This window comes from Humulus lupulus, chromosome 1 (assembly GCF_963169125.1).
Source record: "Humulus lupulus chromosome 1, drHumLupu1.1, whole genome shotgun sequence".
Taxonomy (NCBI): Eukaryota; Viridiplantae; Streptophyta; class Magnoliopsida; order Rosales; family Cannabaceae; genus Humulus; species Humulus lupulus.
Window position 1 is genome coordinate 203681734 of NC_084793.1, and position 72089 is coordinate 203753822.

Consider the following 72089-nt stretch of genomic DNA (forward strand, 5'->3'; position numbering starts at 1 on the left):
ACTCTAGCAGTATCCACTACACTAGCCAGAAAGCCTATGCATCCCCCCTACAGCAAGTCTCTAGCTCTCAATGCTGAAATCATAGGTACGCGGGGTCCAAACACCGCACCCACAACGACAAAAGGGTCCTCGCCCTTAGGCTCAAAAGTAACCATCTTCTTCCTGCAATCAATCGTAGCCCCATATCTAGCCAACCAATCCATCCCTAGAATCATATCAAAATCCTCCAAATCTAACTCAATCAAATCCACCGAGAGTTCCCTACTATCAACCATCACTGGCAGTGCCCTAACCCATCTCCTAGAGACTACCAGTTCCCCTGTAGGCAACAAAGTCCCAAACCCTGCGGTTCAATACTCACTAGGTCTATACAGTCTATCAATTACTCTACTAGAAACAAAAGAATGTGTAGCACCAGAATCAATCAATATTGTAAAAGGAAAGCCAACACTAGAAAGCTGACCTGTCACTACTGAGGGACTAGCCTCAGCCTCCACCTGAGACAAGGTGAATACCCGAGCTGGAGTCAAGCTATCCACCTTTCCCGCTTCACCTTTCTTCACCGTTGGGCAATCTTTCCTGAGATGCCCCACTGCCCCACATACAAAACATGCCTAGGTCCGACACTCGCCCAGATGGCGTCTTCTACACTTCGGGCACTCTGGATAGCTTCGCCATGCCTCGCCGCCACTCTGACGACCACCCTGACCACCCCAACCCCTCCTATCAGGACCCACAGCGGTGGAAGTGTCAGGAGTCTTCCTCTTGAAGTCACTAGGGCCTCCGCCCTTACCTGCCCCTGGATAAAGAGGCACCGCCCTGCGGCTCTCACACCTCACTGTGCTCTCCCTCCATATCTTGTTCTCTGCTTCCTCAGCGGTAAGAGCCTTCTCAATGGCCTGGGCATAGGTTGTTCCTCCAGGTACCGTTGTGATCCTGACATCCCGGGCTATCATAGCATTAAGCCCCCTGATAAAACGATCTTGCCTAGCAGCATCAGTGGGCACAAGATCTGGTGCAAACTTCGCAAGCCTATCAAATTTCAGGGCATACTCAGTAACAATCATATTGGCCTGTACCAAACTCACAAACTCATTAACCTTTGCTGATCTGACATCAACATTGTAGTACTTCTAGCCAAACAAATCCTTGAAACCTTCCCAAGTCAAAGTGGTAACATCCCTGGTCTGCGATGCCATTTCCCACCAAATGCGGGCATCCTCCCTCAACATATAAGTGGCGCAGGCCACTCTATCTTGCCCCTCAATTCTCATGAAATCTAGAATTATTGTAATCATAGTCAGCCACTGCTCGACTTTCAACAGATCCGGTCCACCCTCGAAAATTGGGGGTTGCTGCTTCCTGAACCGCTCATATAACGGTTCCCACTTGTTAACAACCTCCCCAGATTGCACAGCTGGTACCACTGTAGGTGGTACAATATGGGCAGCACTCCCTGATGGAGCCTGCTGTCGCAGAATACGGATCTGCTCATCCTGACTTAGTAATCGAGCATGCATATCTGCCATTAACTGCTGCCAGTTCTTAGGGACTGGCGGGGGAATCTGGCCCTGATCATCACTACCGGTCCCGGACCTAGTGCCAGCTAGTCATGAAGATTTTCTTGGACGTATAGCTATCCAAGTCAATCTGCAAATAACGACTTGGCAGTCAGACCACGATGACAGGGTATAAACTTCTCCAAAACTCATCAATAGAGCATAATCAACCACAGATAACAAACATATAAGCATCCATGCACTATATACAATTAATCATCCATATTTTCATTCACATTCACGACGATGTGAATGCCAAGAATGGCATAGTTGAGTGCACGCTGCATGCCGTATGGAGGACCGACCCTGACGTTGACCTGTCTCCCTTTGGAGATTATGCAGTTGAGAAGATTTCTGAGTGGAATGGTCGGGATGGAAACTTGTAGATTCCTTTGCATTCGGCCTATGTATGTTGTTGCCATGTAATCCCTCATATTATTTCCCCTTTCTCTCTCTTTTTTTGTTTGTGCTCATAAAACTTAAGGGCCTTTAGTAAGTCCCTTTTATTATTATTATTATTATTTGTGGATTACATATCTCTTTCTTGATCTGATGATGATAATCTTTCTGGTGCACCTTGATTATACTTGTAAGGACATGTTAACCCATTGGGTTCTTGGGGTCCTTTTATATTCTTTGCGCGTGCTTGTTACTTTTTGCGAGAAGCGTCCTTCTCGTCATTATGTATAGTACTATTTCTTCAAGGGTCCCTTTTAGGACCCTTTTTGGCAACCGGCTTAGTGGCTATTCTAGACTTATTGGGAGATTCCTTCCTTACGGCCTCACCCCCTGCGGGGGTGTCAGCCTTTGGTTGGAGGTCATCCTTTTAAACTATTCCCTTGATATTCATAAGGGTAGCTAATTCTTTTGAATATAAGAAATATGAGTTTTTTTTTTCTTATACACGCGCCTCCTGTCCTACCCCCCAAGTGCTTGGTGAAATTTAATACAGTAGTCACTTTGGTGGATGCTCGCATAGAGAAGAAAAATTACATGCGAAGTTGTGAATAGTTTCATTTATAGTAGGCGGGTTACAAAGACATATATGAAATGTTTACATCTACTTGGGAGGTTATCTTGGTAACCTCTTTGATTCTTATCTACTAAGTTAACATAACATGCAACAAACTAAACATAGATATTCTTTGCATAGGATGTGGAAGTCTTACTGGTAGTATTTCTTGAAGTGTTCCGCATTCCATGCTCAAGGTATGATGGTGTTATCCATGCGCGCTAGCTTATAGGTGTTAGGTGGTATATATTGAGCGACTTGGTAGGGTCCTGCCCAGTTCACCCCAAGTACCCCCTCCCCCGGGTCTCGCGTGTTGGGGAGTACTTTTCTCAATACCAAGTACCCTCGCACCCTCGAGTTGTAGTACCATGCTGCCCGCTGTTGGTATACCACCACTCTCATTTGCGCCCTTTCCCTTCTTTCTTCTAGCATGTCTAAGCTTTCGGCCATTGCTGCATGGTTGACCTGGTCCTCATATGCCTGTATCCTAAAGGAGTTAACCTTCATCTCAATCAGGATGACAACCTCACATTCGTATGCTAAGAAGAAAGGGGTCTCTCTAGTGGTTGTGCGCGGGGTGCTCCTGTAAGCCCAAAGCACATTAGGTAGCTCCTCAACCCAGGCCCCTTTCAGATTCTCTAGCTTTGTTTTTAAGTTCTTCTTAAGGACTTTGTTAATGGCATGCACCTGCCCATTGGTCTGTGGCTGTACAATAGCTGAGAAGCTTCTCCTTATTCCTCTTTCCCTACAGTACTCCTCGAACGTTTGCCCCTCAAATTGGGTGCCGTTGCCAAAAATAATTTTGTAGGGCACTCCATATCGGCAGACAATGAATTTTTTGACAAAGATGGTGATATGCTTGGCCGTTATTTTTACTAGAGGTTCTGCTTCAACCCACTTGGTGAAGTAATCTACGGCTACGACTATGTACTTTGCTCCACCTCTACCTGCGGGAAGGGCGCCAATCAAGTCTATCCCCCATATGGCAAAGGGCCAAGGGCTAGTCATGCTTGTTAACTCATTTGGGGGTTTTCAGGAATAGTTTGCGTGCCTCTAGCATTTGTCACACTTCCTTGTGAAGTCATTTTCATCTATCTCCATGGAGGGCCAGTAGTACCCTTGCCTCATGGCATTCCGAGCCATGGATGGTCCAATCGCATGGTTGCCACACTCGCCCTCATGTATTTCATACAGTACTTTCATCGCCTCCTCCTCATCAACACATCGCAAGAGCAGCATAGAAGACCCTCTCTTGTATAAGACCCCATCCACCAAGGTGCACTGGGCAACTTTATACACCAGCTTCCGAGCCTCCCTTTTGTCTGTTGGCAAAGCTCCATCTTTCAGGTAGCTTATAATCGGGTCGGCCCACGACTCCTTTGGGATGCTGACCATGAGAACATCTAAACTAACGATGCTTGGCCTCGGTAAGTATTCCACAGGTACCGATTCAAGGATATCCCCATCTTTAGTGGAAACCAGTTTTGTGAGGGCATCAGAATGGGTATTCCTCTCTCTTGGGATTTGCTCTATGCTATACTCCACCAACCGCCCCAGATAGCCTCTTAACCTTTCCAAGTATGCAGCCATCTTAGGACCCCTCGCCTGATACTCACCCTTCACCTGGAACACCACCAACTGTGAGTCACTAAAAATGTGTAGATGCGTTACCTTTAGCCCCTGGGCCAACCGCAACCTTGCTAAAAGCGCTTCGTATTCTACCTAATTGTTCAAGGCTTCGAACCCAAACCGTATCACATAGTACACCTTGTGTCCTTTGGGTCTTGTCATCACGATACCTGCTTCAGATCCTCCTTCGTTGGATGCTCCATCCACATGCAGGCTCCAATCCTCAGAACTCCTTTGCTCTCTTTCTATGACTGATTGTCCCTCTCCTTCATCTCCTCCTACATTTGGTCGATAGGTGAACTCCACTATGAAGTCTGCAAGCACTTTTCCATTGATGGAGGTCCTTAGGGTATAAGGGATGTTGTTTTGACTCAACGCGATCGACCATTTCATCAGTCTCCTCGAGGTATCAGGTTTATGCAAGACCTATCTTAAAGGGCTATCAGTGAGTACCTCGATCGCATGGGCATGGAAGTAGTTCCTTAACTTCCTTGAGGCCACAACTAATGCGTATGCCAACTTCTCTATCTCCGGGTATCAGTTCTCTGCATCTACCAACTGTTTGCTAACATAGTACACGGGTTGTTGATGTTTCTTCTCTCCTCTAACCAGGGCAACGCTTATGGCATGCTCGGATACTACCAAGTATAAGTATAGCCTTTTGCCCTTTTCAGGTTTTTCCAACAAGGGTGGCTTCCCTAAGTGTTCCTTCAACTTGATAAAAGCATCCCCACATTATTCATCCCAAACGAACTTTTTACTCCCTTTTAGGACGTTGAAAAAGGGGATGCACTTGTCCGTAGACCTTGAAATGAATTTGTTAAGGGCTGCCACCCGTCCCGTTAGACATTGCATCTCCTTCTTGCTCTTGGGTGGGCTCATTTCTATTAGGGCCTTTATCTTATCAGGATTAGCTTTGATGCCTCTGGAGTTGACCATGAAACCTAAGAACTTTCCCGAGGATACACTGAAAGTGCACTTGAGTGGATTCAGCTTCATTCGGTATCTCCTGAGTGTGTCAAACATCTCACCTAGGTCTATGTTGAGTTCTGCAGGATTTTCGGTCTTCACCAACATATCGTCAACGTATACCTCCACATTCCTTCCTATCTGGTTAGCGAACATTTTGTTCACCAATCTTTGGTAGGTGGCACCTGCATTCTTCAATTCGAAAGGCATCACTTTATAGCAGTAGAGTCCTTTATCCGTTATAAATGACGTATACTCTTCATCAGTTGGGTTCATAGGTATCTTGTTGTATCCAGAGTAGGCATCTATAAAGCTAAGTAACTCGTGCCCGGCCGTCGCATCCACCAGCTGATCTATCCTTGGAAATGGAAAACTGTCCTTAGGACAAGCCTTATTGAGGTTTGAGAAGTCCACACAAGTCCTCCATTTTCCATTTGGTTTTGGGACTAGCACTAGGTTCGATACCCATACAGGATAGAATGATTTGCGGATGAACCCATTTGCCTTCAACTTGTCAACCTCCTCCTTTAAGCCTGCATACCTCTCTGGGTCAAGCGCTCGTCTTTTTTGCCTAACGGGCCTCGCCTCGGGGGCGATATTCAAATGGTGGCACATGATAGCAGGATCTATCCCCACCATGTCTTCGTGACTCCAAGAGAATACATCTAAATTGTCCTTCAAAAACCTCACCAACTTTTCCTTCACGTCGTTCTGAAGGTTTTTCCCACCTTCAACTTTCGCAATGGCTCTTCCATCACCACCATTTCCTCTACCTCCTCCACGGGTTCTACCCCTGGCTCCTCCATGATTCTGGGGTGGGTTTGCGCCCCCATGTACCACCATCGCCATCGGTTCTCACGGTTTCACAGATCTGCGAAGGGAGGTGTTATAACACTCCCTTCCCTCTCTCTGTTCTCCTTTCATACTCGCTACACCACCGGGAGTTGGGAACTTGATGGCTAGGTGATATATTGAAGTTATCACTTTCAATTCTCTTATGGATGGTCTCCCCAATACTGCATTGAAAGTTGAAGTACAATCTACCACAACGAAGTTTGCCATGACTGTGGTTTGTCTGGGTTGTTCTCCCATGGTGAGTGCCAATTCGATCACCCCTAAGGGTTGTACCGAGTCCCCCGTGAATCCGTATAAGGAGGATTGGCAGGGTTTCAAGTGTTTGATACCCAAACCCATCTTCTCCAAGGCGGGGTGATACAAGATATCCACGAAACTTCCATTGTCTACGACGACCCGATGCACCCGCATGTTGGCCAACTGAACTGTCAACACCAAAGGATCATTATGGGGAAAGTGCACCCCTCATGCATCCTACGCCATGAAAGTGATTGAGTCATTTTCTCCCTTAAAGATTTTCGGGGGTCGTTGTTCCAAAGTCACGACACACGGTGGTGGACTCCTTCTGGCTTCTCTAGCGTACCTATCTCGGCCCTTCCTGGACTCTCCCCCAAACCCCAGACCTTCGAAGATCATTCACACTTCTCCTTGTATCTCTGGGGTTCTTCCTTGTGCCTGAGGTATCACCGGCTCATCCTTCAATTTTTTCTTATCCTTTCTAACATATCGGCCTAGGTCCCCCCTGCGGATGATCTCTTTAATTTCTTCCTTCAAATGGGTACATTCTGCTGTGGTATGGTTGATGTCCTTGTGGTACTGACAGTATTTTCTAGGGTCCCTCTTGGATCGGTCTTTTCTCATCGGTGGGGGCCTCTTGAAGGGAACCCGATCTTCATTTGTGAGGTAGATATGTTCTCTGGTTTCCATCAAACTCGTATAGAAGGTGTAAGCCGTTTGCCTATGGTCGCTTCCGCGTTTGGGCCTTCTCTGTTGATCCTCTCTCGGCCCTTCATATGCCCTCTTCTTCTTTGCCCCATTCGATCCTTCATGGGCTGGGGGCTTGACATGGGATTCATTTTTTCCTGCCTTTAAGTTCAAATGGCCATCCTCAATACGAATGTACTTTTGTGCCCTTTCGTAGAAGTCATCTAGGTCGGTGACTTCCCTTTTGAGCATATTATCCCATAACTTGCTTCCCGGATGCACTCCGGCTGTGATGGCCATTTTTAACTCCCTACGGGTCAAGCTTCCTACTTTGGTTGTCTCCATGTTAAACCTATGGATCTATCTCTTTAGACTCTCATTTTCTCCCTGATTCACGTTAGCAACGCTGGTGGCCGACATTGTGTAATCACGCACGGCGTGATGCTGTTGGAGAAATTCATCAGAAAACTACTGCCAAGACCTGATGGACCCTCATCGAAGTCTTTTGAACCATTTGTACGCAGGTTCTATCAATGTGACAACAAAGCAATGGCACCTGGCCCCGCTACTAATCCCCCTTAACTTCATCAGGTCGTTAAACACATCCAGATGGCACTTAGGATCCGTGTTTCCTTCAAATGGGGACATATGAGGCTCCATGAAGTTGGTTGGGAGCTGGATGGATTTGATCTCTTTAATGAAGGGTGAAAATGAGGCTTTGATCGAACTCATCCTCAATGGCTTGTCCTCTAGATGCGGTGATGATCTTGCTCCGTAGGCTCCTCATTTCTGTGTCTAGGTCTTGTCTCCTCTTGTTCAAGGAGTCTCTAAACTTGGACAGCTTAGCATCTCTCTTTCCTTTGCCTTCCCGGGGAGCCATAGGAGGTGTAGTCCTTTTATCCGCCCTTTTCTTGTTGAGTTCCTCTCGTAGGTCTGAGGGTGTTTTCCTTGAGGTGACTTCGACTTCGTTATGAGGGCCAGCGTTGTTCTTTTGCTCTAACCTCTGGGGCCGCTTCAGTGGACGTTCGTGCTGCTTGGTCCGGGGGGTGTTACTAGTGGAGAGTCGAGTCCTCCCATCGTCCACTGGGACTGTGGTAAAGATATGTTTGACTTCCCTTGTAGCAAGCCATTCAACAACTCTTGCATGTTCTCTAAGGTGATTTCTAGCCTTTGGTTCTTACGGTGCAGATCACGTATCTCCTCTTCGAAAAATTGCGATCTAGAACTCAAGATGTAACGACCCAAAATCACTAATAAGGTTTAAGAGCCTTGATTAGTGTGTCGGGAAGGCATAATTGGAGGTTAAGAGAATTAATGGTAAGAAAGCGTGAAATGGGTATTGAATAAGTATGCGGGCCCTGTTTGGCTGGTAAGGGCATAATGGTAATCTTGGCCCGTTAGGGCATAAATGTGAATGTGTGTGATAAATTGTTGAGACCACATTACTATGTGGGTAGATTGATAAATATATATGCGTGTACAGGTGTGCATTTGTAACTATCGGCACGAGGCGATCCTAGGGAGCAAGTAGCGGGAAAGTCACAACGGGGTTTAATAGTTGACTTTGGATAAGTCAGGGATATTATAGGTATCGGGTAGTTAATTAGACTATCGGGGTGTGAAAATAAATATATGGAGATATATTCGAGGTCAGGGTGTCTAGGTGGGAATAATGGGAGATTTTACCATTTTGGCCTCGGGGACGGTTCCGGCACCCCGAGCCTTGGGTTTGACTTAAATGATAAGGTTAGACTTACTAAGAATAGAAAACAGTAGAGCCACAATAAACCGAACTTTTCTTTCTTAGCTCTCTTCTCTCTCTCAAGGGAAACACAAGGGAAATAAACAGAGAAAATCAAGAGGGATTTTGAGGGGATTGAGCTAAGGATTTCTGGGAATTGAAGAGGGGATTTTGAGGTTTAACTCAAGGGTTATCCAAGGAACTGAATCAGCACTAAGGTAGGCAGTGAATTCCTTTCTTTTGGTTAGAAAATTCTGAGTTCTAGCTGGGTGTTGAGATAATTGTAACTTTGATATTTAAGGTTGAAATTGAGCTGATAGCTTGGGAACTAGCTGGGGTTTGGCTTAGAGAAGGTGCTCAATGGAAGAGGTAAACTCTAATTCATGATTCAAAAGATTAAATTCAGGTTTTGACTGGTTGGTTTGAGTGTTTGTGTTCTTGGGTTTCAGAAATTGAAGATGGGATTTCTATGAGTTTTAGGCTTAGTTTTCTGTTGAATTAAGATGCTAAAGTTGTCTTTAAAGTGTTGGTAATGATTGATATGGAAATAGGGAGCTTTGGGGTGGTTTTGGGTAAGGTTTGGAGGTTAAAAATGGTGGAAATTCTGGGTTCGACGGGAAGGGTCGCGGCTCTGTTCTAGAGCGCTGCAGCCCTAGCTTGCAAAGGAGCTAAGAAGGCTCGACCAAAGGCAAGAGCCACGGTGCCCAAAGCAAGGGTCGCGACACGTGTCCCCTTCAGGTGTGGTGTTGGCTCTGTTTTGGAGAGGGGCTGCGGCTAAGCTTCAAGGGTCGCAGCCCTTGGCTGTTCACATGAGTTTTTAAGGGTTTTAGGCACGGGAAAGTGGTCTAGGGTGCTCGGGTTTGGTTTCGTCACCGTGCTTGGTGGAATTTGGTATCCCGGAAGCTAGTTTGTACATGAAAACCCATATATGAATATTAATGGAATTCCTTATCTTGGTTGTGACTAGGTGATAAGCTAGGGCTCGGGAATGGATCGTGCTCGGGGGTCGTCCTTTCTAATTAAAGCATTTGGCATTAAGGTAAGAAAACTACACCTGTGTATGTGGATAGGATGGGAGTAAGTGTTCCCTATATTTGAATGTGTTGTTATGTGATTGCGATACACTATGTGAATATGTTGGGACTAAGAGTTCCCTATAATGATATGAATGTCATAAGGTGGTATTATGCCATGAGGACATGTGGTAACGGCCTAAGGGTGCAAAAATCCACACTTGCGCGTAGGGCGCGGCTCGGACACTGGTATCCGAGGACAGCTTATTATGCACTGAGCTCGGTTTAAGCGGGCCAGAGTCAGTGGGTTAAACAGAGGGTGCGGCCTAAGTCATCGGCCCTGAATATTATGTGGTATAAGTGTATTATATGACTGATTATGTCTTGAATCTGAATGTGTGTTCTGAATATCTGTTGTAGATTGTTGTCTATGACTTAATAAGTATCTGGAGCTGGATTATTGGTTATTAACCAATATGTTGTCTTGAATGGATATTATGGTTTGAGAACTGAGTAACGCCTTGTGGTTATTGGATTATGCTCTGTGAACTGTCTAGCTGCTATAACTGTTATGTTATGATATTATGTTTTCTTGCTGGGCTTTGGCTCACGGGTGCTACATGGTGTAGGTAAGGCAAGTTGGCCATGGGTTGGAGAGCTCTGGGGGCAAGGTGTACATTGTCAGCTGCTCGGCCGCCACGGTCAAGGATTGTACAGGAACGAGAACCTAAAATGTATATTTTTCCATTAGAGTGGCTTGGTCAATTATTTGTAATTAAGAATTTTGTATTTACGTTATTTAAACCCTGATTTGGGATCCCATATAATAAACGTCTGTTTTCAATAAAGTTTAACCGTTTATAATCAAATTCTGCTTAACCTAATCCCTTGTGTCAATAGATACACAGTTCAAACTAAATGACTTGATTAGCAAGTTTTGCACTATTTCAAAGACACAGTGTAACGGTTTTGGTTATCCAGGGCGTTACACAAGATCACGGAATGGCCCCGGGGATGCTTGTAAGGTCTGCGCGTCGATGGGCCCAGATATTGCCGGCCAGAGTTTGGCGCCTGCGGCGGCCTTGGGGGTGGGAACTCACCGAAATCTCTTGCAGGGGAAGCTGTTGACCTTGGATGATTCTCCTCAGGTGGGACGGCCGGGGATGAGGCCTCCCTTCCATCTTCGTGAACCTCGGGCTCCTTTGGGGCCTCCACATATTTGGGTGGAGGAAGATTCTTCATGGAGGCTTTCAGCTGATCTCCATCAAGGTGGACCTCCACCTTTCTTGTCTCTCTCACTGGTTTAGAACATCTTGGCATTTCTTTCCTGCCGGAATCGATGAAGAACAGTGGCTTGACACTTATCCTTCCCACAGATGGTGCCAAACAGTTGACGGTAAGAACTTGTCAACGATATAAGGTCAGAAAACTCAAATTATATTGTGAAAGATGGCTAAGAACAAGATGGAAAGAACTTGAAAGAGAAGAAAATACAAGACTACAATGGAGCAACGATCATATTTCCTCAATTGTCTGTTCATACAATGAATTTTTTGACCCCTTAACCTGAGGGGTCAAAGCCTATTTATAAGTGGGCTCTATTGGCCCCTGATACAAGCAAGTCCCAGGGGACAAGGACGTACGCAGGTACATTTCCAGAGTAGTGGCGCACGACATAGTGGTGTCTACCCTGACAATGCCAGAGTAGTGGCACAAGACATCATACTGTCGACTCTGATGTGTGGTCGGGGGTGCTTAGGTAGTGCCTCCACTCTCTGTATGGGTTCGTACTGCCACTACTTGTCAAACACAGATGTCAAGGCCACACCTCTGTCCTCCTCATGGTTGTACATCCTATTTCAGTACACGTATCTTGTACTCGATGGTTGCTCTCACATTTCTGAAATACGCCTTTGCCCAAGTTTCTTTATATATTTCTAAGTGTAGAGGTGCTTGTGAGTTATGATGAGTGACATACCCAGTCATCTTCATCAATTCTAGTTTGGCACCAAATGACTGTTTGGTATTTCCAAGTGTTCCTCATACGCATATTGAGGAGGTTTCAAACTTTACATATCGTGAGAAGCCAAGGCATGGGGGTGCCTCGCTGGTGGCACCTACTTCTAGAAGGGAACTAGGGCCTCTTCAGCAAGGCACAGGGTGCTTGTGGCGAAACAAGGTGCATGCGGGATGCCTAGAGAAGGCCTCACACGATGAGATGCTAGGGATCCTTTGAGGGTCTCGCATAGCGAGACGACCCTTGGAGACCCTTGTTTGGATGCAATGGTTTATGTATGCGGCACATGACAGGCCTAGTGAGGGGTCTCGCATGGCAAGAGGGCTCAGGGTCCTTAGAGGGTTTCGCATAGCGAGAAAACCCTTGGAGGCGAGGCGAGGAACTTAGTGTGGTCACTTTGAGGCGAGGCTCGATGTCTCGCGCAAACATGGTACGCGCAGGAGGCCAGCCGTGGACCCTCGCATAGTGAGGGTGGCATGCGCGTGGGTGGCTTTCCGAGAGCCCTGCATAGCGAGGCTGCCTCGTTTGATCATATGGAGGCGAGGCACGATGTTTCATGCAGACATGGTGCGCGCGAGAGGTCAGCCATGAACCATCACATAGCGAGGGTGGCGTGTGCATGGGTGGCTTGCCGAGAGCCCCGCATAGCGAGGGTACCTCGCATAGTGAGGCTGCCTCGTGTGATCACATGGAGGCGAGGCGCGATGTCTCGCGCAAACATGGTGTGCGCGGGAGGCCTGCCGAGGACCCTCACATAGCGAGGGTTGCGTGCACGTGGGTGGCTTGCTGATGGCCCTCGCATAGTGAGGGTGGTTCTCTTAGCCCAACAACTCCGATGCCAAGTGATGCCCTCGCCCCTTCGTACATGTGGAAGGTAGCCAGGTGAGGCCTTCACCCCTTCGTCTCACTAGCATGTGTCTGATAATCTTTAAGGTGCCTCGCAATGTAGAGGTTCTTCACAAGGGAAGAATTCCCACATTCACATTTTGGTTGGGGTTGGACTTGAGATCGAACAGATAGTTGATCTAATGTGGTGTAGGCACATGCCACTTTTTATGGTTGTAAAGGAGATAGAGTGCTCATAGAACTCTATATTCGTTGGGTGTTATTTGAAAAGGGGCGACTTCGAAGTAATTGGCCACCCCTTGGAAGAAGTCGTGTAAGGGCAGGATTGCCCCTGCCTCTATGTGATACCTCAACCAAGCGCTGAAGGTGCCTCCAGGAACGTTTTCCCTTTGGTCGGGTGTAGGTTTGACTAAAGTAATCCCAAGAAGACCATACTTCTTAGGATATTTTTCCACCATCCTAGCCGATATGACACTAGGAGGCGTGACATACATGTCAACTTCTACTCGCGGGCCATCGCAAGGCTGGGCTTTGGGTTGAATATTTGGTGGTGCAAAATTTATAGGTTGAAGACCATTTGAAGGACCCTTGGTACGGGAAGCAAGTTGGTTAGAAGGCGAATCCGTTGTTTTCCTTTTTCTATGAGCAGTGTACTTCACACGAGCCATATTTGGTTGACTGGTCTGGAGGTTTTGTTGTGAAGATGGAAATTTGGGAAAAGGTAGTGGAGGTTGTTCCTGGTCTTTGAACAAAACAGCGAGGAGATCGTCGTCTATTGGTCTCTCACCTCCCCAAAGATCGTGCATGAATATCTGAGAAGATTAGAGGGGAAGTGAGAATCTACAACTAATAGATAGAAGAAGATAAATATGAGGATAACATTGCTCATGTATAAAATTTAAGATTTTATATGACCAGCAACATTCTAATATAAACACTACAAAGATGCGAGTAGTTTGAAAAAACAGATCAAAAAGTGCATGTAAAAAGTTTTTTCAAGAAAACTTTTTGACTCCAAAAACAGGTGGGAAAACCAAAGTTTTTCCGAAAACAGGAAAATTAAATTTTCGCTTCGATTTTGGGCCCTAAATTAGTACTCCTATTTCCCACATTAATTTCTAAACATCGTCTAGTGTTTTATACTACCTAAAATTCATATTCTAGCATGTTTCTGCATATAGTTGTACAAACCTAGTCACTCGAAAGTTTTTTCTCAAGAACAATGGAGGTCCAAAATCTGAAAACTCATGGAACTTATTCTAGAATGCATAAAAGGGAAGGTGGGTTCAAGACTTACTTGGATTGCAGTTTGCTGAGGAATCACAAAGATTGTTGCACGAAACTAGTCGAAGGCGTCTCAGATCACAAAGATTTTATGGATTTTTTCTTGAATTTTTTTTCTGAGTTCTTGAAGAGACAGAGCTTCGGTAAAAAGTTAAAATTGGAAAGGTGGTGTATTTATACTGGTCGTGGTGCAGTTGAAAATGTAATAATGGGAGTGGGATTTTGATGTATGGGAAACTGCAATAGCCATCAAAATATTTTTGGGAAACTGTAAAATTCATGATTGCTCAATTTTTCAAAAAGGCGCTGACAGATGTGACAGGTCAGACGAATAGCTGGTTGAGTAAGTTTATTAAATGCTGGTCACAGTAAAATAAACTTGGGGGGGGGGAGGAATGTTTACCCAAAAAAGATGCGTGTTTGAATTAGATATGTTGTGTGGGTAGTATGAATGGCATGTTATAATGCATGACAATGTTATTATACACTTTTAATACATTCAAACATTTAAAACAATAAATAAGTAAATAAATGCGAGCCAAATATTTTGGGTAATTCTATAAAAATTACAACACTTGCAATAATTTACAAAATAAATAAAAATAAAACCAAGGCATCATGTAGAATCTCCATCTCCATCTTTTGGTCCTTCTATTATTGTTATGCCATCTTGCCCATTTTGAATTATAAATGACCTCAATAATTTTAAACAATCTTTTAAAATATTGAACTTGCCTAATAAAAGCCCAATAGGTCATTTAGGTTCGATTTGAACTTGTGCCACTTAATTCAAAATTTAATTAGATTTTTAAAATTCCAATTAACAATTTGGGCCAAGCCCACAAATTCAAGGAAACCAATAATCACTCTAGGGCTCGGGTAAGGAGCCAAGTGAGTTATGGTTTGCAATTTGGGGCTTGGGCTGGTGGGGCAGATCAAGAGCCACCAGCCACCAACATGCCAAGGCTGGTGCGCGGTAGGCGTGCAGGGAGCTAGGCGCGCAGGGGTGCGGGGAGCCAGGCGTGTAGGGGCGCGATGAGCCAGGCGCACAGGGTCGCAGGGAGGAGGCTCGGGCGCAGGTGCGCATGGTGGAGAGGTGCCTTGGCACTGGGTAGCAGGTGCCGAGAGGGTCTCTGCAGTCTTGGGGCTTGGGGCTCAAGATTACATCTTTTTAAAATTAATTTTAAATGCATAAAATATAATTATAGAAAATCCTATGCCCTATATGGCTTACAATCTTGTAGATCTAAAAAAACAAGAACAATTCCTAAACCCAAAACACCATATAATTAACGATTCTTAAGAACAAACATTCACCAAAATAAACATCCATCCATTCATCACATATTACGATAATATAAGAATGCATATTATACCCACACATCAATTAATGCATGCAGAGATTAATGACCTCTCTAATACCAATTGTTGGTAACTGGTTTACCATGTGCGCAACAAAAAGCACGAGGTGTTGGGCCCAGAGATTTCAATTTTTTTTTAATTAAACAACCTTTAAATAATTGAATCAATTAACTTGCAATACATTAATAATAGAGAAATAAAAGATGAGGATTTACCAGTTGAAGAACTATCAAGAATCCTCGCTATCTTTTTGTATCTCCAACGAACATCCAATCCAAACCAGTTCTTCAAAATACTCAGACCAAGATCTTCCAAGATGTATCTCTACACCTCAAGACGTGTGTGGGCATGTAGAGTAATGGTAGGGAAATTTTTTTGATTCACAAGATATTCTCAACACACGAGATCTTGGAATATTAGGTCTAAGACAGTTTTCAAGGATAGAGAAAATAATACGATCTATTTTCTTTCTATCAAAAGTCTTATTTAAAAAAAAATCCATTTGATAAATTTATAAAAGAATTAATTAAAATTTTGAAATTCAAAATTAAAAAAAAAATCAAAATTCAAATATAAAAAAATTATAAAATAATTAATTAAATAAAAGAAATATCCAAGACCCATTTTTGGACTCTGTTACATGCTAACTAAAGTGCATGCACTGTAGTTGGCGTGTAACACATCCCTGTTTTCAAGGATGTGTTCCAATAATTTTCTTTTAATTATTATTTAATAATTATTTATTAAAAAAATATCTAAACCCAATAACTTATTTATTAGATTAATTAAAGAATAAATATTATTTTAAATTCAAATCCAATTTGAATTATCAAAAATATTTTTTTCACTTTATTTAAATAAATAAAGCTAATTAATTCACAATTAATTATCTTAATTATTTAAATGTTATTTTCAAAAATGCCATTTTAATTAAAAAAATATTTTTCAAAAATATAATTAATTAATTTTCCTCAATTACATATTTGACCCTAAAGAACAAATTTCTTCCAAATATGTTTTTTTCCTGATTTTTCAACTCTTACCTTGAATAATGTTGATAGACCATCTCGGGGATCTATGGACCTATAATTTCAAGCTCTAATAAATTTAGATTATTAATTAAAACTCTTTAATATAATAATATTAATTTATTATTCTTAATATTATTCCACTAAAGGTATGAGATTGCACTATTGTAATTATAGACATTTATTTATTGAGTTCTTTCAAATCATAAAAGTGTCCATCAATTTAATCATTACATACAATTCAATCCTCTATTAATAGTTCATAATTAAAGTAGGAATTAATTACCATTTAACATCTTTAATTATATCTTGTTTCCTTAAGTACCATTAACTTTACTAGTGAATGTTAATTCATAAACTGATTTATGAATTTGAGCTCAATAACCTTTCAGTTCCAAAAGCCAACCCTTAAGAGAACCATTATTCGATTCCTCTCGGAAATGTTTAGATTCCATATCTGTATATTATGTTTCCAACCATTTACATCAATGAGTTCCCAAAATAAAAGTTTTCAGCATGATCATTCTGACAAACCATAACAAGTGAATCAAAGAACCCATATGACATAAATAGAAGTTCATAATAACTTTAGGATTAAGATCAATTTGTATATGATTCTCTTATTGATATTTTTAATTAATACTTATAAAGTAAATGATATTATTAAGTATTAATAATATATTGAGTCCTTTTCATGTATAACCACTTTATACAAAGTACCTCCACTAAGATGTCCTACTACATTCGTAATCTGGATCTAGATTACATGTATTCATCATACTGGTGAACCGTACTTACAGTATTTAATCCAAAGATTCAACATTACTTTATTTTAATGCGAACTGTTTAAATTTGTTCCCTACAATCTTAATCCTTCTGTACCAATACAAGATTGTAGTCACAATAACGAATATGGGAATTTTATGATATTCATATAATATAATAATAATAATAATCATAAACAAACAATATCTGCAACAATTCATTTCAATTATTTATTTCATAAAACATTGTTGAAAACATATGCTTTAAACAACATTAATCCCAACACTTTTTAATGGTAGTATTTTTATCTTTAATTACCTATGCTAGATGTATGGTTATGCTAGTGAATATTACATGTTTTAAGTAGTTTTCGTTACATGTTACTTATGTTGACACTTGTATGTGTGATATGTTGCTTGACATGCTTATGTTCTTAAACACATGTCTATGTTCAGATTGGCATGCTTATGATATGTTGAAATGCATGCTGTTATCCCTGTTTTCCACCCGTAACATTTGACATGACCCAATGGGTCCGTGGACCCTCTTAAGGAGGTTCGAGTCCATCTTGAGCCCAATGAATAGGGAAGGAAGAAATCCTGATAGCCCAATCATCATTGAGCCCAACAACGTTCGATGAACGCGACCATAACGAGGGAATCAGGACTAAGATGCAGGCCCGACTCATCTTCTCAGTCCCAATCTACCTGTATCCTCCGGGATGCCAATGAGGTGGCAGACTAACTAGTCGATGGAGATAAACCTTATCAAGAGTCCAGAGGAAATATTTAGTGTCACAATGTCCATCGTGGCAAATGAACCCGAGTCTTGGTGAACGAACCTGATCTTCCATGATGCTGACATGTCCCTGAGAAATCTAGAAGTTGGTCTCCTCAATTAACCTGCAGAAGAGGGTATGCACGGAACATACATTGTTCCTAGGAAATAGTATTGCCACTACTCTGATAGATCTCGTCCTCAGGATCCCCTTAAAAGCCCACTTGGACCAGTCCGAGCTAACGTACTATAGACAGCTGTAAGGCTTGGCCACGCCCAAGCCAGCCCAATGGGACCAGATTACTACATTTTATTATATAACATTCTTTGTATTATGACTCCATTAGCGAGTAAACCATGATTACATCCTTATTTGGCCCATATTAGTCTGACCGCAGCCCATTGCACTTGACTGTCTATAAATAGAGCCAGTTGACTGTAGCGGGGATCCTAGATTTTCTCTTGTAAGCAATTACTCTACTAAAACTTGCAGAAAACTCCATTGTCATAAGCTCTCTAAAGTCTAATACAATAGACTTGTGGACTAAGGCTCGTTAATGCCCCAACCAAATAAAAACTCTAATTGTTCATCTCTAATACTTTATTTTCAACTCTTACTTCTTAATAAATTTTTAGTTTCTGGAAAACTCGGTAAACAAATGCTTATGCTCTTTTATGCTTGAATGCACTATGATTATTTTGTTTTGGTTATATCTAATTTATAATTTAATTACCTGATTCTATTTTGAATTGAATTATGTTCTTAGGTAAGTTTTAAGGGGGTTGTGTCCTACACAACTCTTCTTACTGGGCTTTGGCTCATGGGTACGATGTGCTGCAAGTAAAGGCAAAGATGTGGTTATAGCACAATGAGATGGAGAGCTTTGACAGAGGGCATACATGTCAAGGATTTAACGACCATAAAGGGTCGGGCCTATCAGGGAATCTCATTATGAATTCAAAAAAAGTTTTAAGTTTTATTGGTGGATTCAAATTTTTGTTTTATTTTATTTATTTATGATAACTACGAAACTCCTGAGTTTCTTTTCTTTTTAAACATTCGTTTTGTTAGTCACATTTGATTACTTTATAATAAAATGTGTTTTATTTTAAAATAATTTATTGTATGGGTCAGTTAACATCTCAAGAAATTGGGGTGTTACACTGCCAACAACATTCCAATATTCTGTATAATCGATCAAGATTATGCCAGAGCTAAGAGAGAGAGAGAGAGAGAAAGGGTACAATCGATGGCAATAGGTGTAGCAACAACCTTTGCTCCAGTCATGTTTTTTCGAGCAAGAAGTTCGGTGATATAACAATGTTAGGTGAGTAACATACCAGATGAGGTAGTGAGGACCTCAACACCAAGGTAGTAGGACAGCTTGCCAAGATCCTTGATGGAAAATCGTTGTGTTAAGAGGTCAATAAAGCGTTGAACAACATGAGTCTTGGTATCTGTGACAATGATGTCATCCACATATACTAGTAGGTGTTGGGGGAGAGTGATATTATACTACCAATATAATATTATTGATAGTAAGAACTCGTCAACCGATTAAGGTCGGAAAACTCAAAGGATTTAGTGAGAAATTTATAAACTTAGATGGACTCGGAAAAGCTTAGAGAAAAGTTGCAGAATGATAGTGGAAGGAAGCTTATGTATTTCTCTTAGAATGATCTGATGTTACAAGAATTTTCCAACCCGCCTCCTTGGAGAAGGGAGGCTCTTACTACACGGTGGTCCCAGTGGGACAAAAGCTTAGATCCACCGACTGCAAGTGATCATGGTCGGTTCTGGTACATATCATAGACCTGGAGGAATGCTCCAAACTTTATACTATTTTGTACCACCACAACTTGTCTGGTACAGATGCCATGAACGTGATAGTGGGTGCCTCATCATGTACTGCCTTGTACTGCCACTATTTGTCTGGTGTGGATATTATATCCATGCTTTGTCTCCTTTTGGTTAATAAGTAAATTTCGTACCTTTATGTGAATCACATACCTAGTGTATGTTTTCACTTTTCCACGATGTGCATGCGCCTCAAGCCTCTTTATGTTTTCCTAAGTATCACATTTCTTGTAGTGCACCTCACTGGTAGAACCTTGGAAGTCAGTCTGCGGGTGCAAGGACTTGGTATATTTGGGTTGTTGCTGCCTAGGCGTGAGGCACTTGCTTCCCATGTCACGCTACCTTAGGCGCGAGGCACATTCCTAGTGCAAGGCGCCATCTGGACGTGAGACGCACTTCTAGCACGAGGCGCCTTCCAAGGCATGAGGCATGCTCCTGGCACGAGGCGCCCCCTAGGAAATTCAGTGTTCACAAATATGAATCTACACGAAATTCCTCTTGAAAAAGTCCAATAAAAGATAAGAGAAGCGCAAACCCTAGTTGTAGAACAAACCCTTGATCTTCTTGAAAGTCTCAAACTCTAGAAGGAACACCACTTGAATCTTCATTGTTGATGGAGAATCAAAACAAAGGATTATACAATGAGATGTATCATTTTCTGAATTCTCAATTTCCTAAATCTTTATGGATGCTTCAGGCTTTCTCTAGTAGGAAAGAGAATTGGGATTGAACAAGTCTTCAAATTTAAAAGACAAGCACTTTCGTTTTGAATTTCTTGGGGAAAACTTGTGATCTTTGAGAGTTAGAGAGAGAGAGAGAGTTGAAAAGTGTGATAAATTCTTAACAACTCTAAATGACCCCTTAAATAAGTTAGGAATCATCATTAGTTCTAACAAATAGGATTAGAACATTTAAAATTTAGTTTTGGAGCTAAAAAATTACATTTGTACGGACGTCCCAGGCGGCACGTCTCCACCTTTTAGGTGATGTGTCACCCACTAGATGGCAGTGCACTGCCTATTTCAGGCTTTGGAGTTTTCACTTTAAGCCAATGCCTCACCTCCCAACGGTCGATGCATCACCTAAATGATTGCCAAAAGTCTTTAAAAATGTGTCTTAGACACGTTCCAATGCTTCCAAAATTTCTGGGTACTCTTAGATACCTCATTGTATCATTTTAGGCCAAAAGTTAAAATTTTTAAATGCCTACAACAAAAAGTCAAATTTCACATTACCATTATGTGAAATCGTTAAGACTATTACACCAACTTGTGTAATACTACTTTAGGATTTGTATTTTAACCACCATAATATTAGGAATATAAAAATGTTTCAATAATGGAGAGCAAATAAAGATGGGTCAGTATGAGATTTTGTGAACCCTGAGTGCAAAATAAAATGATGAAGCTCATAACACCAAGCCATTGGAGCTTGCTTAAGGCAATAGATAGCCTTCTTGAGTTTGCACACATGAGTGGGATTATCTTTGTCAAAAAATTCCAAAAGGTTGACCCAAGTATACATCTTTCAAGAGGTTTTTGGTATTAAATGTGTAAATCAGAGTGTGCAGGAGAAGATATATTACAAAAAATTTCTTTTAATACCGAAAATCAGGATCAATATATATCCATACATTAAATCATGAACACAAATAATATATATTGTAGCCTATCAATTATCATCGCTATCTTTCAGTATATAATAACGAGCATCCATTCCACAAGATTGCACCAAGATCCATGTCGTGATCTTCCAAGCCAATCATCAAAAACACTAGGATGTGTGTAGGCACGTAGGATGTAACATCCCATATTTTCTAATAAGGCTTAGTACATTGATTAGCGTGTTGAGAGGACAATAATTGATTTAATTGCATTATTATGTGATTAATTGTGATATATGTGTACCAGCACGTGATTACTCGAATTATATTATTATATGACTTGATATGCATGTTTAGGTGAGTTAAAAATGCATGTGGGCCCGTTCGTGTAAATATGGGCAGATTTGTGATTTTTGACTCGTTGAGGGTATATATGTGTGTGTGTTATGTTTATGATATGACTGAGACCACAGTATTGTGGAGATATATTTGAGATGTGTGATCCGAGGCGGTCTTAGGGAGCGGATTAGCGGAATAGTCACAATGGGGTTAAATACCCTGCTCGGGGTGAGCCTAGGGGTATTTTGGTAACTTGGCCTGTGTCGGGATTTACTGAGTAACAGGTAGTTATTTAGCGGTTATTTGGGTATGTCGGGATTGATTGGGGATTTATAAGACTACTCGAGGAAACAGGAATATGAAAAATGGCGGATTTGCTCTTGGTGGTATTAATAGGCTAAGAGTTAATTTTGGGGAAATTTGGTCATTGTGGTGCAAAGGGATAGATATAGTGCCTTAGGAGTCAAGAATCAATCAGAAAAAAAATACTGGGTCTCTCTCTCTCTCTCTTTGGCACACTCTCTTTCTCTTGGTGGCTTAGAAGTTTTGGGAAATTTTGAAGGAAAAGCTCAGAATTTGGGGGTGGGAGTTGGGGATTTAGCTCAGGGTCGGAATCATCACTGAGGTAAGGTTTAGAACAAATTTTCTTCATGATGGATTTTTTTAGTGTTTTGGGTTTTTGAACTCAAGTGATTAAGTTTAAGGGTTGATGAGGTTTTCGTTAGGTTTTCGGGTTTATGTGTTGCTCTAGATGTAGTGAAAATGTTTTGGGACTCAATTCCAGCATTGGAGCATGTTTGGAACGATTTTTGGGAGTTTAGGAATCTGAAAATGGTGGGGAAAAACTAGTTTCGCATGGTCGCGCCGGGACGCTGTTCTTGAGCGTTGCGGTCTGCATGAACTCAGCAGGCCTTGGGGATTTGCTGAATCGCCTTAGTGTCGTGGCTCTTGGCAGGGAGCGCCGCAGCGCGTGTCCAAAGAAATTGAGAGCTGGACTCTCTAACTTGTAGAGGGACACGACTCTAATTGTGGGGGCGCCATGACTCTAATTGAGGGTGTTGCGGCGCAAATAGAGACTTTTGGCCAGATAGGGTTTTAAGCTTGGGAACTCAAACTTAAGGGCTCGGGAAAGATTCTACTACCCGGTTTAGTAGAATTCAAGGTCACGAAGGCTAGAATATTTTTTTGAAGTTTGTCATTGGTTTAGGATTTGATGGATATTTATTATTATTGCATTGTGACTAGGTTTTTCCACTAAGGCTCAAATTTTGGGGATCGTGCTCGGGATCGTACTATACGGTCAGCTCGGGACTCATGTAAGAAAACTATTTGTGCCTGTAGAGCAGGGCATGGCCCGATTATCTGTGTTTAGTATTGTATTTGAATGTCTATAATTGATGTGTCATGTTTATGTGTTTGTGAATGATCAGCGAAGGCCGGGTTCGGCAAAGGCTAAGATCGACGAAGGACGCACTGGGATCGACAAAGGTTGGGAACGGCAATAAGCATGTTGAATGCAGGTCGAACCACAATAATCATGCTGAATGCAGGCCTCCATGGCATGGACATCTAGGGTGTTGTACTCACTCACTCGATGAAGAGCGTAAACCTGGTGTCTGGTAACGAACCTGGAATGGCTTAGGTTGCTATATGAATGGTCTGTTGTATCTATTTTAGTTATGCATTTACTGGAATGAATTGTTATATGGTATGTGTGTGGAGTTTTCTTGTTGGGCCTTGGCTCACGGGTGCTCTATGGTGCAGGTAAGGGCAAAGGAAAGGCCAATCAAGCATGAGTTGCAGGGCATTTAGCGGTGTGTACATGTTTAGCCTACTTGGCTGCCACGACTGGGGGTAGTTTTGAGGAACGTGCTATAAACGTTTGATTTTGTTGCTTAGGTCGACTGTAACGAACTTTTGAGTTGTAATTATGTTTTAAACAATGTTTTTGGGGACCCCTATGTAACACTTTTATAATTTTAATGAATGTCCAAACATTTTCTCTTAGAGTTTCATTAATTGAGTCTTTAATTTATTTTAATCACACTTTTGGGCTAAAACCTCAATTAGCGAGCTAATGACACATTTTAAAATCACATGGTAACAACTCTAGGGGTAGTAGGGCATTACATAGGATGTTATGGACAAAACAGATATGGGAAATACATATTACTGGTTCTTGTTTATTTTCATGTAATTCACATATTATCAAACAAACATGCAAATTCCTAGAACATTCTCCTATACAATTGACATAAACACACAGTAAAGTTATTAGAAACTCACATTACACAACGAAACTCGAACAACTCCTCCCTTCAAGTTCTCTAACTCTTGAATCCTGGTAGTAGTAGGGTATATTCAAGAATCCGAACTGAATTAGCAACACAGTCTTCCTCACAAGCTTTTATGAAACTAGTGTGAGATTGTTTTCAACACATGAGATAGAGAACATAAAGAAGAAAAGAAAAGAAGATGGGTGGCTATGAATGGATGCTTTAGAGAGTTGTTTTCTGAATTAAACTTACCCAAAAGTCATTCCCTAAACCCTAAAGTTAAGTATTTTTGTATAGACTTCCCTTAGGTATCATTTAAATAAATAATTAATTAAAATAATAGGAAAATACTCCTATAGTGGCTGAAATTCACTATAGGCTTTGGGCCTTGGATTATTGCAATTTAAATTCAAGTCCATTAGACTTAAATTCAAATCTCATTTTATTTTGATTGTAATTAATTAATTAACTAGTTAAATATTTAAATCTACATTCAAATTAAATATTTATAATTTGAACCTTAATTTAAATTTATTTATTAATTTAACACCAATTTGTCATAATTAATAAATTTGTCTAATATTCTCTTATTATCTAAATCATATATCTTTGTAAAATTTTCCAAAATTGACCTAATCAACTCTAAAAATCGTAATTCATAATTAAATCAATTAAATGAGACATTCTAGATGATTTACTCAAAGGTGATGCAGGGACCATGGATCCATGAAATCAAACTCCAATAAGTTACCGTTAATTTATTTACGAATAATTTCACTACCTTACTAATTCCTTGTAACTCCACTATAGACTCGGAATTGCACTCTTGAATTCATAGAACGATTTACACCAAATGTGAATACATTATCCATTGTTATGACTATTATTGTCATTTTCACCCTCTATAGATGATCTACTAATGAGACCAGTGCTAATTACTTTTTTACCCCTCATTTGTATTTTATCATTAAATACCACTAAGTTTTGTTGTAAATGATATTTTCGTAAACCTAATTACAAAAATGAGATCTCTATCATTTAACACTTGAACTAAGCTATAAGGAAATCATCATTTCACTTCTTTGATAGAAGCTATAGATTTCATATCTATGATAAATACTCCCATTCAATTATACTACCTAGTCCCCAATATGTAAGTATGGACTAGTCCATAGGGTAAGCTGGTAACGAACAAATCTAACAGCTTGAATAATATAATTAGTAAAATATTAATCACTTAGAATTGGGATTGAATTGACCTATGGTCAACTTTATGATATGACTATATTATATAATAACGATACTTTACTTATCTGTCTATAATCAATATCGGTCCAGTCCGATGTAACAAAATACATCTGATCTTATCTATTTGGTCAATGTCCTAGATAGGACATCATACCAGATTTTGTAAGTAGATCATATCTTAGATTAACAAGTTAATGTAAATCATGTGCACTAACTTAATCATAGGACTAATGCTTTAGAACATATAACCACAATTATAATCCATTGTGACCCAGTCATTATAACCGTGATTATTCATATGTTTATGATTTAATAGATGTTTATATTAAATAAATAATCATGTAAATAAACAAGTGAGCAATGTGATTGACAAGTCAAAATTGATTTCTATTCTTTTTTGATAATGAAATGATGTTATATAGAAAATTGGTTTTACATAGGGCATAAAACCCCAACAATAGACTCTCTTGATGTTCTCAACATATGAGATCAAGAGAGGTTAGAGAATGAAAAATACTAAGAGAATGTATATCGTTCTTTTTTAGGCTTTCTCTAAAAATCTAAATAATGCGTCTCTAAAAAAATTAATGATATAATTAGATTTTATAAACCTAAATTATCTATCAATATAGACTCAGTTAATAACTGATTAGATTTAGATTAAATTATTTAATCAATATTTTAATCAAATCAAAACATCTCTTTTAAATAATAATTTAATGAATAAAATAATTCAAATTATAACATTTAAAATTTGAATGATTCAAAATTGGTTCTGACCCTAGGTCACAAGCTAGTCACTCTACAAGCACAATGGCTAGGCGTGCAGCACAATAGTGCTCCCAATTTTTTTGTCATTTATTTATTTAATTAATAACATAAAATTTTATTTCATACATGCATAAGTATCAGTTAATTCAAAATGAACTTTATCCTATAAAATTTTAAAAAATTATTATCATATAATAAATTAATTCAAAGGTAATTAATATTATATTTAACTAATATATAGTTTTTCAAATAAATCATATTAGTTGAATTAATTTAGTAATTCATAATTAACAAATTACATATAATTATCACATAATTATACACTTGCCTTGGAAAATCAATTCCTTACAATTTTAGTCCTTTCTCAATTTATCTTTTCAATACCACCCACACCCTAGATAATGTATTTTAAATTTGACTTGGATACCATGAACCTATAATACTAAACTATGATAAACCAGACTATTAATTAAACTCTTTAATTAAATAATCTTATTTATTAATTTCATTATTACTCCACTATAAATATGGAATTGAACTCTTAGTTATTATAGAATTATTTCATTAATTAGAGCCGATCAAAATTACTGTTTTACCCTTCTAATTACTTATTATTTCTTAAGTATCATCAATTCACTATGTTGACTGTCGTTTTCGCTATAACTAATTAAAAGAACTTAAAGGAAATGCAGTAAGAAGACACAAATTTTACATGGTTTAGGTTATTTATGAACCCTAGTCCACGAGTCTATTGTCTTAGGATTTGGGAAAGGCTGAAGGTTTCAAGTTTTTATGGGGTTCAGGCAGCTCTTGGCAGTGCTCTGAACACAAAAGTTTGGGATCCTTCAACATGGGTGCCCTAACCCTATTTATAGTGGTTGAGGACAATTAATTCTCTTAACGGGGATTTCTTACAAAACATTTCCAATTATTTGGGGTCCAAATACTAGTTAGTACACATTCTCGTAATAAATGTGGTTGTAGGCCTGTGCATATCACATGGGGCTCATTTATGAGGTTGCAGCCCACAAACTTTTGAGGAGACATGCCCCTGACAGTGTTAGGGGGTCGCTGCACATTTTCCCATGTCAGACGATGCATTGGGAGATGCTCCTTGTCGCCTATATAAACTCGACACCACGACCTAAAGGAACGGTAGCTTTGTCAGACGGATGCTTGTGGTCCAAGGTCATTGTGCATGACACCTGATGCTTCCATCCAAGCTCCGAGGATAACTCGTTCAAGCTTGGAGGACGAGATGAACATGAAATCGAGAGGACTATGATAATATTCCTTAGGACATAACATACTTGAAGACATTCATCTCTGGAAATGGATCATAACATATTGGGACGACTTACCTTTTGAGGAGCTCTAGGCGAGCTCTGGGCTTTATTAACTCCCGTGGAGCTTAATTACTTCTCTAATGACTGCCATGTGTCAATTGGTGAAAACACAGACAACACACTAGTGAATAGTTAATTTCTAATCTTATTATAAATTTGAGCTCAATAACTATTTAGTTCCAAAATTAACCCTTAAGTGAACCAATATTCAATCCTTTCAGGAAAACTTCAATTCCAAATCTTGTAAGATAATGTTCCCAGCCATTCATGCTATTGAATCTCCAAAACAAAATTCACTTGCCTCATTACTCTAAGAGAGTTTAATGAGTGAATCAAAAGATCCAACAAACATGAACAAAAGTTCACGACCACCTAGGATTTAGACTGGTCTACATATGATCATTGTATTGATAGGAATTAAATACTTATGGAAAACAATATGTTTATAAATAAATTAATTCACATCGGTCCAGTCATATATAATCCAATTATATAAAGTACCTTCACTAAGATGTCTATCTACATCAACGATTCATATCTAGATCACATGTATCACAAAAAAAAAATACTTTGTGAACCGTGCTAGCAACCATACATCAAAGATTCCATACTTTAATATGTTGCTGACTATTTTATTCATTATATATGATCTTAATCATCTCGTACTAATCCAACATTATACTCGCATTAGTGAATATGAAATTTTAGGATATTGATAATAATTATTTAGTAATAATCCAAACATTCAATTAAAATAAAATTGTACTTTTATTTAATTTGAAAATAAATTTCTTTACACATGCTTTTAGAGCATCAATCCTAACAATCTCATGCTTGCCCTTAATGCAAGTGAGGCATCTCTTTCAATCTCATATTTCATACATGAGCCTCAAATGATTTAGTAAGAAGTGTCTTGGTAAACGAGTCAGCCTATTAGGATTTGGATTCTCAAAATATTTCTTGCCTCCTATCCATTAGGATTTGGATTCCCATAATATTTCTCTCCTCTCCCAAATCATTCATTTGGAATTTCTTAGCTAACCATTTCTTTACATTTAACAAAGTTTCTACATCATTACCAATGAGTAGAATATAGTCTACATAAAGAACTAAAAACACCACAATTTTCCCTTTGATATATTTATACACACATGTTTCATCAATATTTTGTTCGAAGTTGTATGTTTTAATAGTTTCATTAAAGATAAGATTCCAAGATCTAGATGCTTGCTTTAATCCATAAATAGATTTGAGTATCTTGCACACTTTGTGATCTTACCCTTTTTGTAGGAACCATTCTAGTTGTATCATATAGATACTTTCATCAATAGAGCCATTTAGAAATGTTGACTTGACGTCCATTTTCCATATCTTATAGTCATGTGCAACGACTATGGATAAAAGGATGTTTATGGATTTTATCATGACAATAGGAGAGAATGTCTCTTCATAATCAACACCTTCTCTTGGAGTGTAACCATTTGCTACAAGCATTGCTTTGAAAGTTTCTACTATCCCATCTATAACTTTTTTCTTCTTGAAAATTCATTTGCATCCAATGGGCTTGACATCTTCAGGTTGATCTACAAGTTCCCTGATTGAATTGAAATACATTGATTCCATTTCTTGGTTGATGGCCTCTTTCCATTTTTCCTTCTTAGGATCTTCCATTGCCTCGTTAAAGGTTAATGAATTTTCCTTATCAGTGTCTGATACAAGGACATGTACTTCATGTTAATAGCGAACATGACAACTCACCCACTACGATGTTTCACAGGGGCTTCCTTTTCATGAACATTGATTTTTATGGTTTGTCATTTCTCCCTCAAAGGTGAAGATATATTGATTCGATCAGATGTGAGTTCCTCTAAAACAACTTTTCTATAAGGTTTATAGTTTAACATATAATCATGTTCAAGGAAGGTTGCATTTGTTGACACAAATACCTTTTGGTCCTTGGGACTATAAAAGTAACCACCTATTGTTTCTGGAGTGTAGCCAAAAAATATGCACCCTTCCGACCTTGAGTCTAGTCTACCAGACTTTGGTCTAAGAACATGAGCTGGACACCTCCATATACGAAAGTGACACAAACTAGGTTCGATGCTATTGCATAACTCTAAAGTTGTTTTGCTTATGGACATAGATGGGACCACATTCAAAATGTATGTCACAGTTTAAAGTGCATATCCCAAGAATGTAAGAGGAAGGGATGAGTAGCTTAACATTGACCTGACCATGTCTAACAAGGTCATGTTTCTCCTTTCTGAAACATCATTTTGTTGAGGCATTCCAGGCGTTGTTAGTTGGGATAGAATGCCATGCTCTAGAACAAAATCTTTGAATTCTAAATACAAGTGTTCACCTCCTCGATCCGATCGATGTGTTTTAAGAGATTTACCCAATTACTTCTCAACTTTAGCTTTGAAGTCTTTGAACTTGTCAAAAGTTTAAAATTTCCTAAGCATTTGGTAGGTATGATCATAACTTGAGTAATCATCAATAAATGTGATGAAGTACTCATAAATACCTCTAGCTTGTATATTGATTAGACCACATACATCACTATGCACAAGCTCTAGTGGTTCTTTGGCTTTATTAACTTTCAATGAAAAGGGTATTTTGATCATTTTACCTTCTAGAAAGGATTCACAAACCGGAAGGATTCCAACTTTTAGTACCCTCAAAGGTCAATATTTTGTTAACCAATTTATTTTGTCTAGATTAATATGACATAATATTAGACGCCAAAGATATGCGTCATCTTCTTAAGAGACCTTTTTTTGTCTTTTGTTACTTTTAGGATTAACTACTTTGAATAATTTAGAATTGTTTATCGATCGTTCAGTCGATTTAAGCATATACAATTTGTTTGATTCTATTACTTTACAAATATTGAAATCATTCTTTGAAATAACAATCATATTATTATTAAAAGAAACATAAAAATTATGTTCATGAAATAAAGATAAAGAAACTAAATTTCTAGAAAATTCAGGAATGAAATCAACATTGTTTAAAACAAGATAATTATTTCCAAAAATCAAACGAATTGTTCCCAATGCCTTAGTTGAAATGAGCGCACCACTTCCAACCCTCATTGTCACCTCCCACTCATCAAGTTCCCTTGAAGAATCTTTTGAGATTGGTTATATATATTAGTTAATTTGTTTACACAATGAGGTGTAAAACACTTATTCGATTTTTACTTAAGTTGAACTAAGAATATGAGTTTTTGTTGTACATATTAATAATTGACTTTTATGGGTATAAAGTAGGGTCGTTAAAAAAAATTCGCAAACCGCATAACCTGAATAATCCACCCAAACCAAATTGAAAAAACCAACAGAAAATGCAAACCGAATAACCCAACAAAAATTCAAATCACCCAATCTAATAATTGGGAAGATTAGTAAATATTCCAACCCGTATTTTCTAACCTGCCCAATGTAACTCAAATAAGCCGAATAAGAGTTATATATATATCATATATAATCTTACATAAATTACATTTAAAAAGAATGAAACCTTATATTTTTAACAATGAATTTAGAATAGTAGTATTTTTAAGCTTGAAAGATGTATAATATACTTTTTAAAACTGCCAAAACTATTGGACAGTTTAAACTTTTTTTAATTGGGCATATTATAGTTGGATGTTTGGAACCCAGTATTTACATGGAGTTTATTAAAATATGTTATAACCCGACTAGACCAATCGATGTGTAACCCTAGTCTAAAGTGATACAGTGAGGTATCTAAGCTCACCCTAAGAGTTTAGAATCATTTGGAGGTAACTAAGGGTGATTTTGGGCACCCAAGGTAGTTGAGAGGTGGCATGTTGCAACCCAAGTGGTGACATGTCGCCACATAGCTAAGTATACATTGAAGACAGAGGACAGGCGACATGTCCCCTATCTCATCATATAAGTTACATTTTTTTGGCTCAAAATGAAGATGTTTTAAAGCTCTTATCTTATTGGTTAGACTTAATGACGGTGCCTACACTATAAAAGGGGTCTTTTAGAGTTGTTAAGTCTTGATCACACTTTTCAACTCTCTCTCTAACCTCTCTGTCTCTGATCATAAGTTTTCTCCAAGAAATTCATCAAGATAGTACTTTTCTTGTGAATTTCAAAGCCTTGTTCAATCCCAATACCCTTTCCTACATGAGAAAGCCACAAGTATCTATGAAGGGCTAGGAAATAAAGATTTTGGACAATGATACAACTCATGTATGAGACTTGGTTTTGATTCCTCTTCATCAAAATGATTCAAGTGGTGTTCTATCTAAGTTTTGAAGCTTGCAAGAAGAACAAAGAGTTTGTTCTACAACTAGGGTTTTCATTTCACTAACTTAATATTTTGTTGGTAGCTATCAAGCATATTTGTGTATAGATTCTTATTATATTAGCGGTGTAATTGTTGGGAGAGAGTGAGATTACACCACCATAATAACAACAATCTACACAAAATAACACTTGAAAGGGTCCAATAAAAGATTGAGATAGAGAAATGCAAACCCTAGTTGTAGAACAAAACTCCTTGTTCTTATTTCAAGCTTCAAACCCTAATTAGAACACCACTTGTTCAATATCTATTTCCTTTAAAAGGGGTATTTTTGTAATATGGTAACCATTAGGGATATTTTTGTAATTTTATGTGATTACATGATTATGTGTCTATTTCACTATTGTTGTCGTCGTTTTTCTTCAACTTAAATTTGAAGAGCACTAAACAATATTTCAAAAATAATAAAAGACCAGAAGAATTTTTACGTGGTTCAATAGTTAAAATCTGCCTAGCCCACGAATCAATATTATTGATCTTGATACTATCTCAAAGCTTTCTCAGAGAAATTCGACAGAGTATTCTTAGTACAATTTTGTGAGTGCATACAAATGAAAATTACCAGGCTATTTATAGGCCTGGTTAGGAGAATATCTTCCCCTAATTCATCTAAGTTACAACCAATTACTCAGATATGAAATAAATGTAAATAATTACATTAAATACATAATATCCCATGATAATTGGGATTTAATATCAGGTAACAATAAATCCCTATGAAATAGGGATTTCCTGACAATTGTTGTGTGCAAAATGCATTGCTAATCTCGAATGCAAGGTTAACACGCTTTCGAAATTGACATAATTTTGAGCTTTTTATTCCAGTCAGCCTGCTCCTCAGCTAGTGGTTTCATCAAACTTACTCTTTGGAGACCAATGCCCTCGAGCCTATAATTAAGGCTCAAATAATACCCATATGCTTCAGAGAAGATTCTTTCTTTCAAGCTTAAAACATAAGCTCGAGCTTTTTAACTTGTGATTGATCGCCATCAACAACAGGTCAGGAATCATGCATATTTGTACAAGGGTTCAGCCAATTCTTGTTACTTTCGAGCTTACGCTTTACGAGCCTACATTTTGAGACTCATTTATTCATCCTCAAAATTTGGGTGTAACATTTTGCCCCCTGAAAAGTGTTGGTTCGAATCCTCTGAGAAGGAAACTTTTGAACTTCACTTTCAAAAAACGTGCCCACCTACCTCACTCGAGTGCATACACGTTTCATTGGGGGATTGCATTCCGAGAGTACTCGAGTACCTCCCTATTCTGCACACGTCCTTTCGTATGACCTTTTTGCTGCCAATTTTTTCGAATGAAACTCAGTCCATCAGATCATCTTTCAACTCAAACCAAGGGCCCAAATTCTCACGACCCTTGCCATTCTCTTTGACGTATATATATGTGCTCTCTTCTCCATTCTCCTTCACTTTTTCATTTCAGCTTTCAGAAAATTACACGCCAGAGAAAACCAGAACTAAAGATTTTTCTTTTTCTTTGCATGTTCTCAAAACCTAAAAAGAAAAGTAATCTATCATCCTTCGATTCAATAGGATCATTTCTGATGCCTCTTCTACAATCGACAATATCCTCTTTTACAAAAAAAAATTGTGTAATCTTCTTGCTCTCGCCTTGTTGTATATGCATTTTTTTTACGTGTTTCTTCTATCAATAAATATGCCTTTTCTGATTTTTACTAGATATTTAAGGCTTCAATCTTGCATTAGGCAAGTTTTTTTAATTTGAATAGATTTTGTATGATTAGGATCACGGTTCAGACCAATTTTTTTTTGGTAGAAAGATGTTCAAATGGAGATTTTCAGGTAATGGGTTATTTTGGTCATAGGTTTCATGTAGCTTAAGAAATAGGGTTTTAGATTAGGGTTTTAATGCACGTATCCTGAAAATATCGCCTTTTTGGGTAACTGCCAACTTTTTCCCTAAAAATTCGAGATTCTCTTTTTTTAAATTGATAATAATCGCCCACTCCCGTGTGGGCGCACTCTCGATGCCCAAACTTTAGGATAGTTCTGGATAGACATCCGAGTCAATCTTGCCCTTTCTAGCCTTCAGGATCGATTAGGGTGATCTCGTTATCTCGAGTTATCAAGATTTAATCCCCTTCCCTTTTATTTTGTAATGGGCCCTCACCTTTTTCTTCCTTGCTAGATGTCGCAATACTCTGAGAATCGGTGGGCGCCCATGTTAGGAGTGTGTCCTAAAAGCATGTAAAGACATTTGTTTTTTCTGTGAATAAATAAATACAATGGTTTATTATTATTGTCATATTTAGATTGTTAAATTATTGTTTGAATAATTTTGTAAATATCATAAAAATTCCATATTCATTATTGAGGGTGTGATCTTGTATTAGTACGAGAGAATTAAGATCACATGAATGAATAAAAATAGTCAACAACAACAAATTAAAGTTATGGAATTCTTTAATTGGAGTTGTAAGTACGGTTTACTGAGTATCATAATGATACAAATAATCTAGATTCAGATTATTGATGTGGAAAGACATCTCGGTAAAGGTGCTTTATATAATATGATTATATATGACATGGACCGATATGAATTAAAGTCTTTATCCAAAAATCATTTAACAATAAAGACTTGTAATTCATATCATAACTGATGATCATTTATAGATCAACCAAAATCCTGAGTGTTCATGAACTCCTGTTCATATTTATTAAATCTTTTGATTCACTCGTTAAGGTCTCTTCAAAGAATGAGGCTAATGACTTTTGTTTTGGAGATTTAATATCATGGATGGCTGGGAACATGTATCAACAATACGGAATCTAATCTTTCCTAACGGATCGTATATTAGTTCCCTTAAGGGTTAATTCTGGAACTGAATGATTTTGAGCTCAAATCTATAATTAGATTATAGATTAATTATTCACTAGTGAATTAATGGTACTTAAGGAATAAGAAGTAAATTAGAAAGGTTAAATGGTAATTCTTCCATTCTAATTTATGAACTAATTAATTAGAGGGTTGAACTATTGTAAGATGGTTATATTAATGGACGACTTAAGAAAAATATTTCTGTAAAAGTATATCTATAACATAAAGAGTGCAGTTCTGAATTTATAGTGGAGTAATATCAGAATTAATAAATTAACTATTATAATTAAAGAGTTTAATTATTTAGTTTCAATTTATTGGAGCTTAATGTTATAGGTCCATGGTCCCCAAAATGGCTCAAACAATCACAGTCAAAGGCAAATACAAAAATTGGGCAAAAAGGACTTATGTGATAAGTAAAATATTTTTCTATGTATCAAACATAATTATTGTTTAATTATGTGTAATTAATTAATTATTTGATTTAACAAAAAAATATAATTAATTTTGAATTAATTTATTTTTGGGATTTTTGGTATTTAAATAATAATAAAATTGGGAAAAATCACATGCCTGCACATGCATGTGGTACACGTGTGGCACAGTGCACAGGCACTGTGCCACACGCATAAGAGATAGACTTGGTCTCTTGATTCAACAATTTTAGTTATTTAAATATTAAATAAATAATGAGATATTTTAATATGATTAAAATATTATTATTTAAACAAAAATCTGATAACTGATCAGTTATTTTGAATTTGTTTAAAATAACAAATATTTTAATATATTGGATATTATTAAATATTGGATATCAGTTTTCACAGAACGTAAGTTTTCAGGGATAGAAAAATATCTAGGATTCTCTCAGAGAAAAAGACCAGTGACAAAAACAAAGGTCATTGTTCTTCACAAAACCTAGGTCCAAACTTTATCAGATCTCATGTGTTGAGAATATCTGATAAATAGTTATTGCCTATTATTTGTATAGCGAGCCCACACTCGTTCTTTGGGTGACTGAGAACATTTTGGAAGATCTTGGTGTGAGATCTCAAGGATTCAGCCAAATGAAAAGATAGCAGCAAGGAAGGACCTGAGGTAATGTTTCTATTCTTGTCCTTGATTCAATATATATATGAGTGTGAAGAGGTAGATCTAGAAATCTTATGGGATTAATCTGACAATTTGATTGTTGTTTCGCTGCGCATAATCTCTGATTTGATCAATAAAAACCAACAGCCCAAGCTTGCCATCCCTTACCACTCATCAACTCCAAGTCCTGAATCGCCTTTCACCTGAAATCAGCGACTGATCCGTGAGCACAAAGAATGATGCGAGCAAGAGGATATACGAGACCACTTTCGATGTCAGATTGACAAGGTCGAAGAGAGAAAAAGGAAGAGACTCTGAGTTGCAGCCTATCCCGACCCAGATTTTGAGATCCGACCTATTCCATTAGACCCCAAACTCAAAGTTACAATAGCCTTTTCACCTGGTGAGCTTGTATTCAACCTTATTGAGGGTCCATCTAACCAGCCACCCAAAGCTCCCAAATCCCTTTCCATCCCGGTCTCGGAGAGTACTTTCTTCGAGGCTGAACACTACCAAAGTTCCATTACCTCGACTCAAAAAAATGTTGAGCTACTCTCCTGTCATGGGTTGAAGCTCTATGGAAAGTTAGTCTGCCGCCCTGCCAACTCCGATGAAAGGAGATACTTTGCTCCTGGCGATGACGATCCGGATTGAAGGTCAAGCTCGCAGGTTGGAGCCGAGAGCATTTACGAGCTGGGGCTTTACTGCCCCTGAAGGATTATTTTTGGAGCTTTCTAGACTACGCGGGATTTACTGTCCATGTTAAAGTCACTGTACAAGAAGATGAAATGGTAGGAGCCTATGACACACGAGATCTTGTACCTCTTTTGCCTTAAAAGAAACCCCTCCCAAGCCCATGGTGGGGATGGGTTCTATTACATGTCAAGCTACCCCAAGGAGAAGCGATTGTTCGAGGATATCTGAACAATCATCCTACATTCAAGACCGCCTTCTTCTGGATAGACGGTCTCACTCCCTCTCGATTCTACTCCTTTTAGAGAATTCGTAAGTTCCTTGCTTGTCTTTTTCTGATTAAATTTCCCTTTATTTGTTAGCCCAACTGACCTACTCAAATATTTTATATAGCCACCTATCATCGTCCCCAGCCCACGAACGCCATGAGGGAACATAGGGAAGCTATCCTCAAGCTTCCCTATGGTCGGCGATCCCTCTCTTATCTTCTCCATGAGGACAAGCTCGACTTTGCAACCTTCTAGAAGAAGGCGAGTACCACCAAGCAAGATGAGAGGACGTGTCCATGCCTACCACCAAGCTCCCCGTGAGAGGCAAACACGCTGGTCAAAGCTCTCGAGCCCATAGACCTCGCCCATTCGAACCCTCGATCTCGAGAAATGAGGCACAGGATGAGGCCTCAACGAGCTTCTCAGGAGGTAAAGTCGTACTCGACTCATCCATGTGGTCTCCTTCATTACTTAAGCACGAACCTGACGTAATGATTCTCTTTGAGGACCCCAGGGATAACTTCCGAGTATGGTCGAGGGTAGACCTTTAAGTCTGTAGGTTCAATAGTTGGCTAGGGAAATACCAAACCATGTATGGTCTAAATGAGATTTGGGATGGGGTAGTAGTGTAATACGACACAAAAGACTCTAGGGACCTCTCGAGGATGTCCCCCACCTTCAAGGAGGGGACTCCCGTGGCCTCGTCAGAAGACAGGGGAATTTCCTAGTCCCCAAGTTCGAGCTCTAGTGATTCCTCCTGTTAGATTCTTGACACTTAGTCTTTTACACTTATAAAAATGTGTATGACTTTTTTCTTTCTCGACTTGATTAATTTTCCTTGTACTTTTCAGGTGACATGGAGTCGGATCTAAAAAACCTTTTGGGATAGCCCCCTAAGCCCCGAGGTACCAAATGAGGTCGCACAACCTCAAAGAAAGGGGCCGCCTCGAAGTTGGCAAAGATCACAGAGGGCTCCTCTCCCTTGAAGTCCGACTCTATTGAGCTCAAGCCTCAGGCACCGAGCTCCACAGAAGTGGTCGGCGACACTGCCCTTGTGACCTCAGCGGTAGCCATTACTGAGCCTTCGGAGGCCGTGTCTTCGGAGATCGTGCCACCTCCCCAAAAGAAGACAACTCCTCCTTCTCTAATCCTTGTTGGAGACAAAGGAAAACAAGTCATGCCTCCTTCGGACCCCAAGCCTATGGGTGCCCCGACCGTGGTTCGTAAGTTCGTGGCGTCATCCCACATGCGGGAGTACCCTCTGGAGAACGTGGAAGGGTCTCTAGGAGCCGACCTATGCTCGAACCTACTATCCCGAATAGGCCAGATCTACCGCAACCTCTTCGCCAATGTGTTTCGGTTTTTGAGGGGGGACAACCCCTCACGCCTCACCTATCAAACAATGGAGCTCGGAGTTTCAGTAAGTCTGTTCCTCATGACTTTTACTTTCTTTGGTCACCTGTTTATTTTCTAATCGTTGTAAAAACTTTTTGTTTCTAGCCCTTCTTGGTATCCATCGCTAGAGTTCTGTATTCTCCTCAAACATGGCGGCGACTGAAACCCTTGTTTATGAAACAAACTAGGCTCACTTCCAAGCTGAGGATAGTCTTAAGGAGGCCAAGGGAGCCTAGGTCAAAGCTTAGAAGGCCCGAGCCAATGCCGAGGATGCCCTCAAGCTTCTCCAAGCCAAACTTGGCTCCACTAAGGCTACTATCAACATCCTGAAGGCAGAACTTGATACTAAGACAACAGGTTTTGATGTTACCAAGGCCGAGATTGATCGCCTGAAGGCAGAGACCAATGTTGCCAAGGCCGAGGTTGAACGCCTGAAGGAGGGAAAGAATTCCGCCTTCGAAATTCTTGAGGACGAGAAGAAGCGCATGCTCGAGGATTTTAAGACAAATAAGGATTGGGCTATAGACCAAGCCATGTACGTGATGTGGTCTCTGAACCCCGACATTGACACTTTGTTCCACCAGGACAAAGAAGAGGAGTTCATCTCCAAGTGGAAGGCTCGGTTGGCCGAGGAGGAGGTCACAACAACTACCCAAGATGGCGGGAATGGGGATGAAAAAGGCGAGGATGTCGAGTCTGGCTCGGTTGTTCAACACTGAGCCTTCTTTAATAGGGTTGCGTCCTTTATAATTTTTGTAATTACACTATTATTTTTTATGCCCTTGGGGAAAATAAAATTTACAGCTCGAGTTTGAGCTATTTTTATTATCTTGTGAATATTATACTTTAATAGTAGTTTTTATGTTTTTTAATTTCTAGCCTGAAAATCCTTTTTACACATCATCTACTTCTAGCTTTTTGCCTTAATATTGTACATCACATTTCTGGATCGAAATATTTCGAGCATGTTATTAAGGACCTACTTTTATACTTGTTTATTTGTACAAATACATGTTGGGTTTAAGTTTGAATTTCGATACATTCACGCATAGTTTATTTGAAATGCCCATATTCGACTTCATTATTGTCAAGGTTGAACTTTACTTTTACCATGTGTTTAAAAAAAAATACTTAATGGTGCGCAACCTCGTTAGTCTAGTTATATTTTTTTTTTCAATTTCTTTTCCTCATCCTTGAGTATGATCTCGAGGTTGCGAGGTTGAAACTCATTTGAAAAAATTTCCAGCCCTAGTCTCGACTTATGTTTTTTTTTGTTGGTTTATCTAGAATTCCAACTTTTGATTATGTCGATTAGGTCTTCCTGGTTTGTTCCAGACTTCTTTAGTTCATGTTTTGTTAATGATCCATACACTTATTATTTTGTTCATGTTAGGTTAAAAATCCATACATTACTATTTAGAGTTTATTTTTATTTATGTTATATTTTTTCGAGCTTATGGTATGATTGTATAGCACTTATGCCCCCTTAATATCCTATGATTGTGTTTTTAGGATATTGAATTTTGAGGGCTTGCAAAAAATAAAAATAAAAATACAATATTTGAATGAATTCCAGCACTTTATTGACAAAAAGTAAAAATTAAATACAAGCTTGGTTGAAACGAATAAACATCATTCCTACATTATTGATAATAAGGTCGTAAATGTTCACCATTCCAAGCTCACATGAACAATCCTCCATTTAAGCTTGATAGTTTATAAACTCTAGGTCTAATGATGGACTCAATCTGGTAGGGTCCCTCCTAATTAGGGCTAAGCACCTCAGCAGATGGGTCTTGTGTGGCCAGAAACACGGGCCTTAGCACCAATTCTCCCAATTTGAACTTCCTGTCTTTAGCCTTTTGTTAAAATATCTTGTAGCCCTTTCCTGGTATGCATTGGTTTTCAATTGGGCTTTGTCTCGTCTTTCTTCAATAAGGTCCAAAATTTCTTCGAGCTGGGACTGGTTCGATGCTTTATTGTATGCGTCGTGCCTTATAGTTGGGATTTCGACCTCGATAAGTAACATGGCCTCTCATCCATAAGCTAGGGAGAAAGGGGTATGCCCCGTTGAGGTTTTTGCCATTGTTCTATATGCCCACAGGACTTAAGGTAGTTCCTCTGGCCATATTCCCTTAGCTTCTTCTAGCCTTTTCATCATAGAACTCTTTAGGGTATTGTTTACTACTTCGACCTGGCCATTTTCCTGTGAATGGGCCATGGAGGAAAAGCTTTTAATTATTCAAAAAAATTCACAGAAATGTGTGAACAAATCACTGTCGAGTTGGGTCCCATTATCTAACACAATCTTCCTCGGCATCCCGTATCTACAGATTATATTTTTTACTACAAAAACTAGGACTTTCTTTGAGGTGATAGTAGCTAAGGGTTCGGCTTCGGTCCACTTCATAAAATAATCTACGACGACTACATCGTATTTTAATCCACCTTTTTCGGTTGGCAAGGAGCCTATGAGGTCGATTCCCCATACTATGAATGGCCATGGGGAGCTCACCATGGTAAGCTCGGTGGGTGGAGCTCGCGGTATTGAAGCAAGCCATTGACACTTATCACAACGCTTTACGTACTTGAACGAGTCTGCCTTGACTGTAGGCTAGAAATATCCTTGCCTAATCACCTTTTTTGACAGACTATGCCCCCTAATGGGGTCTCCGCAAAATCCTTCGTGGATTTCTTCTAAAATCTTCTTTGCCTCGGGGGGAGTTACACACATAAGTAGTGGCATGGAGTATCCCCATCTGTACAACTTTCCTTTCAGGATGGTATATCTTGGAATTTTGTACATAAGTTTTCTAGCTTTGTACAAGTCTGTTGGGAGACTTCCAGTTTTGAGGTAGTCAACTATCGGGGTCATCCAGGTTGGTTGCAAGTCAATCATGTTGACATCTTCTTCCTCGAACTCATCTTTGCTCGGGGCTGGTAGGAACTTGACAAGAACAACGTTGAGCGTGTCGGCCTCCTTGGTCGTGGTGAGCCTAGCCAATGCGTCCGCATTTGAATTTTGCTCTCGTGGAACTTTTTCTATAGCGTAGAACTAAAATTCCCCAAATGTTACCTTAACTTTCTCTAGATAGGCTGCCATTTTAATGTCGTGAGCCTGATATTCACCTAAGACCTAGTTAACGACTAACTGAGAGTCACTATAACATTGGATGGCATTTGCTTTGAGCTTGGAGGATACTTGTAGACCTGCTAATAATGCCTCGTACTCAACCTCATTATTCAATGCTTCAAATCCAAATCTCAACAACGAATGGAAGTGATTTCCCGTCGGGATGATCAAAATGATTCTTGCCCCCGACCCATTCTCATTATAGAACCCATCGATGTAAAGTCTCCATAACTCGTAGGCTGGGGTTATGACTTCCTCGTTGGGGATTCCTATACATTCAACAATGAAGTCTGGGAAAACCTACCCTTTGATCGTCGTTCTATGATGATAGGTGATCTCGAGATGTCTAAGTTCAACGACCCATTTTAACAATTTTCTGAATGCTTCAGACTTGGGCAATACTTGCCTTAACAGCTGATCAGTTAATACATGTATATGATGCACTTGGAAATAGGGTCGTAGCTTTCAAGATTTGTGTATTAGGCACAAAGCCAGCTTTTCCATTTATGGGCATCTCAATTTTTCCCCCAGCAATCTTTTTCTTACATAGTAAACGGGTTTTTGCACTTTCTTATCCTCTTGAACAAGTAGTGCACTAATGGCATGCTCGGTTGTAGCAAGGTATAAGTACAAGACTTCCCCTGTGATTGGTTTAGACAAGATTGGTGGCTCAGTGAGATGTTTCTTAAGGTTTTGAAATGTGAGTTCACACTCGTCTGACCATTTAAATTTCTTGCCCCCCCCCCCCCCCTTTCCCCTTAGAAGATTAAAGAATGGAAGGCACCGATCTATAGATTTTGAGATGAACCTATTTATGCCTTCCATTCATCCAATTAGGCTCTGGACATCTTTATGCTTTTGAGGTGAGGGGATGTCAATGAATGCCTCAATCTTGTCAAGATTAGCCTCTACACCCCGAGCATTCACTATGAATCTGAGAAACTTTCCCAAGGACACTCCGAATGAGCATTTCTATGGGTTAAGTCTCATATTGTATTTTCAAAGCACAATAAAGCATTCAGCTAGATCATCCACATGGTTATTGTTATGTTTGGACTTGACTAGCATATCGTCCACATAAACTTCCATGTTATTCCCTATCTACTCAACAAACATCCTATTCACCAGGTTTTGATATGTGTCTCCTGTGTTCTTGAGCCCGAAAGGAATTTCATTGTAGAAATACAAACCTCTATCGATCATGAAGCTCGTATGTTCTTGGTTTGGTGCATGCATGGCTATCTAGTTATATCCAAAGTAGGCCTCCATGAAGGACATGATGCCACATGATGCCGTGACCTGCAATGGAAACTACGAGTTGATCGATTTGAGTTAAGGGAAAGCAATCCTTGGGACATGCATTGTTAAGATCCGAATAATCAATGCAAGTTGACCACTTGACATTGGGCTTTGGAACCAGTACAGGATTGACTATCGAATCAAGGTAGAAAGCATCTCAGATAAACCGGTTTTCCTTCAACCTTTTGACTTCCTCTTTCAGGGCTTTCTTCCTATCATTGTCCAGGAGCCTTCGTTTTTGTTGCTTCGAAGGGAAGCTCTTATCTATGTTGAGTGCATGGCTTATAATGTTTGGACTGATCCCTACCATATCTGAGTGTGACCATGCAAACACATCTTGGTTTTCTCTCAAGAAGTGATTTAATTGCTATTTTGCATTCTTGGAAAGGTTCTTTCCTTTTTTAACCACTCTCGTGGTATCTTTCTCATCGAGCTTTATTTCTTCAAGCTCCTCTATTGGTCCGAGATCGACAGTTTCTTCTTCTACTCTAGGGTTGATCTCTTCTTTGATTTTGTAGACAGATCCGATCATTTCTTGAATAACAACAAGTGCTTGTGCACTCGTTTGGTTCTTTCCTCTCATGGAAATGTTATAGCATTCCCGTGTAGCGAGCTGGTCTCCCTTCAGCTTCCCAATGCCACTAGTTGTCGAGAACTTGATGGCCAAATGCCTAACAGACGACACTGCCCCCAGCCCAATCACGGCTGGTCTCTCGAGTAGTACGTTGTAGGTAGACGTGGTGTCCACCACTACGAACTCCATCATCTTGGTTATCGAGACTGGATAGTCTCCCAAGGTTACCGGAAGCTCGATGGATTTTGTACTGGCAATACCTTCTTCTGAAAATCCATACAACGTCGTTGCACAAACTTTCAAATCTCAAAGCCTGAGTCCCATCTTATCTAGAGTGGCCTTATAAAGGATATTAAATGAGATCCCATTATCTATCAGGACTCTGCGAACCCTTTTGTTGGTGAGTTAAAGTGTGTTGACCAGAGGTTCATTGTGGGGAAACTGAACATGTGAAGCACCCTTTTAGGTTCGTAGGGAGACTCGTCTCCTATCTTGAGCTCGTTCACATATCTCTTTTGGGCATTTCTACCTTATCCAGCAAAGTGTGGTCCTCCAGAGATGGTTACCATATCCTCCCCATCTATTGGGGGAGGTCGATCATCCTCCATTGCTCGTGAGGTGGTATTCTGCTGGGTAGTTTGTGTAGGAGCTGCCCTCTACTCTGCCGACGCTTGAGTTGGAATTCAGTTTCTTATGTATTGTCCGAAATACCATCTTGAGATCAGACCTTCGATCTCGTCCTTTAGCTGTTGGTACTAATCGGTGGTATGTCCGACGTCTCTATGGAACCTACAGTACTTGTTGGTGTCTCTTTTGATTTCTGATTTAGCATTTGGTCAGGTCGCCTAAACGGGACCTGATTTTCATTCACGACTAAAATATTCTCCAGTGTTTCAGTAAGCTCAATATAAATTGTATAAATGGAGAAATAGTTGTCTCCCTTATTCTTCCCCCCCCCCCCCCCCCCGGTCTGCCTCTGAGTTGTTCCCTTCATTTTTCTTTCTTTTTGAAGGGTTATCTCTCCTGAGGGTCGAGACGTTGAAGGGGTAGCTGAGGTCAAGGCTGAGTTAACATTTGTCGTTGTAGTTATAATTGGCTAACGGGTCAATTTAATGCTGACCTCGCCTCTTCTACATTGACAAATCTCTGAGCCCTTATTCAACTCAGTTATTGTTATTATCGTTTTTCTTTGCATATCATCCTAAAGGGGTTTTCCTGGTAATATACTAGCTCGTACGACCATAAGTTGACCACTATCATCAACATTACGGGCTCGCGCCACCTCGATGTTAAACCTTGCTAGGTTGCTCTTTAATGACTCTCTTGGCTGTTGTCTAACATTGGTCAAGGCCGAGGCTTCGGGCCTGACGCCTACCATAACCTTGAATTGTTTTTTAAATTCTTTGCTAATTGATCCCAAGACGAGATTGATTGTCTTCTGAATTTATTGAACTAGGTTTTTGCTGATCCCGTAATTTTTTTTGGAAATAGCATGCATCTGAGCTCCTAACCAACATTGCTGGCACGCATAATGGTGTTAAATGTGCTCAGATGGTTGTATAGGTCTGAGTTCCCATAAAAAGGGCTACATGTGATATCTTGAACCCATAAGGGAATGGTGTGTTTAATACATGTGGAGCAAAAGGCTCAAGATCCTCATTAGATTCGTCGGTCTTGTCCTTGTTCCTTTCATCTTGAAGGAGCCTGAATACTCTTTCAAGCTGATTAATTCTCTCATGGACCAAGTCTATCGAAGGCTAAGTTTGTGTTTGGGGTGGCTGGTTATTTTTTGTAAAAACTCCTGCTTCCTTCCCTGGTATAGGGTTATATTGGCTCCCATATACAGGCTGCACAGGCTCTTTCCGACTGTTCAGATGTCCTTGCAAATCGGGGTTCGAGGGGTTAGCCTGCCCCTGATTTTGGTTTAGATAATCTTGAAGATCAAGATTACTGTCATAATTCCCAGTATTCCTGGGTTCAGTATTATATACGCTTACAGACCTAGTGAGGTCCAAACTCCCACTCATGAAACTAACATTTCTATCCGGTTGAGGGGCTCGATGGTTGCAAGGTGGATATTCCATCGACCCCCTTGCTCAAGTTGTCTGTGATCTTGACATATGGCTTCCTGCTTGTTGGGCTGCCCTATGTCCTTAGGTTACCTCTCGCTCTCCCCCATGTCTGGGTCGAGGTCAACGATTTCCAACTTGGCTGCCACTCTGAGAAAATCTTTATGGTACATGCTCCCTCGTCTGGTTCCTATTAGGAGCCGACCAAGGCGTCTCTCAGACCAGAGATGGGTGCCTTATTGGAGACGAAGGATGCCTTATAGGCGACGGTGGGGGCCTCCCGTTATTGGGCCTGGAAGGTCCAGAATTGGCCCGAACTAGCTCCAGGTTATTTCCGACAGGTTCAGGGTTAGTGCTCCCAACTGCTAGGGGAGCTCGGTTATTCCCTATTCCTACAGTTACACTCACCGTCAGATTACCAGCAGTATTAGCTTGAGTATTCCTCCCAGGGAGATCATCGCCAGTGCTTGCCTTGGGCCTTGGCTGGGTCTGCTAGGCCCTCTGTTCGGGCTTTCTGGCGGCCGTACTCCCATAGGGATGCCTGCTGGGCCTCTAGGGAGGCGCCTGGACCTCAGCGCCTTACCTAGACAATTCTTCATTATGCTGTGTGATTTCAGCCAATTGTTGGTGCAACTGGCGATTCTCCAGTTCCACAATGGGTATGTACTTCTCAGGATTATAATAGAGGTCCTCGTCGGGCTTGGGGGTTGAAGTAGATGGCCCCCTGGAGTCAAATGATGCACTCCCATCGTCTAGATAGTGGTCTGCCGTTGGTTGTTTCCCAGGCCTTCAAGGATAATGCTCAGTTTGAGGAGTTTGTTCCTTAGGTTTTTGGGGCAATGGTCACCCACCAACTCTTGGGTTGTTCGCGGGGGCCATCAATGCAATGTAGGAGGTTTCTGATTAAACAATACAGAGATTTTCTTAATGCTCTTAGCGGAAGCACCAAACTATTAACATTGTCTTTTGTCAACATAAATTTGAAGAGCACTAAATAATATTTCAAAAAGAATAAAAGAACATTTACGTGTTTCAGCAGTTAAAATCTGCCTAGTCCACGAGTCAATGTTATTGATCCTGATACTCTATCAAAGCTTTCTCAGAGCAATTCGACAGAGTATTCTCAGTACAATTATGTGCGTGTATACAAATGAAAATTATCAGGCTATTTATAGGCCTGGTTAGGAGAATATCTTCCCCTGATTCACAGATGTTACAACCAATTACTCATATATGAAATAAATGTAAATAAATACATTAAATACATAATATCCCATGATAACAGCAAATCCCTAAGGAATAGGGATTTCCTAACAGCTGTTGTGTGCAAAACGCGTTGCTGATCTCGAATGCAAGGTTAACACGCCTTCGAAATCGACATAATTTCGAGCTTGTTATTCCAGTGAGCCTCCTCCTCAGCAAGTGGTTTCATCGAACTCAGTCTTTGGAGACCAATTCCCTCGAGCCTGCAATTAAGGATCGAATAATACCCATATGCTTCAGAGAAGATTCTTTCTTTCGAGCTTAAAACTTCAGCTCGAGCTTTTTAACTTGTGCTCGATCGCCAACAACAACAGGTCAGGAATCATGCATATTTATACAAGGGTTCAACCAATGCTTGTAACTTTCGAGTTTACGTTTTACGAGCCTACATTTCGAGACTCGTTTATTTATCCTTGAATTTTGAGTGTAACATGTTGCCCCCTCAAAAGTGGTTGTTCAAATCCTCTGAGAAGGAAACTTTTGAACTTCACTTTCGAAAAATGTGCCCACCTAACTCACTCGAATGCAGATATGTGTCATTGGGGGATTGCATTACGAGAGTACTCGAGTTCCTCCCTATTCTGAATACGCCCTTTGATATGACCTTTTTTGCCGCCAAATCATCTTTCAACTCAAACCAAGGGCCCATATTCTCTCGACCCTTGCCATTCTCTTTGAAGTTGAGGTCTAGAAGGTTGGAGGGCTAGGAATCAATTTAAAGGTAAGACATAATTATTTTATAGAAATAGTTTGTGGATATTAATTGTTTTTAAAATTTTATCTGTAAAGCATGATTAAATTGTTAGCATTGTGTTTGGGATGATTTTGATTTTGATTGTAATTCAATGATAGACACATGCACAATAAGATATGGGTTATGATGAGTAGGTTTTCTAGTGATTGAAGATAAAGTTAGGGTTCTTGAACCCTAACCATTCATTTATGATAACTTTGAATGAAGGCATGGATTGGTGAAAAAGTATTGATTAAATATGTTTGAGAATCTTGTTTATCGATTATGGAGTTATGGTATATTGAAATATGGGTTTGGTGATGTTTAAGTTTGATTTTTTTGGGAAATTTGGGGTTAAAATTGCAACTTTCTATGAGTGCAACAGCCCCCAAGCCCTGGTATGACCGTGCTACTCACCCAGGAAGGGGAGTTTGGTTTAGTTTTAAATTTTAGTTTTAATTCATGTGTCTTTGGTTATGGGTTTTGTTTAGAATGATTTTGAGACTTTTATGAGGACACTTTGAGCATGAATCAACATTTGGAAGGGTGTCGGTGCATTTGTGATATAGTTTTTGTTTTGTTATGAAAATTATGATTTTTGCATTCTATGTTGTGACTATGGTTCGGTAAGGGAACTTGAAGGGAACACAATTATTGTTGTTTCTTGGATCTGAGGTAAGAAGAGTGGACACCTGCATGCACGGTGTACGCTTAATGTACTTAAGAATAGTTGATTATATATTATGAGTAAAATTTATGTTTTAAGCTATGCGAGATATGTGTATTGGTGATATGTGTATGTATGTTGTATGTTTTTCTTGACATGCTTATGGTATGGTACTTTGCATGTTTACGTTACGATTAATTGCATGCTTGTGCTATGTGGAAATGCATGTTTACATTTTCGTGCTTGGTTGCACACTTGACCAAAATTGCATTGGTATACGAGTGGAGTGATTCCGGTATGGTATGTTGGTTTGGTTTTTAGATGATTATTCTTATTGTGATTATGTCAAGTTATGTTACAACCTGTTTTATGAATAGATAATGTATGCTTATTGTTTTTATGAATAAGAATGTTTTGCTTATAAGTTGTTTTAGTCTGGGTTGGAGAGTTGTGTCCTACACATCTCTTCTTATAGGGCATTAGCTCACGGGTACTCTGTGTTGTAGGTAAATGTAAATAGTTAGTTGTTCAACAATGAGGTTGTGTAAGAACGTCGTAATCTATTACTTTAGAAAAATGTCGCACAACTGACATGTGTTAGAAAAATACCATTTTAAGGAAAAGTTTAGTGGAGCCTTGATAAAACATGCAATTTGTGCCCAATAGTTTGAAATAAAAATGTTGTGTCTTTATGCAGTATTTGGAAATGAAATAAAGTAATAAGTCTCAATTACGTAGTTTGAAACATAAACAATAACATAAGTTCTTAATTATTCTTGATGTTCATCTTGATCGTTATTAGTTCATAGGACACCCCGCGTCACACGTGCCTAGACGTCGGAACCTCCCATATCACTGTGTGTGTGAAGGAGAAACCCTATCGCCTATCTGAAAGGAGGAAAGTAAGGAGTGAGCTAAAACCCAATAAGGAAGTACAAACAAATACAACAATATTCAAGAAAACACAAGAAGACTAAATTTGTATCATAAAATCATGGCAAAACATATCGTAACTATATGATATTCATACTCATATATCTTAATCATAAAAATTCATATTCATAATAATAATCATACTCGTACATCATGTGATCATGACACCCCTACTGTCCATGTCATATCATGAGTTCACCAACAAAAGCATAAACTGGTAAGACCTCTTCTGTGAGGTAAACTGAATCTCTGGTCCTCGAATAACATCGGCGCGTCCGCCCTATGAGTTATGTCATATCCTTAGTAACTCATTTTTTGTGTCGCATTCAGCACGCTAACAACCTATTGCTTTTCATACAACATACAAGCAGATACACATAAACTCATATCATAACATAGAAACTCATACTTTTCATAACACAAGCTTATCATAGCTCATACTTTCCATAACACCATGATTCTTGCAATCATATCAGTGCATACTTTTTTTTATAACATAATTCATATAAATTCTAGCTAACTTCCTTACCTCAAGTCCAAGAAAAAGTAAAATAAATAGCGGTGTGCATCACAACTAGCCTATAATCACAATCAAACATTCTTCTTAAAATCATGTAAGATTACACATGCCCAACGTATATACCCTACGTGTGCATGGGCCATGCACACGTGGCACACGTTGCACCTTCACTCTATTCATACGACAATGTCACATAGATTCATAAAAAAATAATGTCAATTCTAACAATTAATCATTCATGGTTACAAAACAAATAACATATGTTTGAACAATAGGCATATGTTTGAACGTAAAAATACACTTGCATGTAACATGCATAGGTGAGAGTATTCTTAAAATTAGCTTTTAAAGTCGATAAATTCTACTTGTTCATTTCATTGCCATTTTCTTAAAAGCATAAATAATTTGCCACTTTCATTAATACTACATTATTCATTTAAATCACACCTTTTCCATTCATAAATTTTATTACAAAAATTCAATTTACAATAAAATAATTACTTATCTTTGATTTGCATAAAATAATAATCTCATAATTATTTAATAACAATTAAGAGAATGTGACAAAATTTTATAGTTGTTTAAAATAAAAAATTAGGTGTAATTATTTCATTTCATAAAAGTTCTCCTTTAACTTGGCAAATAAAATAAATAATACCAATAAAATGTGACATATTTAATTTCCTTTAGAAAAATAACATTTCTAGATCACAAAATTTATATTAGTTTGTGATTATCTAAAATTGGTACAAGATTAATATTACTCACATTTCATTGATTAAATTCTTTAGTTATCTTAAAAATAATTTTCCTTAATTATTTGTCAATAAAAACTGCATAAATATGTATGAGAAAATACCCATTAAAGTATAGAAAAATCACATTTATCATGTAAAAATATTAGGGCATAAATTACTAAGACATATATTTGATATCCTTTAATTAAAAGGGATTTTCATGAAACTAAATAAAAATCAGCAAGCATGTCATCATACATTAATTTTAAGGAATGAGTTTTCAAAACATATTTTTATTATCCATTTGAAAAAAATAATTCCATAATACTAAACAAAATTTCAGCAAGCAATATCTATTCATTACTCACAATTTTTCTATCAAACTATTTTGACAAATAAATCTAGTGTGCTTGTATACATTCATGGATTTAACAACACCATTAGCATGCAACACTAACAACACCAACATTAAGCTATTTTAAACCATGTAAAACACCAATGTCCAATTTCTATATAGTATACTATATAAAAGATTACAATTTGACATGCTCAAAATCAAAAGTTTAAAAGAAAGAATAAATAAACAAAAACATAATTTCACAACCTTTTAATATACCCTAGGCAGAAACCCTATTATCATACTTCTAATGTCCAATTTACATTTTATTAACAAGACATCAAGATTTATTAAAACAACAATAACCCAATATAAATCTTTCAAGAATAAGAATCAAAACTCTTAAAGATTTTCATGAAAACTTAACATGCTCCTAACACTACTACAAAAACAGTCTTTTAGGACACTTTTTTAGGGCACTCACCTAGATGCGAGCCCTAAAAATAGTTCCTGGACTTTTTAGGACACTCATTGAGAGTACTTAAAGAATTTCTTTTAGGACACGCGGCGCGAACCATAAAAACTAATGTGTGTCCTAAAGATTTGATTTTTTTTAACAAAAGTTCTTGGAATTTTTAGGACACTCATTCAGAGTCCTTAAAAAATACATTTTAGGACTCGCAATGAGTGTCCTATAAACATATGTGGGTCCTAAAAAACCTGAATATAAAATTTAACTGTATAATATGAGTGGTGACTTTTAAGGGATCACTTTGGGTGTCCTAAAAGAGTATTAAGGGCTCCCATAGCGTGTCCTAAAAACTTTTAAGTAAAAACAGACAAAAAATTCTATCATTTCAAATTGGGTTATATTAAGGCATCATTTCTCATCAGCACACAAAGGAAGAAGAAAACAAGGAGCCGCCTATTCCCCTTTAGATCTCTCTTCCGCGTGCGACAATATGAGGCCCCGAGCGCCGCCGTCCCCCATTAACACGGGCTGCACCATTGGACACAGAAGGTTGTTGACATTCAGCCCCTGCAAGCCCAACCCCACACACGTCGTCCTCCGCCCCCTATAGCCGTTCGAAGTCGCGGTGGTGTTAAGTTTCCCAAACACTTCTGAGTGTTTTCTGACCGCCTCGAGCCACCCCGACCTAAATGACTACTACCACTACATTCCTTGTAATTTGGGCATCAAAACCAACTAGAGGATTGAACTCAATGACCATCAAAATTGGAAGTCGACGTTCGCCAGAATCCATGGAGATCCGAGAAATCATAGTCCAAATCTAGCCATTATAGGCCTTTCCAAGAAGAAACACAACCACCACGAAGCTCCCCATGAATTGGGCTTCGATGCCCAGTCATCATTTTCCCGAACCACCACCATGGGGTGGTGGCGCCGCCGCCAACATCGGAGCTCAGGCGACAGATTTGCCTACAATGTGAGCCCTAGAAACATTCTTTTAGGACTCGTAATGCGTGTTGCAAAAAAACTAACTTTTAAGGCTCTCAAATAGAGGACTCGTGCCCTGCAATTCCTAAAAACCCTTTTTTGTTGTATTGTAATTCCAATAACAATGTTTCCACAACTCTTTCATGCCTTTAATTCAATATATCATATCAACATAGCAACAGAAGAAGAAAAAAAATAAAAATGAAATTAAACCTATATACTTGTTGGGTGAAACCTATAAGCATCAACATCCCAATTTTATCTTTGAAACAACGAAGACTCACAAAAAACTTCCACATAGAATAATAGTCCTCACAAGGATTTTCGAAAACCCAAAAAAATAAACAAATTGTAAACCTAATTGCTCATGTCTCTAACATCAAGATAAAATCAATAAACAAAAGATTTAAACACAACATTTCATGCCAAACACCAACCCATATTACGAAACTACAAAAAAATCAAGCATAGATTAAGGGAGGGATCCATTACCTTCCTTGAGTATGTTCACAACACAAAAGCAAGAACACAATCTTGGCGCCTACAATTTTCGAACGCCAACAAATCAAGAGGGAAGAAAGAAAACTAACACTTAGATTTGAGAAGAAGAACTACTCTTAGAGAATCAAAACCAAAATAAATCAAAGTATTACCTATGATTCTTGAACCCTAGCTTCCTTCCTCTCCCTCTTATCTTTGTTTGTTTCTTTCTTTTTCCCTATATTTTTTGTGCTCTCTCTCTTTCTCCAAGATGTAGTCGGCCAGCCATAGAAAATGAGCCTTCATGGCTCTTTTCTTTTTCTTTTTATTTAACCTAAGAGAACTAAACCTAGCCTGATGTGAATGGGAAAGTTTCCCTTGATTTCCTCTCCCAAATCAAGTCATTGCCAACTATGAAAGGATTTGCATCCTCACCAAAAAGGAACTCCCCTCCACTCTCAATCTATACCCTTGTTTGACTTTCTATCTCTCTCTCTCTATACTCGGCCATACAAGGCCTCATCATACACTCACATACATTTCTCCACCTTCCAAAAATATGTTAGGTCAACCAATTGATCCCTTACATCTTTCTTGTTGGTATTAAATGATCAAATCAAAGGTACGCAGCGGAATATATGGACCTATTTTAATAAATGTTAATACCAGCCAGGAACATACACATATATAAATATTAAATCACATACAAATAGATCAGTGATTAACTTTTGTAGTCTATCAATTTTCCTTGAGTCTTTTTGTATGAATCAACGATCTTTCTATCCAGTATTCTGAGATCTCACACAGTGATCTTCCAGACCAATCCTCAAACACACAAGGACATGTGTGGACATGGGGGATTCAAAATGTTGATTTATGTGACTCCCTAGATGTACTCTACACATGCGATCTAGAGAGTTTTTGACAGAGAGAAGGTTTAGAATAGTTTTCAAGCTTAGAGAAAACTAGCGCTTAGAGAGAAGAGTCTTTATTTTTATTATTCAAAATAATAATAATTCAAGCCTTTTCTGAAAGTTACATACTATCACACTTATAAAGATATTTAATATAATTAAATAATCTTTATTTAATTAAAATATAATTCAAATTAAAAACTTATTAGATATTTTCATTTAATTATTTATTTAAATCATATTTAAAAGGAATAATTAAATAATTGATTAAACAAACTTATTTGAAATTCAAAATTCAAATCCTAGGGATAAAAAACCTTGATGCTAGGCGCCACACACTGTACTGTACATTGTGTGTCTCTCAGCTCTATTAGGGTTGCCCTAATTTTCTTATTTGTTTAGTTAATCCCAACATAAATATCAATTTTAAGACAATATATTTATCCCAACATAAATATCAGTTAATTCAGAATTAAGTTTATCTTAAAATATCAATTTTAAATTAAATAAATAAATATCATAATATAAATAAGATATTTATTATTCTCTCTCTTTTATATTAATCCAAACAAGATTAATATTAATTTTAACCTATAGTTTTTCAAAATAAAAAATATATAGTGAAATAATTAATTAAGTCATAATTATCAAATAATTATTTCCTTACCCTGAAAAATTAATTCCTTTGCAATTTAGTTATTTCTCTTTACAAATCTTTCTTTTGACATCCTTACCCTTAATAGTGTAGGATAAATGTGATATGAGGACCATGGACCTATAATACGAAGCTCCAATAAACCAGATTATTAATAAAACTCTTTAATCTAGTAAGCTCCAATATGAAATTGCACTCTAAGTGTTTATAGAATTATACTTACAGAGTTTTCTCTAGTAGTCCATTGATATAATCAATATATGTAGTTCTGTCCTCCATTATTGGTTCGTTAATTAGTGCGAGTCAAAATTACCGTTTTACCCTTCTAATTACCTCTTGATCCTTTCACTAGCGAATAATTAATCTATAATCTAATTATAAATATGAGCTCAATAACTATTCAGTTCCAGAATCAACCCTTAAGGGAACTAATATTCGATCTGTTTGGAAAGCATGGATTCCATTATTGTAATCCATGTTCCTAGACATCCATGACATTGAATCTCCAAAACAAAAGTTATTAGCCTCATTATTCTAAGAGACCTTAACGAAGGAATCAAAAAATCCAATAAGCATAAATAGGAGTTCATGAATACTCAGGATTTAGACTGATCTACAAATGATCGTCTATTATGATAAGAATTAAATCTTTACGTCAAACGACAAGTTTATAAAGATAATTAATTCTTATCGGTCATATCATATATAATCTCTATTATATACAACACATTTACTAAGATCTCTATCCACATCAGTAATCTTAATCTAGATTACATGGATCTTGTATGCTTAGTAAACCGTACTAGTAACTATTCATTAAAGATTTCTCACTTTAATATGTTATTGACTATTTTATTCATTATATATGATCTTAATTCTCTTGTACTAATACAAGATCATATTCTCATGAATGAATATTGATTTTTCTTGATATTATTATATAATTAATTCAAACAATAATTATAACATTCAAATATAATAAAATTGTACTTTTATTTAAAACCAATAAAATGTCTTTACATACTTTTAGGGCATTAATCCTAACATTTTTACCTTTATTTTCTTTTAAATATTTCTATCAAATTAAATTAAATTAAATGGAAAATACTTTCCCATTTACACTTGTGTGAACACAAATGTTCTAGAAATATCCCATTTTTAAATAAATAATAGAAACTAAAATGTATGGTAGTTTATTGCATTCTCACCGTGAACATGCACACACACAAGCACTAGAGTGCATTTCTACTAACCATGCACCTTGGTGCACACAATCAAATCTCAAGAAGGCTATTAAAATAGATTAATTAAATAAAACAAATAACAAAATTAAATTCACATAATTCTTACTAAATAATTCAAACAATTAAAAAAATAATTTCCTAACACTTAATAATTAATAATAAACTAAACAACAAAATTAAATAAAAAAAATTGGTGCACTTCAGATGGAGAGCTCTAGCGGAGGGCATATATGTTCAAGATTTAACAACCTTAGGGGTTGAGCGTATTTGGATTATATTATTATTTTAGTTTTCTTTCATTATTATTAAAAGACGTTGTGTTTAGTTTCGTAAGGTTTTAAGATTGAACTACTATTTTTGTTTTCCTTTCAATGATGAGACTATGAAGTTTCTTTTGTTTTTAAAGGGTGTTAGTTATCGAATTTTTAGTAAAGTTTATGCTATTAAATTGAAGACACATCTTCTTATTTAAATACTTTATAAAAATGCATGCACGTAACGTTTTGAGAAATTGGGACGTTACAACTTAAATCATTTGATGGAGAGAATCAAGAACAAGGCTTATACATGAGATGTATCATTGTCCAAATTTTCTTTTTTCTAGCCCTTGATTGATGCTTAAGGCTTTCTCAAGTAAGAATGGGAATTGGGATTGAACAAGCCTTGAAATTCACAAAGACAAGCAGTTTCTTTAAAAAAAATTAGAGAAAACTTATGATCTTGAGAGATAGAGAGAGAGAGAGAGAGGTTAGAGAAAGGTTAGAGACAGATTTGAAAGAGTGATCAAATCTATCAAAACTCTAAGAGAACACATTTATAATGTAGGCACCGTCATTAAGTCCAACCAATAGGATTAGAGCTTTTGAACACATCATTTGGAGCTTAAAACATGTGTATGTACGAGCACATAAAGCAATGCATCGCCTACGATTTTCCTAACAAGTGATGCTTCGCCTGCTGCGATTCGCCAAAATCCTAATGTAGCATCCCAAAACTCCTAATAAGGTTTAGTACCTTAATATGCATGTCCGGAGGGCAGGAGTGGAATTTTTGTGTATTATATTATTATATAATTGAGTATGCATGAGTATGTGTTTTAAATGTGTTTATAGACCTGCTTTTATTAAAAATTGGTATTTTCGTAATATTGACCTGATAAGGGTACATTTATAATATTTGTGGGTATTTTCATTGAGACCACGTTATTAGGTGGATATATGTGCTATTCGGCAAGAGTGGATCCTTTCGAGCAGTTTTACCGAAAAAGTCACAACAAGGAAAAATGTCTGACTCAAGTCGAGCCTAGGGGTATTTTGGGAATATTTTCATTTTCGAATAATTGGTAAAATGAAATAAATTTGTGGGAAAATTATGTTTGATGTATTAGTTGATAAATTTGGAGATTAGTGGTGTAATTAGATTTTTAGGCAAATGACCAAAATGCCCTTGTGAATGGTTTTGAGGTTAAGGGTATGTAAAGGTAAAATGATATTTTTGCCATGGAATTGGACAAAATCTACTAAGTCTTGATCCCTTGGGCACCTTCACGTTCTTTCCTTCTTTCCTCCTCTAGTCTCTTCTTCAAACCCACCCAAACATCAAACTTTGAGGCTAAGCTCAAGATCACCAACTTTGAGAATTTTAATGAGACGATTCAAGTTGCTTGGAATATGAGTTAGTAGCAACAAAGGGTCACCACTAACCTAAGAATTTCAAAAATTCAGTGAGGTAAACACTTCCCTTCTTGTTCTTCATTAGTTCATCTTTGTTCTTGATGAAATGTTGGGGTTTTGGGCTTGATTTCAATAAATTAATGCTTCTAGGCTATTTTAATATGTTTGTTAATGATAGAAACCTGTTGACCCTCGATTTGGTCAATGACACAGAGTCAATAAAAAAGATAGAAATAAGATCAATTGAACTCAAGAAGATAAATGACACCAAAGTTTATAGTTGATTGGCCCCGGATATTGGAAATAACCTACTTCCACTTAATGTTATTATATGTTATCTTATGGAACATGCGATAAATAAACAAGGGTTTACTGAGTTTCACAAGCTTCGAAAAGGTATCCCAGGTCCTCCCTTCAAAGACTCCCGTGAGTCCTATTCATAGGCTCAAGGATCTACTTGTGGGCCGACGTGGCCCAATACACCTTGATTTATACATATTTGAAAAATAATAGAAAACATAATTGTTGATGGTAAGAACTCGTCAACAATATAAGGTTAGAAAACTCAAATTATGTGGTGAAAGATAGCCAAGAATAAGATGGAAAGAACTTCAAAGAGAAGAAAATATAGAACTACAATGGAGTAAGGATCATATATTCCTTAATTGTCTATCCATACAATGAATTTTCCAACCCCTTAACTTGAGGGGTCAAAACCTATTTATAGGTGGGCTCTATTGGCCCCTGATACAAGTAGGTCCCAGGGGACAAGAACGTATACAGGTATAAGGTTAGGATAGTGGCTTAGGACATAGTGGTGTCTACCTTGACAATGCCAAAGTAGTGGTGCAGGACATCGTATTGTCGACTATGGTATATGGTCGAGGGTGCTCAGGTAGTGCCTCCACTCTCCATACAAGTTCGTACCACCACTACTCGTCAGATGCAGATGACAGGGCCACGCCTCTGTCCTCTTCATGATCGTACATCCCATATTAGTACACGTACCTTTTACTCAGTCATCCTCATCAATTCTTGTTTGGTGCCTATTGATTATTTGACATACCGTTTGGTGTTTCCAAGTGTTCCTCATACACATATCGAGGAGGCTCCAAACTTTAAATGTCATGAGAAACCAAGGCACGGGGGTGCCTCGCTGGTGGCACCTACTTCTCGAAGGGAATTAGGGCCTCTTCAGCGAGGCACAGGGGGTTTGTGGCGAGACAAGGTGTATGCAAGAGGCCTAGCAAAGGTCTCGCATAACAAGATGCTAGGGATCTTTTGAGGGTCTGACATAGCGAGATGACCCTTGGAGACCCTCGTTTGGATGCAACGGTTTATGTAGGTGGGACACGAGAGACAATGCGAGGCTGCACCCTCGCATAGCGAGGCTGGCCTAAGTGTGGACGCATGTGCCTATGGGCGCGGGACACGTGAGATGTAGCGAGGCTGCACCCTCCCATAGCGAGGCTGGCCTAGGTGCTGACGCATGCGCCTATGGGCACAGGACACGTGAGACGTAGCGAGGCTAGCCTATGGTGATCACACGGTGGCTAGTCGCGATGTTTCGCGTAGATGCAGCACGTGAAAGGCTAGCCTCGAACCTTGTATAGGGAGGGTGGTGCCTTGAGGTACCCGTGTTTGGGTGGTTGGGTGCGCGTGGGAGCCTCACACGGCGCGACACAAGGTAGCCTCGCATAGCGAGACATAGGGTAGCCTTACATGGAGAGTTCCTCATATGACAACCCTTGAAGGCCTATACTTGGATGCATGTGTCTATACATCTCGACTGTTGAGCTTATCATCCTAGCGTAGGCACATCGGTCCTCGCTATACAAAGCCTTCAAGAATGAACACTACTTCAAATATTTCTTAGGAAATTATTCAACATGTACACATGCCCCCGAGTCTATAAGTGCACTTTCAACTGTGCTTGTAGATTTTTTCTTCTTCTCTTGTTTGATATGTATGGCATGTTTTGGGAGACTCAACCTTAACGTGTCATCCAATGTTGGATGAAGAAACACAAAGTGGATTTAGATGGTGTGTTTCTTTATAGTGTTCAAAGAAACACAAAAACCAACCAACTTTTGTGGGGCTCCATGTGTTTCCCTAAGAATTAATAAGGACCAATCATTCCCAATCGTGGATCCCAAGATTGTCCATACTCTTGATCTCCACCATTCATGCATATTGGATCCAATGGCTAGGAAGCCTTGACTTTCCTTATAAATACTCCAAGGCTTGAAGTCACTTCTCCACACCAAACTTGCCTAGCCTATTGGTATTCCCTCTAAGCCACTTTCAAGAGCTCAAAGGTTCTATCCTCAATAGAAGCATTCTTGAGGTAATTTTCTCTCCATTTCCTTTATTCATCCTCCTTCTTTCTCCCTTTTTTTATTTATTTCTCCTTATATCAGGCTTGCATTGCGATGACGCTAGGCATTCTCTTGCTACTAAGGTCTCGCCCTCGCTTATCACTCGACCGACCTTACGCCTCCACAAGTCTATCCTTGCACACCTGCGGCTTCATACATATACCTTCAGGCATGCCTCCTTCCTCCAACAATACATATGCTTTCTTTATCTATTACGCGGGGGTAGAATTACTGGCTGTAATGCACTCATTCTTTAGAGGTTGTCATTCTCTTTTCGTATGGCCTTTCAAGTACATATGCATAGACCCTTTTCTTATACCCCTCTTACTCATGTTGTACATATAGGGTTATCCTTACGCACATACGGCCTCGACTCTTAGATTGTCCATGGCGTCTAGGCGATGTCCCGAAGGTTCATCTAATGTTGAATTCATTGAGTTGTCATCCTTCGACTCTGAGGCCAACATTCGCAGACCCTTTAATCGTGGGGGTGTGAAAATGCTCTACCTCCAGAGACTGTCCTACCTCAGGCAAAAAGCGTGTGGCTTGGAGAAGGAGCTAGAATTTATTACTAGTGACGAGGGTTTAGGTTTCTCCCCATGGCATATGACGTACGTTTCCAGCTACAATCGACCCTTCAGGATTGCCTTTCTAAAATTGCTTTCCTAGAAGAAAACTAGCCCCCTGAGCCTTTTTCCTTTTGTGGTGATGAATCTCCCAGTCATAGGGGTCCCTTCTCCGAAGGCAATAACTGTGAATCAGTTGAACCTGAGTTTCTTTCTATGATCCCACCCACGCTTCCTCCCCTACCCTTGGTCTTACGCCCTAGGGTCAAGCAAAGTGCTGGTAGATATAAGATGCGTGGGGGGTTTTCCAGGATCCTGAGAAAGTCTATAGCTCACAAATTGCCTATCTCTGTCCAGGTACCCGAGATGTCGATAAGAACCTTCGACACTTCCGAAGATGCGGGCAGGTCTAGCCTTACCAGAGTTAAACTTGCCAACATGTTAAAGGCTCATCAGCTATCATCAGATCTCAAGTTTGTCATCCTGAAGCGCGATGAATGTGCATCTGACCTGCCCGAAGGGTTCATGGCCTTCAGCGACTCCATCATCAAATCGGGTGGGGCTCTGCCACTTCACCCCTTCTTCATCAGAGTACTTAACTATTTTGAACTGGCACCTCTACAACTGTCCCCCAACTCTTGGGTGATGCTCAGCAACTTATACGTGCTATACCAACAGGTGCACTCTAGAGGGCCTTCCATTAGCGAGGTTCATTACCTCTTCACGCTGAGGGCGAATTCATCTACTCCCGGAATCTACCAGCTTCAGAAATTCGCAGCCCATAAAGGGCATTCCCTCATGGAGGGTTCCATTTCAAACAGGGGCTCCTAGAAAACTGACTACTTCTTCACTTATAGCGGGTCCACCCAACACACTCGCTTCAACACTCCAAGTAAGGCAATTCTCACCTTGAGTTCATACATGAGAGGTTTTTCTTTTACACTGCTTTTCTTTCATGGTTTATCTAACCACAATTATTTCTTTTCTCTTGATGGCAGGTCTTGTAGGGGTTGTTGGTTCTACCTTGAAATTGTCTGCTCGCGATCGAGTGAAGAAGATCCTGGACTTGCCGGTTGAGTGCAAACAAGCCTGTGCCCTTTTTACAGAGAGCAAACTTCACTTGTACAAGTTGCTGACCCCGGACCAAATCGTCTCTCTATGCTCTGTCTCGTCTGAATCTGCAGGTCTATGCCCCGTCTCATCTGAATCCACAGGTCCATGGCTATACGGCCATGATGAAGGTAATTATGACGAGGTAGCCGATACAGACTATGTCTACCCTTCAGGCGATCATATGGACATTGAGGAGACGGTGGTGTCTGAGAACTACTCGTGTCTACAATCTTTAGTCGGCAGGGCTAGGGACATGGCCGACGACGGACATACCGGCAGTGCTACCTCTCGGGTGCCACCATCGATGCCTGGCGACGAGTTTGCCTTCGACGCCTCTGTCCCCCGCCCTTCTGTGCCTAAAAGGAATTTCATCATTCCTTCCTATGTTGGTGCTCCTCTTTACCTAGGCAGGCGTAAAGGGAGTTCTAGGCAGGCGTCTTTAGGCGCCTCTTTACCTAAGGAGATGACTCCACGCTCTTCTTCCCCCCGCACCTCCGCGGATGGATCAGGTCCTTCTCGGACCCCTTCCCTGTCAAAACGTGCTTCGGCTGGTGCACACATGTCCCCCGGTCAAGCTTATGCTTTCGCTTCTGAAGATCATCCTCTGGCAAGCCATTATGGGGAAGAAATTAGCCATCATGTGGGAAACTTTCCCAAAGGCGAGTGGGGAACCTTGCATGACGTCCCTGACGCTAAGTTAGAAGATGCCTATATCCGAGCCTCCTTGCACGTATTTGCCAAAACCTTCAAAACAAATTATTTATTTATTTTTAATGTTTTGATATCGTTGGACCCTCGAGGTTGTATTCTCTGTGTTTGCTCTTACTTAGGCTTCTATCCTGGGTCACTGGCTTATCGCATCAAGCTCTTCATTGACACAACAGCTTCAACACCAGCTTGAGGAGGCCATGGGGAATCTTTCGAGGGTTGAGGCAGAGAAGGATACTTTGTCTGCTCGGGTCTGTGACTTGGAGGTCCAAGTGGCCAAGGCAGTTCGATAGAGAGATGCCACTTTAGCCCAAGCTACATCGACTTCTTGCTCCCACACCAAGCTAGAAGCTACTATCCATACCCTGAACAAAAGATTGCTACGCTCGAGGCCGAGCTTGTAAATGCTGAGAACAGCATAGTTGAGCATACGCTGCATGCCGTATGGAGGACCAACCCTTTCGTTGACTTGTCTCCCTTTGGAGATTATGTGGTTGAATAAATCTCTGAGTGGAAGGGTCGGGATGGAAACTTGTAGATTTCTATGCATTTGGTTTATATATATTGTTGCCATGTAACCCTTCATACCGTTTCCCCTTTCTCTTTTTGTGTTTATTGAACTTAAGGGACTTTGGTAAGTCCCTCTTATTACTTTTATTTGTGGATTACATATCTTTTTCTTGATCAGATGATGATAATATTTTTGGTGCACCTTGATTAGACTTTTAAGGACACGTTAACCCATTGGGTTCTTGGGGTCCTTATATGTTCTTTGCGTGCGCTTGTTACTTTTTGCGAGAAACGTCCTTCTCGTCATTATGCATAGTACTATTTCTTCAAGGGTCTCTTTTAGGACCCTTTTTGGCTAGCCGGCTTATTGGTCGTTCTAGACTTATTGGGAGATTCCTTTCCTTATGGCCTCACCCCTTGTGGGGGTGTCAGCCTTTGGTTGGAGGTCATCCTTTTACACTATTCCCTTGATATTCATAAGGGTAGCTAATCCTTTTGAATATAAGAGATAGGAGTTTTTTTTTTTTGCCTATACACGTGCCTCCTGTCCTGTCCCCTAAGTGCTTGGTGAAATTTATTCCATCAGGCACTTTCGTTGATGCTCACATAGAGAAGAAAAATAACATGCGAAGTTGTGAACAGTTTCATTTATAGTAGGCAGGTTACAACGACATATATGAAATGTTTACATCTACTTGGGAGGTTATCTAAGTAACCTCTTTGATTCTTATCTACTAAGTTAACATAACATGCAACAAACTAAACATAGATATTCTTTGCATCGGATGTGGAAGTCTTACTGGTAGTACATCTTGAGGTATTCCGCATTCCATGCTCGAGGTATGACAGTGTCATCCATGCGCGCTAGCTTATAGGTGTTTGGTGTTATGTATTGAGCGACTTGGTAGGGTCCTTCCTAGCTCACCCCAAGTACCCCCGCCCCTGGGTCTCGCGTGTTGGGGAGTACTTTTCTTAATACCAGGTCTCCTACTCTGAACATTCTCTCTCACTCCCTCGAGTTGTAGTACCTTGCTGCCTGCTGCTGGTATACCGCCACTCTCATTTGCGCCTTTTCCCTTCTTTCTTCTAGCATGTCTAAGCTTTCAGCCATTGCCGCATGGTTGACCTGGTCCTCATATGCATGTATCACGAAGGAGTTAACCTTCATCTCAATTAGGAGGACAATCTCACATCCGTGTGCTAAGGAGAAAGGGGTCTCTCCAGTGGTTATGCGCGAGGTGGTCCTGTAAGCCCAAAGCACATTCGGTAGCTCCTCAACCCAAGCTCCTTTCATCTTCTCTAGCTTTTTTTTTAAGTTCTTCTTAAGGACTTTGTTAATGGCCTCCACCTCCCCATTGGCCTGTGGATGTACAATAGTTGAGAAGCTTCTCCTTATCCCTCTTTCCCTATAATACTCCTCGAACGTTTCCCCCTCAAACTGGGTGCCGTTGTCAGAAATAATTTTGTAGGGCACTCCATATCTACAGACAATTAATTTATTGATAAAGGTGGTGATATGCTTGGCCGTTATTTTTACTAGAGGTTCCGCTTCAACCCACTTGGTGAAGTAATCTATGGCTACGACTGTGTACTTTGCTCCACCTCTACCTGCGGGAAGGATGCCAATCAGGTCTATCCCCCAAATAGCAAAAGGCCAAGGGCTAGTTATGCTAGTTAACTCATTCAGGGGTTTTCAGGGATAGTTTGTGTGCCTCTGGCATTTGTCACATTTCCTTGCAAATTCATTTGCATCTCTCTCCATGGAGGGCCAGTAGTACCCTTGCCTCATGGCTTTCCGAGCCGTGTATGGTCCACTCGCATGGTTACCACACTCACCATCATTTATTTCATACAGTACTTTCATCGCCTCCTCCTCATCAACACATCGCAAGAGTGGCACAGAAAACCCCCTCTTGTATAAGATCTCGTCTACAAAGGTGTATCGGGCAGCCTTATACACCAACCTCTGAGCCTCCCTCTTGTCTATTGGCAAAGCTCCATCCTTCAGGTAACTTATAATCAGGTCGGCCTATGACCCCTTTGAGATGCTGACCATGAGAACGTCTGAATTAACGATGCTTGGCCTCGATAAGTATTCCATAGGTACTGATTCAAGGATATCCCCATCTTTAGTGGAAGCCAGTTTTGCGAGGGCATCAACATGTGTATTCCTCTCTCTTGGAATTTGCTCTATGCCATACTCCACCAACCACCTAGATAGCCTCTTACCCTTTCCAAGTATGCAGCCATCTTAGGACCCCTCACCTGATACTCGCCCTTCACCTAGAACACCACCAACTGTGAGTCACTAAAAATGTGTAGATGCGTTACCTTTAGCCCCTGGGCCAACCGCAACCTTGCTAAAAGCGCTTCGTATTCTGCCTCGTTGTTCGAGGCTTCGAACCCAAACCATATCATGCAGTACATCCTATGTCCTTCGGGTCCTGTCATCACGATACCTGCTCCAGATCCTCCTTCGTTGGATGCTCCATCCACATGTAGGCTCCATTCCTCAGAACTCCTTGGCTCTCCTTCTACGACTGACTGTCCCTCTTCTTCATCTCCTCCTTCATTTGGTCGATAGGTGAACTCCACTATGAAGTCTGCAAGCACTTATCCATTGATGGAGGTCCTTGGGGTATAAGTGATGTCAAATTGACTCAACTCAATCGACCACTTCATCATTCTTCCTAAGGTTTCAGGTTTATGCAAGACCTGTCTTAAAAGGCTATCAGTGAGTACTTCGATCGCATGGGCATGGAAGTAGGGCCTCAACTTCCTTGAAGCCACAACTAATGTGTATGCCAACTTCTCTATCTCCAGGTATCGGTTCTCCGCATCTACTAACCGTTTGCTGACGTAGTACACGGGTTGCTGATGCTTCTTCTCTCCTCTAACCAGGGTAGCGCTTATGGCATGCTCGGATACTGCCAAGTATAAGTATAGCCTTTCGCCCTTTTAGGTTTTGAAAACAAGGGTGACTTCCCTAAGTGTTCCTTCAACTTGAGAAAAGCATCCTCACATTCTTCATCCCAAGTGAACTTTTTGCTCCCTTTTAGGATGTTGAAGAAGGGGAGGAACTTGTCCGTAGACCTCGAGATGAATCTATTAAGGGCTACCACCCGTCCCGTTAGACATTGCACCTCCTTCTTGTTCTTGGGTGGGCTCATTTCTATTAGGGCTTTTATCTTATCAGGATTAGCTTTGATGCCTCTAGAGTTTACCATGAAACCTAAGAACTTTCCCGAGGATACACCGAAAGTGCACTTGAGTGGATTCGGCTTCATTCGTTACCTCCTGAGTGTGTCAAACATCTCACCTAGGTCTTTGTTGAGTTCTGCGGCATTTTTGGTCTTCACCAGCATACCGTCAATGTATACCTCCATGTTCCTTCCTATCTGGTTAGCGAACATTTTGTTCACCAATCTTTGATAGGTGGCACTCGCGTTCTTTAATCTGAAAGGCATCACTTTATAATAGTAGAGTCCTTTATCCGTTATAAATGATGTATGCTCTTCGTCAACTGGGTTCATAGGTATTTGGTTGTATCCAGAGTAGGCATCCATAAAGCTAAGTAACTCGTGCCCGGCCGTCGCATCCACTAGCTGATCTATCCTTGGAAGCGGAAAGTTGTTCTTAGGACAAGCCTTATTGAGGTTTGAGAAGTCAATGAAAGTCCTCCATTTTCCATTTGGTTTTGGGACTAGCACCGGGTTTGACACCCATACAGGACAGAATGACTCGCAGATGAACTCATTGGCCTTCAACTTGTCAACCTCCTCCTTTAAGCCTGTGTACCTCTCTGGGTCAAGCGCTCATCTTTTCTGCCTAACGGGCCTCGCCTTGGGGGTGATATTCAAATGATCGAACATGATAGCAGGATCTATTCCCACCATGTCTTCATGATTCCAAGCGAATACATCCAGATTGTCCTTCAAAAACCTTACCAACTTCTCCTTCGCGTCTCTCTGAAGGATGTGTTTATAAATACATCAAAGGAAAAATTGTGGTTTTCTTAGTTCTTTATGTTGATTATATCCTACTCATTGGGAATGATGTAGAGACATTATCAAATGTAAAGAAATGGTTGGCTGACAAATTCCAAATGAAAGATTTGGGAGAAGCGAGCTATGTTCTAGGCATTAAAATTCTAAGAGTTAGAAAGAACAAGCTCCTAGCACTTTCACAAGCAAATTATATTGATAAAGTGCTTGAAAGATTCTCTATGGAGAATTCCAAAAAGGGTCAATTGCTGACCAGACATGGAATTACTCTTTGCAAAGATCAGTGTCCAAAGACACCACAAGAGAAAGAGGATATGAGAAAGTATCCCTGTGCATCAGCTGTAGGGAGCCTAATGTATGCAATGTTATGTACTAGACCTGACATATGTTATGCAGTAGGGATTGTCAGTCATTATCAATCAAATCCAGGTTTGGAACACTCTATTGCGTTGAAACATATTCTCAAGTATCTCAAGAGAACGAGAGACTATATGCTAGTATATTCGGGTAGTGACCTCGAACCTACTGGATACACTGACTCAGATTTTCAATCTGACAAGGATAGTAGAAAGTCTACTTCTAGGTCAGTATTCACTCTTGGTGGTGGAGCAGTTGTCTGGAGAAGGATTAAGCAATCTAGTATAGTAGATTCAACCATGGAAGCTGAATACATAGTAGCTTGTGAAGCAGTAAGGAAGCAGTTTGGCTGAAAAAGTTCTACACAGATTTGGAAGTAGTTCCAGAAGTGGAGAAACCACTTGTTCTTTACTGTGACAACAGTGGAGCAGTGGCCAATTCTAAAGAACCAAGAAGCCAGAAGAGGGGAAAGCATATAGATCACAAATACCACTTAGTCAGAGAAATCGTACATAGAGGAGATGTGACCATTCTGAAAATTGCATCAAAACACAACCTGGCGGACCCGTTCATGAAGACGCTTCCAGCAAAGCAATTCGAGGGTCATGTACGTAATATGGGATTGAGAGAAATGCCTCACTTGCATTAAGTACAAGTGGGAGATTGTTAGGAGTGTGTCCTAAAAGCATGTAAAGACATTTTTTTTCTATGAATAAATAAATACAATGGTTTATTATTATTTTTATTTTTAGATTGTTAAATTATTGTTTGAATAATTTTGTAAATATCAGAAAAATTCCATATTCTTTATTGAGGATGTGATCTTGTATTAGTACGAGAGAATTAAGATCACATGAATGAATAAAAATAGTGAACAACAACAAATTAAAGTTATGGAATTATTTAATTGGATTTGTAAGTACGGTTTACTGAGTATCATAATGACACAAAAAATCTAGATTCGGATTATTGATGTGGAAAGACATCTCGGTAAAGGTGCTTTATATAATATGATTATATATGACATGGACCGATATGAATTAAAGTCTTTATCCAAAAACCATTTAACAATAAAGACTTGTAATTCATATCATAATTGATGACCATTTATAGATCAACCTAAATCCTGAGTGTTCATGAACTCCTGTTCATGTTTATTAAATCTTTTGATTCATTCGTTAAGGTCTCTTCAAAGAATGAGGCTAATGACTTTTGTTTTGGAGATTTAATATCATGGATGGATGGGAACATGTATCAACAATACGGAATCTAATCTTTCATAACAGATCGTATATTAGTTCCCTTAAGGGTTAATTCTGGAACTGAATGATTTTGAGCTCAAATCTATAATTAGATTATAGATTAATTATTCACCAGTGAATTAATGGTACTTAAGGAATAACAAGTTAATTAGAAAGGTAAAATGGTAATTCTTCCATTCTAATTTGTGAACTAATTAATTAAAGGGTTGAACTATTGTAAGATGGTTATATCAATGGACGACTTAAGAAAAGAATTTTGTAAAAGTATATCTATAACATAAAGAGTGCAATTCTGAATTTATAGTGGAGTAATATCAAAATTAATAAATTATCTATTATAATTAAAGAGTTTAATTATTTAGTTTATTTATTGGAGCTTAATGTTATAGGTTCATGGTCCCCGAAATGGCTCAAACAATCACTGACAAAGGTAAATACAAAAATGAGCAAAAAGGACTTATGTGATAAGTAAAATATTTTTCTATGTATCAAACATAATTATTGTTTAATTATGTGTAATTAATTAATTATTTGATTTAACAAAAATATAATTAATTTTGAATTAATTTATTTTTGGGATTTTTGGTATTTAAATAATAATAAAATTTGGGAAAAATCACATGCCATCATTGGCATGTGGTACACGTGTAGCACAGTGCACAGTCACTGCGCTACACGCATAAGAGACTGTAATCAGTTTCTAAGTTCCACAATTTTTTTTATTGAAATATTAAATAAATAATGAGATATTGTAATTTGATTAAAATATTATTATTTAAACAAAAATCTGATAACTGATTAGTTATTTTCAAATTGTTTAAAATAACTAAGATTTTATTTTAATATATTGGATATATTAAATATACGATATCAATTTTTTAGAACGTAACTTTTCATGGATAGAAAAATATCTAGAAATCTCTCTCAGAGAAAGAGAACAGTGATACAAACAAAAGTCACTGTTCTTCACAAAACCTAGCTCAAAACTTTATCAGATCTCATGTGTTGAGAACATCTGATAAATAGTTTTTTGCCTATTGTTTGTATAGCGAGCCCACACTCGTTCTTTGTGTGCTGAGAACATTTTGGAAGATCTTGGTGTGCGATCTCAAGGATTTAGCCATACAAAAAGATAGCAGCAAGGAAGGACCTGAGGTAATTTTTATATTCATGTCTTTGATTCAATATATATATGCATGTGAAGAAGTAGATCTAGAAATCTTATGGGATTAAATTAACAATTTAATTGTTGTTCTGCTGCGTATAATCTCTGATTTGATCAATAAAAACCAACAGCATCCCTCTCATCTTCGTGAACCTCGGGTTCCTCTGGGGCCTCCACGTCACTGGGTAGAGGAGGATTCTTCATGGAGGCCTTCAGCTAATCTCCATCAAGGTGGACCTCCACCTCTCGTGGCTCTCTCAGTCATTTAGAATGTCTTACATTTTTTCCTACTGGAATTAATGGAAGAACAATGGCGTGATACTTATTCTTCCCACAGACGGTGCCAAACTATTGACGGTAAGAACTCGTCAACGATACAAGGTTAGAAAACTCAAATTATGTTGTGAAAGACAGCCAAGAATAAGATGGAAAGAACTTCAAACAGAAGAAAATACAGAATTACAATGGAGCAAGGATCATATATTCCTTAATTATCTGTCCATACAATGAATTTTCCAACCCCTTAACCTGAGGGGTCGAAACCTATTCATGGGTGGGCTCTATTGGCCCCTGATACAAGTAGGTCCCAGGGGACAAGGACGTATGCACGTATAAGGTCAGGATAGTGGCTCAGGACATAGTGGTGTCTACCGTGACAATGCCAAAATAGTGGTGCAGGACATTGTACTGTCGACTCTGGTTTATGGTTGGGGGTGCTCAGGTAGTGACTCCACTCTCTGTACAAGTTTGTACTGCCACTACTAGTCAGATGCGGATGACAGGGCCACGCCTCTGTCCTCTTCATGATCGTATATCCCATATCAATACACGTACCTTGTACCCATTCATCCTCATCAATTCATGTTTGGCGCCTAATGATTATTTGATATACTTGTTTGGTGTTTCCAAGTGTTCCTCGTACACATATCAAGGAGTCTCCAAACTTTACATGTCATGAGAAACCAAGGCACGAGGGTGCCTCGCTGGTGGCACCTACTTCTCGAAGGGAATTAGGGCCTCTTCAATGATGCACGGGGTGTTTGTGGCGAGACAAGGTGTACGCGGGAGGCCTAGCGAAGGTCTCGCATAACAAGATGCTAGGGATCCTTTGAGGGTCTGACATAGCGAGACGACCCTTGGAGACCCTCGTTTGGATGCAACGGTCTAAGCAGGTAGGACACGAGAGACCATGCGAGGCTACACCCTCGCATAGCGAGGCTGGCCTAGGTGTGGACGCATGCGCCTATGGGTGTGGGACACGTGAGATGTAGCGAGGCTATCCTATGGCGATCACACTGAGGCTAGGCGTGATGTTTTGTGTAGACGCAGCACGCGGGAAGCTTGCCTTGAACCTCGCATAGCGAGGGTGGTGCCTCGGGGTACCTGTGTTCAGGTGCTTGGGTGCTCGTGGGAGCCTCGCACGGCGCGGCACAAGGTAGCCTCGCATAGCGAGACATAGGGTAGCCTTACATGGCGAGTTCCTCACATGACAACCCTTGAAGACCTATACTTGGATGCATGTGTCTATGCATCTTAACTCTTGAGCTTATCATCCTAGCATAGGCACCTCGGACCTCGCTATACAAATCCTTCAAGAATGAACACTATTTTAAATATTTCTTAGGAAATTATTCATTTACAATAATCTTTACATAAAAATAGGATAAAATATCTTATAACTATATTTGAAATGTGACTTTGTTACCACGACCAGACCTGGTCGTACATGCAAGCATAGCCTCTACCGTACGATTAAGAATTCTTCTTAAATCCATCGAGCAACTTCTCTCCTGGTCGTCGGTCGACCTGAATGTATTCATTGTGTAAACACGTATAACCCACGTGTACACAAATCTTGCCACGTCAGCGAGTAGTATTTTTAAGTGTAAACATTTGCTCCCCAAGTTTATTTTACTGCGACCAGCATTTAATAAACTTATTCGATCAGCTATCCGTCTGACCTGTCACATCTGTCAGGACCTTTTCGAGAAAGCACGCAGTCATGACCTTTACAGTTTCCCAAAAATATTTTGACGGTTATTGCGATTCCCCATGCCTCGAAACTCCATTCTTATTATTACATTGGATTAAAGTTCTGATCAGTATAAATATATGCCCTTCCACTCCTTTGGATTTTTTACCCAAGCATTCTCTCTCCTCAATACCACTCAGAAAAAACCTCCAAGAAAACCAGCATTTCAGTTCAATCCGAGGAATCTACGATCAAATTTAAGCACCATCCTCGTGTTTTCTTCAACAAATTCGTACTTCAAGTAAGTTTTAGAATTCATTTTGTTACTTTTGTAGCAATTTTCACATGTTTTGGACCTAATTTGCTTATTCCCACAACTGGGCTCACACTGTTCTTGGAAATTTGTTTGGGTAATTGGGTTTAGGCAAAAATACATAGAATAACTATGCTAGAAGAGATTTTAGGCAGTATAATGTACTAGGGAGTGCTTAAAAATCAATGTGGGGTATAAGAATACTGATGTTGGGTCCAAAATCGAAGTAAAAATTCCTATTTTCGTAGTTGACAAGTTTTTTTTTTTCAGATAAACTTCACTTTCGCATTTTGATCTGTTTTTTCAAACTGCTCGCACATTTATTGTGTTTTTATCTGGATGCTGTTGGTCGTATAGAAGCTTAACTTTTATACACGAGCAACGTTATCCTTGCTTTTCTTTTTCTTCTAACTATTGGTCGTAGATTCTCATTTCCCCTTTGTTCTTTTCAGATACTCATGCATGATCCTTGGGGAGGAGAGAGATCAATAGACGACGACCTTCTCGCGTTGCTGTTCAAGGATCAAGAACAACCTTCTTTACCCTTTCTTGAGCCTTTATCTTCACAAGAAAATCCCTCGACCAGTCCTTCCGCCAGTCAACCAAACATGGGTCATGTCAAATATAATGCTTGTAAGAAAAAAAATACTACGAATTCACCATCTAACCATCCTGCAACCAATACCAAGGGTCCATCAAACGACCCTTAACCTGTAAATTTTTCACCACCAGAAATTCAGCCAAAAGCTCGTTCTCGCAATGGCCCTCAAGCAGAAACAGACTAGTAGGTTGCCCCTCCAAGTGTCATATCGACCAGGATTGTAGCAAATTATTCCAAGAAGTATGGCCTTCCTGGTATTACCTTACATAAACCCACACTCGACCAAAGGGCAAGCGTGCCTAGGGGCACCTTTAGCGCTTGGTCGAGGTATCACATCGTGGCAGGGGCAATCTTGCCCTTGCACAATTTTTTCAAAGGTGTGGCCAATTATTTCGAGGACGCCCCTTTTCAAATAACACCCAATGGATAAAGAGTAATATCAGCAATCTATATCCTTTACAACCACAAAAATTGGCATGTGCCTACCCCACATGGGATCAACTATCTGTTCGATCTTAAATCCAACCCCAACCAAAACAACACGGGGTTTTTCCACTTCTGCCACTAGGAATC